Source organism: Lactuca virosa, chromosome 7 (assembly GCF_052849685.1).
Source record: "Lactuca virosa cultivar CGN04683 chromosome 7, Lactuca_virosa_CGN04683_v6, whole genome shotgun sequence".
NCBI lineage: Eukaryota > Viridiplantae > Streptophyta > Magnoliopsida > Asterales > Asteraceae > Lactuca > Lactuca virosa.
Window position 1 is genome coordinate 203,094,571 of NC_136432.1, and position 72,089 is coordinate 203,166,659.

At 40.4% G+C, this 72,089-nt stretch overlaps 1 protein-coding gene across 1 annotated transcript; it reads left to right on the plus strand.

Moving 5' to 3' along the window:
• The first annotated feature begins 42,575 nt into the window (after window positions 1–42,575).
• On the plus strand, window positions 42,576–44,068 carry LOC145125635 (uncharacterized). Its single transcript, XM_079061068.1, has 2 exons — window positions 42,576–42,671; window positions 43,373–44,068. Exons 1-2 carry the CDS (start codon window positions 42,608–42,610, stop codon window positions 43,972–43,974), a joined length of 666 nt encoding a protein of 221 aa, XP_078917194.1. The 5' UTR covers window positions 42,576–42,607; the 3' UTR covers window positions 43,975–44,068.
• The last annotated feature ends 28,021 nt before the right edge of the window (window positions 44,069–72,089 follow it).

Here is a 72,089-nt window from a genome sequence, read left to right on the forward strand (position 1 = left end):
ATATGACAGTGTAGTGTGCAACCCGGGGTTCGAATTTTAGATCGAGCGATTTTTAGCCGAAACAACCTAAATGAGAATTGAAGACCTCATTAATAGGAGTTCAACGATAAAAAGACAGACGAAAACGGAGTCCGTATGTAGAGGTTATGAATTTTACGCGTTTGTATAACAATGTAATCTTCTTATACTGTTAAATTTAAAATCGGTCAAGAATTAGCCGACCGAGTTTAAACAAAAGTTATAGAGTATGTTCCTGCCTACGCGTGGATATAAAGAACATCGAAAACGGAGCTTGTATGCGAAAGTTACGGGGTTTAGAAGTAGGCAGAGTGCTACAGCGAAGTGGGTGACGTGGCGCAATCTGAGCCGTTGCTTTCTCTCCACTAGATGACGAAACGTGGCACCAACTCGACGAGTTGGACCAGCAACTCAACAAGTTGGGAGCCAGAAACTCGACGAGTTGGGCCAGAAACTTGATGAGTTCAACACTTTTTCAGCCTATAAATGCCACCCAAGAGTTCCTTCATTTTTCACACTTTTTACCCTTTCTTTCCCTCTCTACCCACTCTCTAAACCTCCCAAAACATCCCCAAAAGCCTAGGAAACTTCCCTAGCACTAGAAGAAAGCCCGGGAGCGCCATAAGGCTCCAATAACAAGAGCTTTTCGGTTCAAAAACTCATACCCGCAGGGTCCGGTTTTCAAGCAAACCTCCCGGTTTCGTCAAAGCAAAGCGTTGTCCAAGTTGGAATCACCACCTTATCAAGTAACACCATCTTCAAGGATTTCATCAACCACCATTCAAGAGTTTAGTCTTGGAAATCTTCACACTATCTCCTCAAACAACTCACAAATCCACTCAATGTGAGTTCATACCCCCATATTTTCAAGCTGTTTCCATGTTTTAGGGGGGGGGGGGGGGAATACAAGTAAAATTTTGTTTATCCCACAAATAATTTCATGTTTCTCATCTTTATGTTAAAGATAAAATATTATTTACCTAAGTTAGGTTTATACTGGTTTTTGTTATAAAGATTTGTGATTTACATATTGTTAAAACAATTCTATGTTATAAAATCATGAGAAAAGTTATGATTTGTAAAACTACATGGATTTTTGGAACTTATACTAAAAAATAACTTTACTAGGAGAAATAGTACATTATATTCACTTACTAATCTAGTGGGTTTTAACACCAAAATATTTTGTTTTGATTTCATATTTTCATGTTAGAATACACCTTTATGTTTATATAAAAGATTATATAAATAGTTTAAAACCAACAAGATAAACTATAATTGGTATAGTTTGGAAATCACAAACCACAACTTTCAAAGTTACATATAATTATTTAAAGGTATAATTATCTTAGTTTGCAAGTAAAAGGGAGTCATAGTTCACGTAAATCTGTTAATGCTCTTGTGAGACTTTCCTTCACCGTACCTACCTAGCATACAATGTAAGTCCTGTAGTTATAACTAGAGTCTCCTGGAGGGAGAGCGAGGTAACTGTGTATAGATCTGTATGGGGTTGACACCCCCACACCTGAGTTGTTCGCTACAGCTAGACGGGGCCAGTCTAGGGTGACAAATATCTTACCGAAACCGATGCCTGAAGAACGTCATGACAGGCATTTTAGTCGTATAAGCATGGTTATAGCGAATCGCATAGGGATTAACAATAGTAATTTGGTTTACGGGAAGCTTATACTTCATTAGTTTTATTAAAAGAAATGAAACTATATAATATTTTCAGTACAATATTCACTTCCATCTTGGTCTTAAGGTTTAAGACCACAGTTCACCTTTAAGAAAATATTGGATTTTCTGAAAATATACATTATTACTTTATAAGGAAAAGATAAAAACGGATTACTTTCAACTTCAGTTCATATTAAGAAAATATTAGATTTTCTGGAAATATACATTATTACTTTATAAGGAAAAGATACAAAGGAATTGCTTACGATTTCAGTTTATACTTAAAAAAAATATCGGATTTTCTGGAAATATACGAGACCAACTTTTCACAAAAACAGTTACAAACCCTTTTATGCAAAAATGCTTATGAACTCACCAACTTAATTGTTGACACTTTTCAAAATCACTTGTATTCTCAGGAACCCCGTAGACAGGTACTCGACCCCTCCTGAGGGCCGGCATCGTCATCTCGTGTCTTTCTACGTTTCAGTTATTTATATTTAACTTTTGAACAAACAAAGTGTTGTAAACAATGTAAACTGGTGTTATCAATGTACGAATGTTTGGGTTGCTATGTTTCATTACTATTCAATTGTTATGATACTGTACATGAAGTCACTCCATCCGCCCCCAGACGTTTCCGCCGTTCTGGTTTGGGGGTGTCACAGATTGGTATCAGAGTATTGTTCATAGTGAACTAGTATATCAACCTATATAAGATATACAACTATAAATATAATGGGGCTAAAAAACTTTGAATAAAAGTATAAGTATTTTATAAAAGTGTACATACATATTAGAACAATGTCATAATAAGAACAAAACAAAGGTATTTAGATGTTGGACACTACAGCCAAACCTAGACAGTTATGTAATCATATCTGGGATAAGTATAGCCTTCTCAACTATTTTTATTTGAGATACGACTAACATGTGTTTGGGAGTGGTAGTGGTGTTGCAACAAGTCTAAAACTTACCAACTCCACATGTAAAGGAACATTAGAATCAAACATATAATTACAATACTATAGGAGTATTTCAGGCACCATAATTACTGAGTGCATACGTTAAGGTTTTATAATCTATATACACTACGTGACTATAGGAGGACCCGATAAGGATCATCATAAAAATTTCAATAAAGATACCTTTATTAATCTCATAGATTCTTTAGACCTTCCGATTCTCGCACGAACAACATAGGTAGAAGTAGCCACTCCACTACAACAGGCAGCAGAACAGTAAGGAGCTGGAGAAATCATCAAGGAACCTTACCCTATCAAGAGCAGACATAAGAGGCTCGCTCGAACATCCAGAGTCGGGCTCTCCATTATGAAGTAATGGAGATCAGTGACAAAACTCGAAGCCTGATGGAGCGAAAATTCAACATATCTACGAGGAACAAGAACACCATACAGATGCCCAGAGACAACGAAACTTTACAGCTGAAACTAGGATAATCATAACAAGGATAGAAATGCAGAGAAGACCACTCACGAGGAGAGCAACGTGGCAGAGCACATCATGCGTCACTCTAATAATTAATAAATTAATATATAACCTAGTGAGTTAGTGATTACATGTGACAACCCGAAACACCGTTTAAGAGTTAGTTTAAGTGTTCTAAGCTTGAGTACAGCCGGGAATCAGATTAGAAATGAGTCAACAAGTCGTATAGAAACAAAACCGGGCCATACACCCTCTCGGGAGGAGTATACGGCCGTACACCTGGGTGTGCGGCCGCACACCCACCCTCCAGCCGCACACTCACCCTTATATATATAAGGTGACCCTCTTCATTCATTCCTTTCATTTGGCTGCACTCTACTTCCTCACTCTACTTTCTCTCTCTAAAAACTTCATCCAAGAACACTCTAAAGGCCTCAAGAACGTGAATCACCCCATCATTCAGCTTGTTATAGTGGTAAGACACCTTAATCTATGCTTAAAACTCATCATGTTCTTTTTGTTCTTCATCACTTGAAGGTGTACGGCCGCACACCTTCATAAGGTGGCCGTACACACCTTAAAGAGTCTCCAAGGTGAGAGTTTGGCCTTGAAACACCAGAAAAATCGACATTTTGAGCATAAATGAAGAGTGTACGGCCGCACACCCCTATGTACGGCCGCACACTCCCCTGTACGACCGCACACGTCCTCTGTACGGCCGCACACTCCTGTGTGCAACCGCACACACATGCTGACCGCACACCCTGGCCGCACACACACTCTTTTGGCCGAACACCTCCCTTGTTTGATCATATAGGGTCCTGTCAAGCATTTCCAAGTCCTTAGGGTGGTTTCCCGTCATGTTTAGTCATGAAACACCCTAGTTCTAACACACATATGTGTTATCATATGTTAATAGGATCCACTTGCGTACGAAACATCGGTTGACACTCAGCATTCGTAACCGATCATACACCCAGATCCTACGTCAAACGGTGAGTTCATACCCCTACACCTTTTCTGAGTTTTTTTTCTTCATGTTTTCAGGGGGGAATACAAGCAAAAGTACAAGGAAACTTGTACTCAAAGTATATTATTCCGTATAAAATACTTACATGTTCAGTATGCTTTTAACACAGAAAATAGTTTTACCAAACGATTAAGAAATCAACTCGTAGAAACAGTTTTCAGAACTAAAGCAAGGAAACTTGTGAATCTTGTCATAAAATGTGATATTTTACAAAGGATTCATACAAACCATAAACAGGATTTTCTATATTATTACTTGTAAATTTGTTATTTTAAGTTGGAGACACGTCCTTGGTAACACTCCATCGGATTCGTGAGTGGAGGACTAACCCTTGTAACCAGAATCTCTTGTAGGGAGAGCGTGACTATTGTGTATAGATCTATACGGGACTGACTATCCTGCACCTCGCTGCTAGCTACAGTGGGACCATCAGGTCTACGGGTGCCAAAGTCATAAAAGGATATTGGCCCCCGTTTCGTGCCATATCTAGTTTAATATATGGTTATAAAACTCGCAACCTAGATGACAAAGATTTACTTTGGTAATAATGAAACAAGTGAACTAACCTCAAAGTAATAACCGATTTGATTACTAGAGGGTATTGATAATACCCTTAGGTTCTAGTTCACTTCCTATTTTATTAGTTTTATTTATGTAATAAGGCTAATACACCTCACATAGAGCAAACAGGGTTTTTCATGGAAACTACATCTAACGATACAAGTATGGTAGATATTTGTACACCTCATTCCAGAACAGTTAACCAACTATCAACTTTTAAGGAAAATATAGGATTTTCCTGGGATAACTCAAGTTTTCATAAACAGGCTATTAAGCGAATAACGAATGGATAATCAAACATCTTTTATAAGAAAATACAAGATTTTCTTGGGAAATACTTTTCAAAGGATCAAAGAAACATTTCTTTCATTAGAACTAAACGCTTATGAACTCACCAGCTTTATGCTGATATTTTCAAAACTGCTTGTATTCTCAGGGCAACAATAGACAGGTACTCTTGCCAACTTTTGGAGAAGACGGAGCATTTTGGAGTCACTTCTTTTTACTTTTGTTATATATTGTTATGTATAAACCATGTTTTTAAACAATGTAAATATTTCTATTATAATGTAATGGTTGTGTTTACTTCGATTACTATGATACAACTGTTGTGATACTACGCATGACGTCCTCCGCCCCGGAACGTTTCCGCCATCGGTTTCGGGGTGTGACAGATTGGTATCAGAGCTATTGTTTATAGTGAACTAAGTATACCGAACCTTACATGGTATACAACTATAAACACAAAGGGGCTGAAGTGCTCTGAACTAAAAGTATACTTTTAAAAATATAAGTATTTTTACAAAAAGTATACAAGTATACCTACGTACCAGAAACAATATCATGAGTAGAACAAAACAAAAGTATTTTGGATGTTGAACACTGCGGTTAAACCTGGGCAGTTATGTAATCATGTCTAGGGTCAATATAGCCTGATCAACTATATTTATTCGAGACATGACCAACATGTGTTTGGGAGTGACTGTGATGTTGCAACATGCCTAAAACTTACCCAATATCTATATATCAAAGTATCAAAAGAACGGACCATGCAACTTAAAATACCGTAGGAGTATTTTAGCCAGAGCCGAATACATTGTACAAATTCATTCCTAGTGTTGCTACCTATTCGTTTCTTAGCGATAACTTACTTGCATTAGTAACTTTTCTTTTCTTATCGCTTGGTAGAGCACTTTATTATCAGGATGGGATATATTTTGCTTCATATCTCTGAAGGACTTACCATCCGCTTCTTCCTAGTTATTTCTAGAACAAGATGCCTCCCCGAAAAGACCTATCAGAAGAAGCGACGACACTCCACCACCACCACCGCCCCCTCAGTTTGATCCCGCTATGTTCCAGGCAGCTGTTACTGCTGCTGTGGCTGCCGCAATGTCACAGATTAATTCTGGCGGATCTGGTGGGCAAGGAAGTGGTACTCATCCCCAAAATCAAGAAGGTGATCAAGGACACCAAAAGGAGTGCTCCTATAAGGATTTTATGAACGCAAAACCCACATCTTTCGATCGCAAAGGAGGTGTCATTACCCTGACTCAATGGTTCGAAAATATCGAATCCATTTTTGAAATATGTTCCTGTTCTGAGGCCAACAAAGTAAAAATCGCCGCTTGCACCTTCGCCAACAGGGCACTGACCTGGTGGAATGGTCGTGTTAAATCCCTAACCCTGCCAGTGGCAAATGCTATGGGTTGGGAAAGTTTAAAGGAACTCATGCTAGCTGAGTACTGCCCACGGGGCGAGATGCAGAAACTAGAGCACGAACTCTGGAACCTAAGGATGAAGGAATCCGACATTGCTGCCTACACTTCTAGGTTTGAAGACCTAACACTTCTTTGTCTGGGAATGGTCACCCCGGAAAGCAAAAAGATTGAGAGATACATATGGGGACTGACACAACCCACCAAAGGAAATGTCCTGGCTGCTAGGCCAAACACCTTTGACAGCGCTAAGTGCCTGGCGCAAACTCTCATAGATCATGGAGTTGATCTTGATAAATTGGCAACCGCTCCTGAGCCAACAAAAGGGAGTAGGGAGAAAAGAAAGTTCTGGAAGCAGCGAAAGGGCCAGTCTTCATAGGAGCCCTCAAAGAAACAGCAAACGGTGGCAGTCCACGCTGCTACTACTCCTGCCGCTGCTCTTGCCACTCAAGCACCTACCAGTAAATATGCTGGTACCCTTCCTCGGTGCGACAAGTGTAATTATCATCATAATCCCGGCCCATGTCGAGAAATGTCATGCACCAGCTATGGCAAAAAGGGGCACACAGCTCGAGTTTGCAAAATACGAGTCCAACCAACTAATCAGGCATCTGGAGCAGGCGTCGGTCAAGCCTGTTATGGTTGTGGAGAAGTCGGGCACTATAAGAGAAACTGCCCCAAGGCAACCACAGCAAGTGGCATGGGGAGAGTGCTAACGATAGGGCAAGAGGAGGCAGTCGCTGATCCCACAGTTGTTTCGGGTACGTTCCTCCTCGACAACTCTTATGCATGCATTCTTTTCGATTCTGGTGCGGAGAGAAGTTTTGGTAGTCATGCATTCAAACATCTTCTCAAACATAAAAATCAACCACTAACTGAAACATTTATCGTCGACATGGCTAACGGTAAGAAAGAGAGCACTAATGATATATACGTAGGCTGTACCCTTACCTTGAACGATCATTCCTTTCCTATCGAACTTATGCCAGTCTCCATAAAAAGCTTCGATGTCATCATCGGCATGGATTGGTTGAGCCCCAATCATGCTGATATTCTTTGTTACGAAAAAGCTATCCGTCTCAATCTTTCCTCTGATGAAACTCTTGTCATTTACAGCGATAAATTCAGTTCAAACCTCCGTATCATTTCGTGCATCAAAGCCCAGAAACTCCTGCGAAAGGAATGTTATGCATTCCTAGCCCACGTCATTAACGAGAAGCAGGAAGTTAAAGACCTCAAGAGCATCCCCGAAGTCTGCAACTTTCCCGATGTTTTTCCCGAAGATCTCCCGGGAATCCCTTCCGAACTCCAAGTCGAGTTTCGCATCGACTTAGTCCCCGGAGCTACCCCCGTAGCTAAATCCCCATACCAACTAGCGCCGACAGAAATGTAAGAGTTATCCAGTCAACTCAATGAGCTGCTCAGCAAAGGATTCATAAGACCGAGTTCCTCACCCTGGGGAGCCCCGATCTTGTTCGTGAAAAAGAAGGATGGATCCTTTCGGATGTGCATTGATTATCGAGAGCTGAACAAACTCACAGTCAAAAACCGTTACCCTCTTCCTCGAATCGACGACCTCTTCGATCAACTACAAGGAGCAAGTTACTTTTCCAAAATAGACCTAAGATCAGGGTACCATCAGCTGCGAGTCCATGAGAGTGATGTTCCTAAAACAACATTTCGGACTCGGTATGGTCGCTACAAATTTGTAGTGATGCCCTTCGGTCTAACTAACGCACCGACGGTATTCATGGACCTGATGAATCGGGTGTGCCGTTCTTTCCTAGACAAATTCGTAATCGTATTCATCGACGATATACTTGTCTATTCCAGAAGTGAAGAAGATCATCGACAGCACTTGAGATCGGTGCTGGAAACCCTAAGAACGGAGAAACTGTACGCGAAATTCTCCAAGTGCGAATTCTGGATTCGAAAAGTAACCTTCCTAGGTCACGTAGTAAGCGAGGAAGACATACACGTGCACCCCTCCAAAATCAAAGCGATAGAGAACTGGTCAGCACCGAAGACGCCCACCAAAATCCGTCAGTTCTTGGGTCTCGCTGGCTACTATCGCATATTTATTCAGAATTTCTCCAGAATTGCCAAACCCTTAACCACTCTGACTCAGAAAGGCGTACCCTTTTGTTGGAGTGAAAAGCAAGACACTGCGTTCCAAATGTTAAAGCAGGCCCTATGCAGCGCACCTATCTTGTCTCTGCCCGAAGGGACGGAGGACTTCGTTGTCTACTGTGATGCATCCAATCAGGGCCTAGGCTGTGTGCTCATGCAACGGGAAAAGTCATTGCTTATGCCTCAAGACAACTGAAAGCAGACGAAGTCAACTACACAACGCACGACCTGGAATTAGGAGAAGTGGTCTTCGCATTGAAGATATGGAGACATTATCTCTACGGAACCAAATGCACTATCTTCACTAACCATAAGAGCCTACAACATATTTTCGACCAGAAGAAGCTGAACATGAGACAACGGCGATGGGTTGAGCTAATCAGCGATTATGAGTGCGAAATCCGCTACCATCCCGGCAAGGCCAATGTGGTGGCAGATGCCCTCAGCCGGAAGGAGTACCCAGGTCGTAGAGTGAAGGCACTGACCATGACTATCCATTCCCATTTATCCGCGCAAATCAAGGAGGCTCAGCTGGAAGCCTTGAAACCAGAGAACATGTCGGGTGAAGCCTTAAGAGGAATGGAAAAGAACTTAGAGATCAAGGGAGACAGAGTCTATTATTTCATGGACCGGATCTGGACCCCAAGGTTCGGTGGTTACAGAGAGGTTGTAATGAACGAAGCTCACAAGACTAGATACTCCGTTCATCCAGGCTCGGATAAGATGTACCTCGATCTTAAGAAACTATATTGGTGGCCGAACATGAAAGCAGAGATCGCTACCTTCGTGGGCAAGTGTCTGACTTTCGCCAAGGTGAAGGTCGAATATCAGAAGCCCTCAGGTCTACTCCACCAGCCGGAGATACCTGAGTGGAAGTGGGAGAGAATTACTCTGGATTTTATCACCAAACTACCCAAGTCTCCGAGTGGGCACGATGACATTTAGGTAATAGTTGACCGATTAACAAAGTCCGCCCATTTCCTGCCGATTAAGGAAAACTTCAAAATGGAGAGACTCATGAGAATCTACATCCGAGAGATAGTTAAACTGCATGGTGTGCCTGTGTCCATTATCTCCGATCGAGATAGCAGGTTCACTTCGAGGTTCTGGCAGTCACTACAGAAGGCTCTTGGAACTAAGCTGGATATGAGCACATCTTACCATCCTCAAACAGATGGGCAGAGTGAGAGAACCATCCAGACCTTGGAAGACATGTTGAGAGCATGTGTTATTGACTTCGGTAAGTCGTGGGACACCCATTTTCCCTTGGTCAAGTTTTCCTACAACAACAGCTACCATACCAGCATCAAGGCTGCGCCTTTCGAAGCCCTCTATGGTCGCAAGTGCAGATCCCCTCTGTGCTGGGCTGAGGTGGGCGACACGCAACTAGCCAAGGGGCAAGTCCCTGACAGCACTCTCACTGGTCCAGAAATCATCCGCGAAACCACCGAAAAGATCGTACAAATCCGAGAACGAATTAAGGTCTCACGAGATAGACAAAAGAGCTACGCCGATAGACGACGAAAACCCTTGGAGTTCCAGGTTGGAGACCATGTTCTGCTCAAAGTCTCACCCTGGAAAGGCATGATACACTTTGGAAAGCGTGGAAAGCTAAATCCAAGATACATAGGACCATTCGAGATCCTTGCTAGGATCGGTCCCGTAGCCTACAAACTTCGTTTACCGCAAGAACTTAGCAACATTCATCCTGTATTCCACGTTTCAAATCTTAAGAAATGCGTATCCGACGAAACCCTTACGATTCCTCTCGACGAGATTGGGATCAACAATAACCTGAACTTTGTGGAAGAACCAGTCGAAATCATGGATAGAGAGATCAAACGAACAAAACAAAGTCGCATCCCGATAGTGAAGGTTCGCTGGAATGCCAAGCGGGGACCTGAATTCACTTGGGAGCGCGAAGATCAGATGAAACAGAAGCATCCACATCTCTTTTCTATTCCATGATTTGTATTCTATGTTCGAATTTCGGGACGAAATTACCTCTAACGGGGGGATAATGTGACAACCCGAAGCTTTTATTCTGTACACTTGGTCAACTTTGTCAACATTTAACTTGATTTTCGTTACCTTTAACGCCGTTTAAGAGTTAGTTTAAGTGTTCTAAGCTTGAGTACAGCCAGGAATCAGATTAGAAATGATTCAACAAGTCGTATAGAAACAAAACCGGGCCATACACCCTCTCGGGAGGAGTGTACGGCCGTACACCTGGGTGTACGGCCGCACATCCACCCTCCAGCCGCACACTCACCCTTATATATATAAGGTGACCCTCTTCATTCATTCCTTTCATTTGGCTGCACTCTATGTGTTAGCACATGTTAATAGGATCCACTTGCGTACGAAACATCGGTTGACACTCAACATTCGTAACCGATCACACACCCAGATCCTACGTCAAACGGTGAGTTCATACCCCTACACCTTTTCTGAGTTGTTTTTCATGTTTTCAGGGGGGAATACAAGCAAAAGTACAAGGAAACTTGTACTCAAAGTATATTATTCCGTATAAAATACTTACATGTTCAGTATGCTTTTAACACAGAAAACAGTTTTACCAAACGATTAAGAAATCAACTCGTAGAAACAGTTTTCAGAACTAAAGCAAGGAAACTTGTGAATCTTGTCATAAAATGTGATATTTTACAAAGGATTCATACAAACCATATACAGGATTTTCTATATTATTACTTGTAAATTTGTTATTTTAAGTTGGAGACACTTCCTTGGTAACACTCCACCGGATTCGTGAGTGTAGGACTAACCCTTGTAACCATAATCTCTTGTAGGGAGAGCATGTCTATTGTGTATAGATCTATACGGGACTGACTATCCCGCACCTCCCTGCTAGCTACAATGGGACCGTCAGGTCTACGGGTGACAAAGTCATAAAAGGATATTGGCCCCCGTTTCGTGCCATATCTAGTTTAATGTATGGTTATAAAACTCGCAACCTAGATGACAGAGATTTACTTTGGTAATAATGAAACAAGTGAACTAACCTCAAAGTAATAACCGATTTGATTACTAGAGGGTATTGATAATACCCTTAGGATCTAGTTCACTACCTATTTTATTAGTTTTATTTATGTAATAAGGCTAATACACCTCACAGAGAGCAAACATGGTTTTTCATGGAAACTACATCTAACGATACAAGTATGGTAGATATTTGTACACCTCATTCCAGAACAGTTAACCAACTATCAACTTTTAAGGAAAATATAGGATTTTCCTGGGATAACTCAACTTTTCATAAACAGGCTATTAAGCGAATAACGAATGGATAATCAAACATCTTTTATAAGAAAATACAGGATTTTCTTAGGAAATACTTTTCAAAGGATCAAAGAAACATTTCTTTCACCAGAACTAAACGCTTATGAACTCACCAGCTTTATGCTGATATTTTCAAAACTGCTTGTATTCTCAGGGCAACAATAGACAGTTACTCTTGCCAACTTTTGGAGAAGACGGAGCATTTTGGAGTCACGTCTTTTTACTTTTGTTATATACTGTTATGTATAAACCATGTTTTTAAACAATGTAAATATTCCTATTATAATGTAATGGTTGTGTTTACTTCGCTTACTATGATACAACTGTTGGGATACTTCGCATGACGTCCTCCGCCCCGGAACGTTTCCGCCATCGGTTTCGGGGTGTGACATTACACTACTCACACTATGTGTTTGGCTTATCGCCTCTCTCATCGCAACTAGTAATAATAAATCAAGCGAGATACTCCATCACAAAACTTATAAAACCCAAGCCAACTTAAGGTTTTGATATGTATAATCTATTTGGATACCTTAACATTTGTACAATACCTATTTCTACCCTCTACCATAAACACATCATAGGGATGTAGGTCGAAACATTGAGAATCGTACAACAAAACGTGAAATTTAGATGTAAATGTAAATAGATAGAATACAATTAGAAATAACCATAGTTACTTACGAGCTCGCTTCTCATCATGCAACATAATCATGTCTTCCCATGGAAATAACCAGCACACCGACGAAACACCAATTCTACTGATAGACTCCGCTACATTCCAAGTCGTCGTAACAGCTGCCGTGACAACTATCATGGCGCAACTCAACGCTAACAACACCAACGAAAATGGAAACTGTGTCAACAATTCCAATCGTAGCAACAACCAAGGAAACCAACGAGTGACTGCCTACAAGAACACCCCAAACCCTAAACCTAGGAACATGAAACGAAAGTTCGGGAACGAGAAAGGTGGCAGTTCGAATCAAAGGCGTACCAAAAGGCAATAAGTTGCAGCAGTCCATAACCCCACTGACCCTACTACCTCAACACCGAGAAAACCATATACTGGAAACCTCCCAAACTGCAACAAGTGCAACTACCATCATTTTGGAGTCTGTCGTGTGTTGCATTGCAATAACTGCAACAAGAGGGGGCACACCGCCCGATTTTGTTGGACTCCGACCCAACACACCACTCCAACCCCCAACGTTGAAGTAAGTCCATTATGCCATACATGCGATAAAACAGGACATTTCAAGAAAGATTGTCCAACGGAGAGGAATGACGGAGGAGTGGGAGGAGTTTAACAACAGGACATGAAGAAGCAACGAGGAACCCTACTAGGATTCACGGTACGTTCCCCAAAAAACAAAAATTAAGCATCAAATTTTCACTAAATTTTTTTGTCAAAAAAAAATATCATAAATTGTTTCCCTCATCCGAACAAATCATATCATTCATAGAAAAACTAAAGATCCTTGCAGGTGAATTATGATGGCTTAGTGTAAACACAGGGTCGTATATAATTAAGTTTCTACAGACTAAGAGTGCGTGATTCCGCCTTAATTCATCTTCCTTGTCTGGTTATGGATTTAGGGCAGGGCCACTCAATCGACTGTCTTTTTTTTAATCTTAAATATATACGACTAGGTTACACCAAACTATCATAGAGAGACCTAGTAGAAATCAGACTACAAAATTTCATCATTATATATCAAAGTACTTGTACTGCTAGTACACAGTAAATCTTGTACAAAATATTCACAGTAGTAATAATGAGGATGAAACTGGTAGCGTTAAAAACACGTACATTGAACACACTATCATTGAAAACAAACATCCCTTCCAAATCGACTTAACATCTGTTACAATAATAAGTCCAACGTCGTCATTTGACATGGACTGGCTTGATCCTCACCATACCAATTTCAAGCACTGCAAAGAGACCCTTCGCTTTAACCGACCGATTAACAAAACCTATAACGACAAACCTCCACATCATATGCAAGAGGTACCATGCTCCTTCCTAGCCCACAATAGAAATAGGAAACAAGAAGTAAATGACATCAAAGGTAACCCAGAGATTTATAACCTTTCCAAAGTAGTTCCAAGAAGGCCTTTCAGAAATATCACCCATGCACCAGGTTGACTTCGGAATTGACTCAAATCTTGGAGCCATTCGTGTAGCCAAACCCCCAATACCACCTAGCGCCAACACAAAAACAGACATTGTCCGGTCAATGGAACGACCTAATAAGTAAGGAGGTCATCAGACCAGGCCTCTAACCCCAGAGAGCACCCGTCAGACTCGTAAAGAGGAAGGGCGAATTGTCCATAGGACCACTGGCTACTAAGAGTCAAACAAACCGATTATCAAGGATCGAAATCCCTTATTCCGAATCAATGGCCTATTCATCCAACTTTAAGAAACAAGCACAAGTTGATATCCCACTAGCTCAGAGTTCCGTAGGAAGAAACTCCCAAGACAGCCTAGGATTCATAAGTCCAGCTGCACCACACAGAACTTTAACCTTGGTAACGATAGTGCCATCCTAAAGGTCTAGGAACACTACCTCTAGGACATCAGGAACACAATCTTCATTAGACCATTCAAGATCCTCGCCAGGATCGGTCCAATAGCCCATAAACTTCGGATACCACAAGAACTCAGCGTCATACAACCCACATTCCACACGTCCAACCCTAAGAAGTATCTGACCGTCGAAACTCTCGTAGTCCCAGTCGACGAAATCAAGGTAAAAAAGAACCTACACCTCGAAGAGTAACATGTGGGGATCATGGACATGGAAATCAAAAGAACGAAAAAAGTCAAATACTAATAGCGAAGATCCATTGGAACGTCAAGCGAAGGTCCGAATTCACTCAGGAGCGCAAAGATCAAACGAAACGGAAGTACCCACAACTTTTCTCCTAGTTTCAAGAACTCGTCCAAGATACAAATTTCGGGACGAAATTTCCTCTAACGGGGGGATGATGTGACAACTGGGAAATTTTGGATTAGACAAGGATTAAAATGTAACATATTTCGAAGTAATAAAGGAATTATTTGAGCATTATGTGAATTTATGTGCTTTATACTTGTTTATAATAATATAATAAATTAAGAATGAAAATAAGCGTAAAAAATAAGATGTTAGATAAAGCCCGATATCCATAAAGAAATTTGTAGTGGTCGTTACAAGGATTTCGGAGATATAAAGAACGCCAAAATCCGAGTTGTAACAAAGAAGTTATGACCTGTCAAAGTTTCGCGAATAAACCGGCACGACGCTATGTGACGTAAAAAGTGAGTTGACGATAAAGTGATTTTTAGCCTTATCAATCTAAACAAAAGTCGTAGCATACGATAAACCGAGAGCATGAATAAAAAGAACGTCCAAATCTGACTTCGTATGAGGAAGTTATGAATTTTCTAAGATATGACAGAGTAGTGTACAACCCGGGGTTCGAATTTTAGATCGAGCGATTTTTAGCCGAAAAAACCTAAATGAGAATTGAAGATCTCATTAATAGGAGTTCAACGATAAAAAGACAGACGAAAACGGAGTATGTATGTAGAGGTTATGAATTTTACGCGGTTGTTTAACAATGTAATCTTCTCATACTGTTAAATTTAAAATCGGTCAAGAATTAGCCGACCAAGTTTAAACAAAAGTTGTAGAGTATATTCCCGTCTACGCGTGGATATAAAGAACGTCGAAAACGGAGCTCGTATGCGAAAGTTACGGGGTTTAGAAGTAGGCAGGGTGCTACAACGAAGTGGGTGACATGGCGCAATCTGAGCTGTTGCTTTCTCTCCACTAGATGACGAAATGTGGCACCAACTCGACGAGTTGGACCAGCAACTCGACAAGTTGGCGGCCAGAAACTCGACGAGTTCAACACTTTTTCAGCCTATAAATACCACCAGAGAGTTCCTTCATTTTTCACACTTTTTACCCTTTCTTTCCCTCTCTACCCACTCTCTAAACCTCGCAAAACATCCCCAAAAGCCTAGGAAACTTCCCTAGCACTAGAAGAAAGCCCGGAAGTGCCATAAGGCTCCGATAACAAGAGCTTTTCGGTTCAGAAACTCTGCCCCGCAAAGTCCGATTTTCAGGCAAACCTCGGGGGTTTCGTCAAAGCAAAGCGTTGTCCAAGTTGGAATCACCACCTTATCAAGAAACACCATCTTAAAGGAGTTCATCAACCCCCATTCAAGAGTTTAGGCTTGGAAATCTTCACACCATCTCCTCAAACAACCCACAAATCCACTCAATGTGAGTTCATACCCCTATATTTTCAAGCTTTTTCCATGTTTTAGGGGGGGGGGGGGGGAATAAAAGTAAAATTTTGTTTATCCCACAAATAATTTCATGTTTCTCATCTTTATGTTAAAGATAAAATATTATTTACCTAAGTTATGGTTTCTACTGGTTTTTGTTATAGATATTTGTGATTTACATATTGTTAAAACAAATATAATCTATGTTATAAAATCATGAGAAAAGTTATGATTTGTAAAACTACATGGATTTTTGGAACTTATACTAAAGAATAACTTTACTAGCAGAAATGGTACATTATAGTCACTTACTAATCTAGTGGGTTTTAACAACAAAATATTTTGTTTGGATTTCATATTTTCATGCTAGAATACACCTTTATATTTATATAAAAGATTATATAAATAGTTTAAAACCAACAAGATAAACTATAATTGGTATAGTTTGGAAATCACAAACCACAACTTTCAAAGTTACATATAATTATTTAAAGGTATAATTATCTTAGTTTGCAAGTAAAAGGGAGTCATAGTTCACGTAAATCTGTTAATGCTCTTCTGAGACTTTCCTTCACCGTACCTACCTAGCATACACCGTAAGTCCTGTAGTTATAACTAGAGTCTCCTGGAGGGAGAGCGAGGTAACTGTGTATAGATCTGTACGGGGTTGACACCCCCACACCTGAGTTGTTCGCTACAGCTAGACGGGGCCAGTCTAGGGTGACAAATATCTTACAGAAACCAACACCTGAAGAACGCCATGACAAGCATTTTAGTCGTATAAGCATGGTTATAGCGAATCGCATAAGGATTAACAATAGTAATTTGGTTTACGGGAAGCTTATACTTCATTATTTTTATTAAAAGAAATGAAACTATATAATATTTTCAGTATAATATTCACTTCCATCTTGGTCTTAGGGTTTAAGACCACAGTTCACCTTTAAGAAAATATTGGATTTTCTGAAAATATACATTATTACTTTATAAGGAAAAGATACAAAGGGATTACTTTCAACTTCAGTTCATATTAAGAAAATATTGGATTTTCTGGAAATATACATTATTACTTTATAAGGAAAACATACAAAGGAATTGCTTACGATTTCAGTTTATACTTAAAAAACATATCGGATTTTCTGGAAATATACGAAACCATCTTTTCACAAAAACAGTTACAAACCCTTTTATGCAAAAATGCTTATGAACTCACCAACTTAATTGTTGACACTTTTCAAAATCACTTGTATTCTCAGGAACCCCGTAGACAGGTACTCGAACCATCCTGAGGGCCGGCGTCGTCATCTCGTGTCTTTCTACGTTTCAGTTATTTATATTTATCTTTTGAACAAACAAAGTGTTGTAAACAATGTAAACTGGTGTTATCAATGTACGAATGTTTGCGTTGTTATGTTTCATTACTATTTAATTGTTATGATACTGTACATGAAGTCACTCCATCCGCCCCCAGACGTTTCCGCCGTTCTGGTTTGGGGGTGTGACAGATTGGTATCAGAGCATTGTTTATAGTGAACTAGTATATCAACCTATATAAGATATACAACTATAAATATAATGGGGCTAAAAAACTCTGAATATAAGTATAAGTATTTTATAAAAGTATACATACATATTAGAACAATGTCATAATAAGAACAAAAGAAAGGTATTTAGATGTTGGACACTACAGCCAAACCTAAACGGTTATGTAATCATATCTGGGATAAATATAGCCTTCTCAACTATATTTATTTGAGATACGACTAACATGTGTTTGGGAGTGGTAGTGGTGTTGCAACAAGTCTAAAACTTACCAACTCCACATGTAAAGGAACATTAAAATCAAATATATAATTAAAATACTATAGGAGTATTTTAGGCACTATAAGGGTCGAATTGTTGTAATTAGTCGAAATATATTTTGTCTCTTCGAATGTTTTGTAATGTATTTTACTAGGGCGCTTTTATTCGAAGGGTAAGTGTCTATGCCTTAGTATAGTTTTTGTACGCTTTCAGTTCCCTATAAATAGGGTTATTTACTAGAGTTAGATAAGAGTTTTTACAGACCTGTCTATTGTACTTTGTAAACATACGAGAGCGTAATAAAGCTGAAACAAGATCATATTTCTATCCGGTGTTCAATCTCGCATTCTTACTTGAATTCATACTCTGATTAATTCAATACTTGATTCTTTGATACATCAATTGGTATCAGAGCAGGAATCACATCTGTGATCTGATTTTCATCCATTCAAAAAGTTTTTGAATCAAATTTTTGGTTCGAAAGTTTCCGAACTTTTTGATCGTGAAAAATTTGTCTAGATCTTAGTTTGTGATTTGATTCTGCATTTGAATTGTTGAATCGAGTATTCTTCTAGCAATTCCGATTTGATTCAACTAGCTTGATATCAAATTTCCAAATCTTCTTAAGAATTTTCTGAATCAATTTCCGTACAACAATGGCGAGTTTTAATCTCAATTCGATGACCTCGTTTTCTCATCTGTTAGGGTCATCAACCAAAATTCTAATGCTAATCCCTGAATATTATGATCAGTGGGCTGATCGTATGCAGGATTATCTGAATGGTCTGGATGAAGAATTATGGTCATGTATCACTGGAAATGTCAATGTTCCAGTGAATGTTCAACCAATTGGATCATCTTCTACAAATTCTGGAGTTGATAATCAATCTGATCGTTTGAAGAAACTGGAGAAGAGGTGTATGAGAGAACTGCGAGGAGCTTTACCTCCAGTTGTGTACAACTACATAAGGAGCTGTACAACTGCAAAGGAAATCTGGAACAGTCTGAAAGATAAGTTTCAAGGAAGTGAGAAGACGAAGATCAATTCAGTCAAACAGTGCTTGGTTAAGCTGAAAGACTTCAGACAAAAAGAAGGTGAAACAATCGAAGTTTACTATGATCGACTGAACGAGTTAATCTATCGTTGTAATCGCTATGGAATTACCAGGACTTCAATGGAATTGAATCTCATCTTTGTGATGGGTCTTCGAAAAGAATGGAGAAGTGTTAGTATAATGGTGAAGAATCAGCAAAGTTTTGATACATCAACTCTCAATGATTTGTACAATCAGTTGAAAACACACGAAACAGAAGTAAATGAAATTGCTGAAGAGACGAAGCAAAATTTGGGAGATCCATTGGCACTTGTGTCAAAAATATCTGAGAAAGAAGTAGAAAATGGTGATTCTCAGGAAGAAGAAGGATTCATCATAAATTCGGATGATGAGGCAATAGCTTTTTACTCGAATAATCGTGTTAAGAAGTTTATTAAAAAGCAGTTCAATCCGAAAACTAAGCTTGCTGAGGTAAAAGGAAGTGCTGTGAGTAAAACTACTGATGAGGAGAAAAAGAAAGTTGAGAAGAAAGATTCGAAAGTGTCTGAAGGAAAGATTGAGAAAAAGCTGAAAGGTGATGCTGGAATAGATTGTCATTATTGCAACGGTGCGAATCATTTTGCGAATGACTGTATGCTTCGAAAGAAGGATGAGAGGAAGAATAAAGTCAAGGATGAGGCGTATTATGCAGAGAGGCTAGAGGAGGTTCGTGCGAAAGCTAAAAATTTGTCAGTGGTTGCAAAGGGTGAACATGAGGATGAAGATGGAACTTATCAAATCTGGTCATCTGGATCAGACGATGAAGAAATGCGAAATCCGACACATGGAGCGTTGTATGTGAAAATGGAGGAGGACTCGGATGATGAGGAATTCGAAGTGAGATGACGATGCTTCGTATCCAAAGCGGCTGACAAATCTCCAATGACAACAAAGGTACGTAAAATTCTTGAATCTTTTAATATTCCTAAACATGCTTATGATTCTGAACTAATATCTTTTGATGAGACTGTTACTTATTTTGATTCAATTGTTGTGTCTGCTAGCAATGAGGCCAACAAATTGTCCATGGAGTTGTTAGAGACCAAAAAGAGATTAGACTTGAAAATAAGCAAAATTGAATGTTTGGAATTACAAATAACATATATTATGTGTGATAGGGATACTTTAATGAGTGAAGTCAAACTTTTATTAGCACAAAGAAACATTTTTTGTAATTCTGCTAAAAGACTTTATGGCAAATTAACTGATTTACATCATTCATGTGACATAAGTAAAGAGCAACATAGAAAATTACTACATTTTCTAGCATTCGAAAGAGCTAAGGTAGATAATATTTCGTATGATTGTGAGCAAATAATAGCTGATTTTGACAAAGTTCCTGATGATAGATATAAATATGGAATTGTCAAAATTGATGAATGTCTTGATGCGAATGAATTAGTTAACATAGTGAATGATACTTTGACTAAATCTGAACAAATTCAAATTTTGAAAAAGACTGAGAATTCAACATCTGATTCTCAATCTAATTTTGCTGACAATATTAGTGAAATTAGTGAACTTGAAGATGTTGATTGTTCTCAGTTGTCTGTTGTTAATGTTGCATCAACATCTAAAGGGAAAGAAAAAATTAAGGATTTGATGGTTGAAAATGAAACTGATATACCTTCAAGTTCGAATGTTTGTGATATGAACTTTGTGGATCTCAAAGACAGTCAAACTGATGATATCGTGTGTTGAATAAAACAACACGAAAAGTTGAAGAAACTTTTAATCTTACATTTGATGATCACTACATTAAACAAACTACCTAACAGTTTGAAAATCATCCTATTTTGAAAGACATACAAGATGAATCTGAATCCTTTCAAACATTAGATATTGATTATGATTTAATTTTTGGAATTTCAGATCATGCTGTTGATGCTGAAATAAAAGCAAATGATAATCATCTCTCAGAACTAACGAAGCTTACTGATGATTCAACATCAAATTCTCCAGAGAAAGGCGAAAGTATGCATACAAATCCAGTGGAGGGGGATCAATTGGATTCGAATACTCTAGTTGAGGAAGATGATTCTTTCGAGGGGGAGAATGGAAGATTGAATGCTGATGTTGAGGGGGAGCATAATGTTGAGGGGGGGCATTTAGAAAACATTGAGAATAATAATGATTTTGATGATGTTTGTTCGATTGCAGGATCAGAGAATGATGATATGTACGAAGATGCACCTTTGGAATTTGATCCAACATATCCACCAATGGAAAAGTGGACAAGAGATCATCCGAAGGGTCAAGTAATTGGGAATCCACAAGAGGGAGTTTTAACAAGAGCTCAAATTCGTGCAAAGAATGAGGTATTGAATACTCATCAAGAATTTTGCATGTTCAATGTTTTCATCTCTAAAATTGAACCAAAAACAGTTAAGAATGCAATGGAACACTCAGATTGGGTTGTTGCAATGCAATATGAATTGTCTGAATTTGAACGAAACAAGGTTTGGAGATTGATTCCTAAACCTGAAAATGTTTCAATTGTTGGGTTAAAATGGATTTTCAAAAATAAAACCGACAAAGATGGAAACATTGTTCGAAACAAAGCCAGACTTGTTGTTAAAGGATATTCACAACAAGAAGGAATCGACTATGAAGAAACTTTTGCCCCTGTCGCAAGACTCGAGGCTGTTCGTATATTTCTGGCTTATGCAGCTCAGAAAGATTTTGATGTTTATCAAATGGACGTGAAGTGTGCATTTCTAAATGGAGAGCTTGAAGAAACTGTTTACGTGGAACAACCCCCAGGTTTTATTAACGAAGAATTTCCAAATCATGTTTATATTTTAGATAAGGCAGTTTATGGTTTGAAACAAGCACCACGAGCATGGTATGCAACACTTACTTCATTTTTGAAACAATCTAAATTTAAACAAGGATCTGTTGATCCCACATTATTTCGAAAGAAAGTTGGGAATCATCTAATGCTTGTTCAAATTTATGTTGATGATATTATTTTTGGCTCAACTGACCCTGCCTTGTCTAGAGAATTCGAAGATCTGATGAAAAGCAACTTTGAAATGAGCATGATGGGAAAAATCAATAATTTTCTTGGACTGAATATTCGTCAAAACAGAGAAGGGATTTTTATTAATCAGGAAAAATATACGAAAAATCTGCTAGAGAAGTTTGGATTGACGAATAGCACAAAGTTACGAGTTCCTATGGCAACTGGCATAAAATTGACACCTTCGTTAGATAAACCTGCAGTTGACCTAACTCTGTACAGGAGCATGATTGGTTCATTACTTTATCTTACAGCAAGTAGACCTGATATCATGTTTTCTGTGTGTAATTGTGCTAGGTATCAGTCAAATCCACGAGAACCACATCTCACTGCTGTGAAGAATATATTTCGTTATCTTAAAGGAACAATTTCGTTAGGATTGTGGTATCCTTCGAACACTGGGTTCTTTGTACAAGCATATTCGGATGCAGACCTGGGTGGTTGTAATCTTGATAGGAAAAGCACAAGTGGTGGATGTCAATTTCTCGATGGAAAATTGGTGAGCTGGCAGTCGAAAAAGCAAACATGTGTCTCAATCTCAACAGCTGAAGCAGAATATGTGGCTGCTGCTGCTTGCACTTCACAAATTATATGGATTCAAAGTCAATTGCGTGATTATGCAATCAATATGAAAAAGATTCCATTATATTGTGATTCTCAAAGTGCAATAAGAATTTGTCATAATCCTATGCAGCATTCGAAAACTAAACATATAGCACTTCATTATCATTTCATTAAAGATCACGTGGAAGATGGAAATATTGAAGTGCATTTCGTGAAAACAACTGATCAGTTAGCTGACATTTTCACGAAACCTTTGGATGAAAAATCTCTTGTGAAAATTATAGAAGGACTTGGAATGATCGATGGAAATTCTGTTCCATGCGAAAAAGAAGAATGACGGTTGACAAGAAATGATTCAGAGGCGCTGAATAAAAGACAATGCAAAGTCATTCATCATTCAGATGTTACTGTTCATAGTCAACGCTTCGACCCCTTCGAATTCGTAAATTTGTTACTTATTTTACGGGTTGATTCAGAGGTTAGTGTTCATAGTCAACGCTTCGACCCCTTCGAATTCGTACATTTGTCACTAATCAAGAACTGATAAAATTTCGTGTTTTTGCAACAAGTACAATATATTTTAATTTTCGAAAATTAAAAAAAAATCCAAAAAGATTTTCTTGTGTTTTGTCATTTCATTTTCGAAAATTCAAAAATCCAAAAAGATTTTCTTTTGTTTTGTCATTTCATTTTCGAAAATTCAAAAATCCAAAAAGATTTTCTTTTGTTTTGTCATTTAATTTTCGAAAATTTAAAAAATCCAAAAAGATTTTCGTTTGTTCTGTCTTTACTTTCGAAAAATCAAAACAACAAAAATATTTTGATTCTTATTTCTTTTTAGTATTTTGTTGCAGTTAATCTTGAAGATACAGAGTGGATTATGCTAGCAGTTCTAGGGTCAGGTACCTTTTCCGTATGAATTGATAAATTTTTTCATCCTTTGAACTAGTTAAGATGTCCCTAGAAGCATGCTGCTGCATGTTGTCCAAAAGCCTCCAATGACTCAATGTGTGTGTACGAAAGCCTTAATGAAATTTTTCATACGAAACTTTCTTCCCAATCAGGCTTATATATTCACATTAGTCTCTGAGCTACCTGACTCTTCTCAAAATGAGTTAAGAGTTTACTGTTTGGTCCTACTATAACAGAGGTGCTTCTAGTGTCTTACATCAATCTTTTTCATCTATAAAATTCTTACACGATCACACACGAAGACATATGTCTGAGAGGTCTCTGATTAAACCCATCGAGACTTAGACATATCAAAAATCTGTGTTTATGATCTGACATCATGAGACCGTGATGAAAGTGAAACCCAATTTTCACTACCTTTTTAAGGAATTGACGGGGAACAATGATCCAGATTCTCACGAAACTTTTGTTTCTGTACCAAAATTCGTAACTCCAAATCATATTCATTTCGAATGAGTGGTCTTGATCAAACATTCGAAACCCATGATGTTTGTTATCCAACAAGATCCAGCACAAATTTTTGTTCTTGAATATGATTTCCGTGTGAGTTTCATTCGAATGTCAAAGTCATTTCAAATTTCTCCAACCAAACTTGTCACTGACTACACTGGTCAAACAAGTAATTTCGGTTACAATTTATCACCTTATGTTTAGGTTGATATGTAACGAAATATTTTAACTAACCACAATGCTTAATAAAAGAAGCCCTTCGATACTTATCAACAAGTATTCGATTATAATTCTCGGGAACCCACACAAGCAATTGATCATTTCTCTTAATGATTAATGAAGTAATCTTTGCCCGGGATTTTATCTGCTTTTGTGTCAATTGTTTAACATCACGATATTCCAAAATTTTCTTATATTTGTTTCTCGTCTACATTCTTTGGAACACTGCACTCACGAAATCCTTGAGGTTCTGAGTAATACCAACTCAGGCTGATGATTTCAAAACTTCTGGCATATGACTTCGCTTTTCATCCCAAAAGTGAAAGAGCCTTGCTTCCATTCGAAGGGTTCTGACGGTTACAATATTCTTAGGGAAAACAAGACAGGCTTTTTATAAATGACGTATGGTATTCTGTCCGTTTTTCAAGGCGATGTGACAGCTACTTTTTGACGCATGGTTACTTTTACGCAGTAATGGTCCGATTTTCAAGGTGCCACATCGGATATCATTATTTACCTATCCCGCTTCAAATTCAAACTTCTGGGTTACATATAAAAGGGGATTCAAGGGTTCATTATCAGTTTACGCGATCAAAAAGCAAAAATTTCCCAAATTCTCTGATCATCAAAATCTTCAAACCCTAACAATGGCGACTTCTGCTTATGTTGATTCTCATACCACTGAAGATGCCTCTTCATTACCAATAATGAAGATTCAAGCAACAAACTATCACTTGGAGGGTGATGTTTCTCAATACCCAGAAGACTTGAAGATACTAATTGTTGCTTTGAAGAATTCTGTATTGTCAAAGGCGATGTTCAGTTCATTCTCTGTTCCAATGTCATGGCTGTCTCAAGCAGGATCTACTCCTACATACAACAAAGCTTCTGATACGATTACTGTTCATCTGGTGAATGACAAAAAGGTCAGGCTAACCAAGAAACTCTTTTGTCAAATTCTTGAAATTCCGAATTCACCTCCCTATGTTGCTTTCACATTCCCTCAAATCGTTAATATGTTTAATGAGATGGGATATCAGCCTTCATTGTCTAAGATCAGTGATTTCAAGAAATCTGGTCTTCCACGACTATGGAATTTCTTGTTTGGAATCTTTCTACGATGTTTAACAGGGAGAACGGTTGGTCTTGATTAGGGAACAATGGAGGTTTATGCTATGGTTGCTGGCATATATTATGATCTGCAAGTGGACTATTCTACACAATTATGGAAGGAATTCCAAAAGGGTGTAGAACACACGAATGCTATTCATGGTATTTCGTGTGCAAGATACTGGAGCTTGATTTTGCAGTATTTTTACAACAAGGAAGGGATTTTGGTACCCAATGATGAAGAAAGAGCCGTTTTTCAAACGTACCACTATCCGAAGGATGTCACAGATAGTGCTGAAGTTTTTCCATCAGTTGCTCGTATTCCTGATGCAATGCTTAAACGAGTTGATCCTTCAAATTCTGTTTTGGTAGCATATCTGAAGACCATTGATTCAACAGTCGAAACTGGCATACTATTAGGAAGAGATGATAAGAAATCCAAAAAGACGAAGAAGAATGAAACTGAGTCAAAATCTTCGAAATCTCCAAAGAAGAAGCCTGAAACCATTGAAGTGTCTGTTACTGAGACTCAAGTGATTGAGCCTATTATTGAAGAAACACAAGAGAATGTCATCATTCCTTCGAAGACTGGTATGTTTAGAAGAATCAAAATGAAGTCATCCTCAACAAACAACTTGCTCCTCTCTTTCGAATATCAAGCCTTCTTCCAACAACAAATGCCCCACCTGTTTTCACAGGGGTGCAAGGGGGAGAAAGAAAAACTGGTGAATCGAAGGCTGGTGTTGAAGATGCGAAAGTTGTAGGAAAAGTATTTTCTTCGAAGATCCCAACAACAAAGCCAGTGATAGTTACTGCTGGGATGGTGACTTCCACAGTCGTAACAACATTACCTATTACAAGACCTATTTCGAAAGGAATTGTAATTGGTAAATCCACAGAGACTGGTGAAAGTGGTTCGAAACCAAAAGAGGCAATTGACAATCCAAATTTGAAAGATAAAGGAAAATCGATTGTAGTGGAAATGTCAAAAGAAGAAAAGAAGGCTGCAGCAGAAGCTGAAATCAAAAAACTGAGATTGATTCAAAGCATTATGGCTCAGCGTGCTGGTGATCCGAAGGGAATGAACAAAGGTGATCCTGCCAAACACTACAATTACGAAACAATCGAGGCCAAGGTAGCGTATAATCACATGTATTCGTTTGAGAAGAAACCAAAACAAAGTTATTTGATTACGAATACTGATACAAGTCAGCTGCATTTTCTGATAAATGAAATGATGTTCATCATGCCTCAGTTCAAAGCTGATGGAAATTTTAAAAATAAGGATGAAGGTACTCACATGAAAATTCGTTTTCATGCTGTTCTTGCAAAAGCCCCTGAGGAAGTGTGGTCACTGGTTAAAATCAAGAAAGTGATCAGTATGAAAAAGGATGCGGTATTCGAAAACACAGTCTAAAATTTCAAGTATGTGGTTGCCAGGGCAAATGGAAATATTTGCGAATTCACTGTTGCAGATTTTCCATTGATGAACTTGTATGATCTTATACAAGTTGCATTACTTTTAAAAGACAAATCATTTTCATATCTTCAAAACACAGAACCTGATGAATTCAAGCTTGGAATTGCTCACATCAAGATTTTCATAGAAAATTACTACGAGTGTTTGGCTCTTATAGATGTGGAGTTAGCTACGGTTAAAGGTATGGAAATTAAAGCTCCGATGGCTCCAACAAAGACTCAATCAGAATTGAAAAAGTATGCTGATGGTGAAATCTGCTTGAAGCCTTTTGGAATGGTATTCGCAGGAAAAGACAAAGCTAGAAAAGCTAAACGGTTCTTATTTCAGGCATGCGAAGTGGAGAGATATTCAATGTCTCAATATACGAACTTAATTGTTCGTATGAATCATTGCAAGAAGAACAATGGAGGAGATAAGAAAGAGCTGAAGAAGATTATCTCCTGGTACACGGAGATTCGAAGAGTGCTACTGTATTCCATCACACTTCTTACGAATTAAGGATTTCGACTATGATTACAAAGGGGGAGATTGTAAGGGTCGAATTGTTGTAATTAGTCGAAATATATTTTGTCTCTTCGAAGGTTTTGTAATGTATTTTACTAGGGCGCTTTTATTCGAAGCGTAAGTGTCTATGCCTTAGTATATTTTTTGTACGCTTTCGGTTCCCTATAAATAGTGTTATTTACTAGAGTTAGATAAGAGTTTTTACAGACCTGTCTATTCTACTCTGTAAACATACGAGAACGTAATAAAGCTGAAACAAGATCATATTTACATCCAGTGTTCAATCTCGCATTCTCACTTGAATTAATACTCGGATTAATTCAATACTTGATTCTTTGATTCATCACGCACCATAATTACTGAGTGCATACGTTAAGGTTTTATAATCTGTATACACTACGTGACTATAGGAGGACCCGATAAGGATCATCATAAAAATTTCAATAAAGATACCTTTATTAATCTCATAGATTCTTTAGACCTTCCCATTCTCGCACGAACAACATAGGTAGAAGTAGCCACTCCACTACAACAGGCAGCAGAAGAGTAAGGAGCTAGAGAAATCATCAAGGAACCTTACCCTATCAAGAGCAGACATAAGAGGCTCGCTCGAACATCCAGAGTCGGGCTCTCCATTATGAAGTAATGGAGATCAGTAACAAAACTCGAAGCCTGATGTAGCGAAGATTCAACATATCTACGAGGAACAAGAACACCATACAGATGCCCAGAGACAATGAAACTTTACAGCTGAAACTAGGATGATCATAACAAGGATAGAAATGTAGAGAAGACCACTCACGAGGAGAGCAACGTGGCAGAGCACCTTATGCGTCACTCTAACAATTAATAAATTAATATATAACCTAGTGAGTTAGTGATTACATGTGACAACCCGAAACTTTTATTCTGTACACTTGGTCAACTTTATCAACATTTAACTTGATTTCCGTTACCTTTTAACACCGTTTAAGAGTTAGTTTAAGTGTTCTAAGCTTGAGTACACCCGAGAATCAGATTAGAAATGAGTCAACAAGTCGTATAGAAACAAGACCGGGCCATCCACCCTCTCAGGAGGAGTGTACGGCCGTAAACCAGGGTGTGCGGCCGCACACCCACCCTCCAGCCGCACACTCACCCTTATGTATATAAGGTGACCCTCTTCATTCATTCCTTTCATTTGGCTGCACTCTACTTCCTCACTCTACTTTCTCTCTCTAAAAACTTCATCCAAGAACACTCTAAAGGCCTCAAGAACGTGAATCACCCCATCATTCAGCTTGTTATAGCGGTAAGTGTCACACCCCAAACCAGGATGGCGTAAACATTTGGGGGCGGATGACTTCATGTAGTATCATAACAATTGAATATTTGTAAAGAAAGTAAACACAACCATCATAAATATAATTTAAAAGTTACATTGTTGAATACAATACATGTCTCAAAATAAATTACAATATGATGATTTAATAAGTTTTAAAACTGACATCTTAGCGTCCCTTTTCCAAAAGCTGAAGATTTACCTGTATTACTGAATCCCTGAGAATACAAGCAGTTTTGAAAGAGTATCAGCATAAAGCTGGTGAGTTCATAAGCATTTAGTGTTGGTGGAAAATGTTCTTTGATCCTTTTGAAAAGTGTTCCTCAAGAAAATCCCATATTTTCTTAATAAAAGCATGTTTGAAACCCATTCCTTCCATGACTTCCAGATTCATACAGAAACGTACAATCCAAGGAGTCGTGGAATGAATATGAATATCCATTAGTTCAATGTTAAACCATCCGTTTATGAAAATACCGTGTTATCCTGGGAAAATCCTATATTTTCCCTAAAAGTAGGTTGTTGGTTATCCGTTCTAAAATGAAGTATACAAATATTTACCATACTTATATCGTCAAACGTAGTTTTCTTTAAAAAAACCCTGGTTACGCCCAGTGAGATATATTAGCCTCATTACACTAATAAAAATATGGTGAACTAAATCCTGAAGGTATTATCAATATTCTCTAGTAATCAATTGGTTATTACTCTGAGGTTAGTTTACTCGATCCATTATTATGTAAGTAAATAGCTGTTATCTACGTTGTGAGTTTTATAACCATACATTAACTTGATATGGCACGTATCGGCGCCAGTATCCTTTATGACTTTGTCACCCGTAGACCTGTCGGTCCCACTGTAGCTAGCAGCGAGGTGCGGGATAGTCAGTCCCGTATAGATCTATACACAACAGCCACGCTCTCCCTACAAGAGATTCTGGTCATATGTGTTAGTCCTACACTCTGTTTCGGTGGTGAGTGTTACCAAGGACGTGTCTCCAACTTAGACTAACAAATTTACAAGTAAAAATGCTGAAAACCGTTTTTGTAATTAACATGAATCCTTTTATAAAATGATATCTTTTACTTCATGATTCATAAGTTCATTGTCTTAGTTTTGAAAACCGTTTCTGCGAGTTGATTTCTTAACCCATTTGGTAAAAACTATTTTCCATGTTCAAAGTATATTGAAAATATAATTATCTTAAACAAAATAATATACTTTAAGCCCAAGATTACTTGTGCTTTTGCTTGTATTCCCCCCCTGAAAACATGAAAAACTCGGAAAAACGTAGGGGTATGAACTCACTTGATAAGTGCTGGATCGGGCAGCGTGTCGTTTTTAGGAATGATCTTTCTTGACGTAACCGCGGGTTTCTGGTGAAGAAATGAGCCTCACGCGGGCATCACTTCGACTGGAAAAAATGTTTTTCTTGGGAACTTCGGGACTTCGAGCCTTTGTCGGGATCTGGATGCGTAACTGGGGCGTCGGGGTAGTCTCGGGATGCTAAACGCAGAGTAAAAGTGGCCATAAGAAGAGAAATGAGCAGCCTAAACCCGAGACCTTCGTTTTCTATTTATAGGGTCATTTTCGGGACTCACGTCGTGAATTTCACATATTCACGTCGTGAGTTCAGTAGTCATCAGGTGCGTCATCGCAACTTGCGTCTGTCAGGCTCCAGAAGGCGTCAGCACTGAGTTCACGTCGTGAACTCTGACACAGTGTTGGGGTTCGCGCCCCGAACTTCAGAAATTCATAACTTTCGCATACTAACTCTGTTTTCGACGTTCTTTATATCGACGCGAAGGTGAGATTATGCTTTACAACTCTCGTTTAGACATCGTCGGCTAATTTTGAATTTAGATTTTATTATATTTATTTTTAGTAGGTCGGGACAGGAAAACTCCGTCAAAAATCCATAACTTCTTCATCCGATGTCCATTTTCGTCTGTCTTTTTACCGTTGTACTACTATTGTCTAGCTCTTCGATTCTCGTTTAGATTGTTTCGGCCAAAAGTCGCTCGATCTCTATTTCGAGTTTTTAGCAGTCTACTGCTATATCTGAAACTTAGAAAAATCATAACTTCCTCATGCGAAATCAGATTTTGACGTTCTTTTTATGTACGCTTATGTTTTAGTGATATCTACTACTTTCATTTAGATACCTAAGGCTAAAAGGTATTTTATTGAAATTTCGTGTTTTACGCTTAACAGTGTTTTACCGGTTTTGACGCAGATCTTCGATTGGTCATAACTTCTTCGTTATAACTCGGATTTGAGTGTTCTTTATATTTCTGAAAACCCTGACACGATATCTATCATTTTATGCAGCCCAATTGAGACTTTTCAACATTTCATTTTTGACGATATATTTATTATATCAAAATAGATTACCATACTTGACTTTAGGTCATTATATTGACTTGAAATATCGGGTTGTCACAGTAAGACACCTTGATCTAAGCTTAAAACTCATCATGTTCTTCGTGTTCTTCATCACTTGAAGGTGTACGGCCGCACACCTTCATAAGGTGGCCGTACACACCTTAAAGACTCTCCAAGGTGAGAGTTTGGCCTTGAAACACCCGAAAAATCGACATTTTGAGCATAAATGAAGAGTGTACGGCCGCACACCCCTATGTACGGCCGCACACTCCCCTGTACGACCGCACACGTCCTCTGTATGGCCGCACACTCCTGTGTGCAACCGCACACACATGCTGACCGCACACCCTGGCCGCACACACACTCTTTTGGCCGTACACCTCCCTTGTTTGATCATATAGGGTCCTGTCAAGCATTTCCAAGTCCTTAGGGTGGTTTCCCATCATGTTTAGTCGTGAAACACCCTAGTTCTAACACACATATGTGTTATCACATGTTAATAGGATCCACTAGCGTACGAAACATCGGTTGACACTCAGCATTCGTTACCGATCATACACCTAGATCCTACGTCAAACGGTGAGTTCATACCCCTACACCTTTTCTGAGTTTTTTTTCATGTTTTCAGGGGGGAATACAAGCAAAAGTACAAGGAAACTTGTACTCAAAGTATATTATTTCGTATAACATACTTACATGTTCAGTATGCTTTTAACACAGAAAACAGTTTTACCAAACGATTAAGAAATCAGCTCGTAGAAACAGTTTTCAGAACTAAAGCAAGGAAACTTGTGAATCTTGTCATAAAATGTGATATTTTACAAAGGATTCATACAAACCATAAACAAAATTTTCTATACTATTACTTGTAAATTTGTTATTTTAAGTTGGAGACACGTCCTTGGTAACACTCCACCCGATTCGTGAGTGTAGGACTAACCCTTGTAACCAGAATCTCTTGTAGGGAGAGCGTGACTATTGTGTATAGATCTATACGGGACTGACTATCGCGCACCTCGCTGCTAGCTATAGTGGGACCATCCGGTCTACGGGTGACACAGTCATAAAAGGATATTGGCCCCCGTTTCGTGCCATATCTAGTTTAATGGATGGTTATAAAACTCGCAACCTAGATGACAGAGATTTACTTTGGTAATAATGAAACAAGTGAACTAACCTCAAAGTAATAACCGATTTGATTACTAGAGTGTATTGATAATACCCTTAGGATCTAGTTCACTTCCTATTTTATTAGTTTTATTTATGTAATAAGGCTAATACACCTCACAGAGAGCAAACATGGTTTTTCATGGAAACTACATCTAACGATACAAGTATGGTAGATATTTGTACACCTCATTCCAGAACAGTTAACCAACTATCAACTTTTAAGGAAAATATAGGATTTTCCTGGGATAACTCAACTTTTCATAAACAGGCTATTAAGCGAATAACGAATGGATAATCAAACATCTTTTATAAGAAAATACAGGATTTTCTTAGGAAATACTTTTCAAAGGATCAAAGAAACATTTCTTTCACCAGAACTAAACGCTTATGAACTCACCAGTTTTATGCTGATATTTTCAAAACTGCTTGTATTCTCAGGGCAACAATAGACAGGTACTCTTGCCAACTTTTGGAGAAGACGGAGCATTTTGGAGTCACGTCTTTTTACTTTTGTTATATACTGTTATGTATAAACCATGTTTTTAAACAATGTAAATATTCCTATTATAATGTAATGGTTGTGTTTACTTCAATTACTATGATACAACTGTTGTGATACTACGCATGACGTCCTCCGCCCCAGAACGTTTCCGCCATCGGTTACGAGGTGTGACAGATTGGTATCAGAGCTATTGTTTATAGTGAACTAAGTATACCGAACCTTACATGGTATACAACTATAAACACAAAGGGGCTGAAGTGCTCTGAACTAAAAGTATACTTTTAAAAATATAAGTATTTTTACAAAAAAGTATACAAGTATACCTACGTACCAGAAACAATATCATGAGTAGAACAAAACAAAAGTATTTTGGATGTTGAACACTGCGGTTAAACCTGGGCAGTTATGTAATCATGTCTAGGGTCAATATAGCCTGATTAACTATATTTATTCGAGACATGACCAACATGTGCTTGGGAGTGACTGTGATGTTGCAACAGGCCTAAAACTTACCGAATATCTATACAACAAAGTATCAAAAGAACGGACCATGCAACTTAAAATACTGTAGGAGTATTTTAGCCAGAGTCGAATACATTGTACAAATTCATTCCTAGTGTTGCTACCTATTCGTTTCTTAGCGATAACTTACTTGCATTAGTAACTTTTCTTTTCTTATCGCTTGGTAGAACACTTTATTATCAGGATGGGATATATTTTGCTTCATATGTCTGGAGGACTTACCATCCTCTTCTTCCTGGTTGTTTCTAAAACAAGATGCCTCCCCGAAAAAGACCTATCAGAAGAAGCGACGACACTCCACCACCACCACCGCCCCTCAGTTTGATCCCGCTATGTTCCAGGCAGCTGTTACTGCTGCTGTGGCTGCCGCAATGTCACAGATTAATTCTGGCGGATCTGGTGGGCAAGGAAGTGGTACTCATCCCCAAAATCAAGAAGGTGGTCAAGGACACCAAAAGGAGTGCTCCTATAAGGATTTTATGAACGCAAAACCCACATCTTTCGATGGCAAAGGAGGTGTCATTACCCTGACTCAATGGTTCGAAAAGATCGAATCCATTTTTGAAATCTGTTCCTGTTCTGAGGCCAACAAAGTAAAATTCGCCGCTTGCACCTTCGCCAACAGGGCAATGACCTGGTGGAATGGTCGTGTTAAATCCCTAACCCTGCCAGTGGCAAATGCTATGGGTTGGGAAAGTTTAAAGGAACTCATGCTAGCTGAGTACTGCCCACGGGGCGAGATGCAGAAACTAGAGCACGAACTCTGGAACCTAAGGATGAAGGAATTCGACATTGCTGCCTATATTTATAGGTTTGAAGACCTAGCACTTCTTTGTCCGGGAATGGTCACCCCGGAAAGCAAAAAGATTGAGAGATACATATGGGGACTGACACAACCCGCCAAAGGAAATGTCCTGGCTGCTAGGCTAAACACCTTTGACAGCGCTAAGTGCCTGGCGCAAACTCTCATAGATCATGGAGTTGATCTTGATAAAGTGGCAACCGCTCCTAAGCCATCAAAAGGGAGTAGTGAGAAAAGAAAGTTCTGGAAGCAGCGGAAGGGCCAGTCTTCACAGGAGCCCTCAAAGAAACAACAAACAGTGGCAGTCCACGCTGCTACTACTCTTGCCGCTGCTCTTGCCACTTAAGCACCTACCAGTAAATATGTTGGTACCCTTCCTCGGTGCGACAAGTGTAATTATCATCATAATCCCGACCCATGTCGAGAAATGTCATGCACCAGCTGTGGCAAAAAGGGGCACACAGCTCGAGTTTGCAAAATACCAGTCCAACCAACTAATCAGGCATCTGGAGCAGGCGTCGGTCAAGCCTGTTATGGTTGTGGAGAAGTCGGGCACTATAAGAGAAACTGCCCCAAGGCAACAACAGCAGGTGGCACGGGGAGAGTGCTAACGATAGGGCAAGAGGAGGCAGTCGCTGATCCCATAGTTGTTTCGGGTACGTTCCTCCTCGACAACTCTTATGCATGCATTATTTTCGATTCTGGTGCGGAGAGAAGTTTTGTTAGTCATGCATTCAAACATCTTCTCAAACATAAACCTCAACCACTAACTGAAACATTTACCGTCGACATGGCTAACGGTGAGAAAGAGAGCACTGATGATATATACGTAGGCTGTACCCTTACCTTGAACGATCATTCTTTTCCTATCGACCTTATGCCAGTCTCCATAAAAAGCTTCGATGTCATCATCGGCATGGATTGGTTGAGCCCCAATCATGCTGATATTCTTTGTTACGAAAAAGCTATCCGTCTCAATCTTTCCTCTGATGAAACTCTTGTCATTTACGGCGATAAACTCAGTTCAAACCTCCGTATCATTTCGTGCATCAAAGCCCAGAAACTCCTGCGAAAGGAATGTTATGCATTCCTAGCGAACGTCATTAACGAGAAGCAGGAAGTTAAAGACCTCGAGAGCATCCCCGAAGTCTACAACTTTCCCGATGTTTTTCCCGAAGATCTCCTGGGAATCCCTTCCGAAGGCCAAGTCGAGTTTCGCATCGACTTAGTCCCGGAGCTACCCCCGTAGCTAAATCCCCATACCGACTAGCGCCGGTAGAAATGCAGGAGTTATCCAGTCAGCTCAATGAGCTGCTCAGCAAAGGATTCATAAGACCGAGTTCCTCACCCTGGGGAGCCCCGATCTTGTTCGTGAAAAAGAAGGATGGATCCTTTCGGATGTGCATTGATTATCGAGAGCTGAACAAACTCACAGTCAAAAACCGTTACCCTCTTCCTCAAATCGACGACCTCTTCGATCAACTACAAGGAGCCAGTTACTTTTCCAAAATAGACCTAAGATCAGGGTACCATCAGCTGCGAGTCCATGAGAGTGATGTTCCTAAAACAACATTTCGGACTCGGTATGGTCGCTACGAATTTGTAGTGATGCCCTTCGGTCTAACTAACGCACCGGCGGTATTCATGGACCTGATGAATCGGGTGTGCCGTTCTTTCCTAGACAAATTCGTAATCGTGTTCATCGACGATATACTTGTCTATTCCAGAAGTGAAGAAGATCATCGACAACACTTGAGATCGGTGCTGGAAACCCTAAGAACGGAGAAACTGTACGCGAAATTCTCCAAGTGCGAATTATGGATTCGAAAAGTAACCTTCCTAGGTCACGTAGTAAGCGAGGAAGACATACACGTGGACCCTCCAAAATCAAAGCGATAGAGAACTGGTCAGCACCGAAGACGCCCACAAAAATCCATCACTTCTTGGGTCTCGCTGGCTACTATCGCAGATTTATTCAGAATTTCTCCAGAATTGCCAAACCCTTAACCACTCTGACTCAGAATGGCGTACCCTTTTGTTGGAGTGAAAAGCAAGACACTGTGTTCCAAACGTTAAAGCAGGCCCTATGCAGCGCACCTATCTTGTCTCTGCCCGAAGGGACGGAGGACTTCGTTGTCTACTGTGATGCATCCAATCAGGGCCTAGGCTGTGTGCTCATGCAACGGGGAAAAGTCATTGCTTATGCCTCAAGAAAGATGAAAGCACACGAAGTCAACTACACAACCCTTAACCACTCTGACTCAGAATGGCGTACCCTTTTGTTGGAGTGAAAAGCAAGACACTGTGTTCCAAACGTTAAAGCAGGCCCTATGCAGCGCACCTATCTTGTCTCTGCCCGAAGGGACGGAGGACTTCGTTGTCTACTGTGATGCATCCAGTCAGGGCCTAGGCTGTGTGCTCATGCAACGGGGAAAAGTCATTGCTTATGCCTCAAGACAGATGAAAGCACACGAAGTCAACTACACAACGCACGACCTGGAATTAGGAGAAGTGGTCTTCGCATTGAAGATATGGAGACATTATCTCTACGGAACCAAATGCACTATCTTCACTGACCATAAGAGCCTACAACATATTTTCGACCAGAAGGAGCTAAACATGAGACAACGGCGATGGGTTTAGCTACTCAGCGATGATGAGTGCGAAATCCGCTACCATCCCGGCAAGGCCAATGTGGTGGCAGATGCCCTCAGCCGGAAGGAGTACCCAAGTCGTAGAGTGAAGGCACTGACCATGACTATCCATTCCCATTTATCCGCACAAATCAAGGAGGCTCAGTTGGAAGCCTTGAAACCAGAGAACATGCCGGGTGAAGCCTTAAGAGGAATGGAAAAGAACTTAGAGATCAAGGGAGACGGAGTCTATTATTTCATGGACCGGATCTGGACCCCAAGGTTCGGTGGTTACAGAGAGGTTGTAATGAACGAAGCTCACAAGACTAGATACTCCTTTCATCCAGGCTCGGATAATATGTACCTCGATCTCAAGAAACTATATTGGTGGCCGCACATGAAAGCAGAGATCACTACGTTCGTGGGAAAGTGTCTGACTTGCGCCAAGGTGAAGGTTGAATATCAGAAGCCCTCAGGTCTACTCCACCAGCCGGAGATACCTGAGTGGAAGTGGGAGAGAATTACTATGGATTTTATCACCAAACTACCCAAGTCTCCGAGTGGGCACGATGCCATTTGGGTAATAGTTGACCGATTAACAAAGTCCGCCCATTTCCTGCCGATTAAGGAAAACTTCAAAAGGGAGAGACTCACGAGAATCTACATCCGAGAGATAGTTAGACTGCATGGTGTGCCTGTGTCTATTATCTCCGATCGAGATAGCAGGTTCACTTCGAGGTTCTGGCAGTCACTACAGAAGGCTCTTGGAACTAAGCTGGATATGAGCACATCTTACCATCCTCAAACAGATGGGCAGAGTGAGAGAACCATCCAGACCTTGGAAGACATGTTGAGAGCATGTGTTATTGACTTCGGTAAGTCGTGGGACACCCATTTTCCCTTGGTCGAGTTTTCCTACAACAACAGCTACCATACCAGCATCAAGCCTGCGCCTTTCGAAGCCCTCTATGGTCGCAAGTGCAGATCCCCTCTGTGCTGGGCTGAGGTGGGCGACACGCAACTAGCCAAGGGGCAAGTCCAAGACAGCACTCTCACTGGTCCAGAAATCATCCGCGAAACCACCGAAAAGATCATACAAATCCGAGAACGAATTAAGGTCTCACGAGATAGACAAAAGAGCTACGCCGATAGACGACGAAAACCCTTGGAGTTCCAGGTTGGAGACCATGTTCTGCTCAAAGTCTCACCCTGGAAAGGCATGATACACTTTGGAAAGCGTGGAAAACTAAATCCAAGATACATAGGACCATTCGAGATCCTTGCTAGGATCGGTCCCATAGCCTACAAACTTCGTTTACCGCAAGAACTTAGCAACATTCATCCTGTATTACACGTTTCAAATCTTAAGAAATGCATATCCGACGAAACCCTTACGATTCCTCTCGACGAGATTGGGATCAACAAGAACCTGAACTTTGTGGAAGAACCAGTCGAAATCATGGATAGAGAGATCAAACGAACAAAACAAAGTCGCATCCCGATAGTGAAGGTTCGCTGGAATGCCAAGCGGGGACCTGAATTCACTTGGGAGAGCGAAGATCAGATGAAACAGAAGCATCCACATCTCTTTTCTATTCCATGATTTGTATTCTATGTTCGAATTTCGGGACGAAATTCCCTCTAACGGGGGGATAATGTGACAACCCGAAACTTTTATTCTGTACACTTGGTCAACTTTATCAACATTTAACTTGATTTCCGTTACCTTTAACGCCGTTTAAGAGTTAGTTTAAGTGTTCTAAGCTTGAGTACAACCGGGAATCAGATTAGAAATGAGTCAACAAGTCGTATAGAAACAAAACCGGGCCATACACCCTCTCGGGAGGAGTGTACGGCTGTACACGTGGGTGTGCGGCCGCACACCCACCTTCCAGCCGCACACTCACCCTTATATATATAAGGTGACCCTCTTCATTAATTCCTTTCATTTGGCTGTACTCTACTTCCTCACTCTACTTTCTCTCTCTAAAAACTTCATCCAAGAACACTCTAAAGGCCTCAAGAACGTGAATCACCCCATTATTCAGCTTGTTATAGTGGTAAGACACCTTGATCTAAGCTTAAAACTCATCATGTTCTTCGTGTTCTTCATCACTTGAAGGTGTATGGCCGCACACCTTGATAAGGTGGCCGTACACACCTTAAAGACTCTCCAAGGTGAGAGTTTGGCCTTGAAAGACCCGAAAAATCGACATTTTGAGCATAAATGAAGAGTGTATGGCCGCACACCCCTATGTACGGCCGCACACTCCCCTGTACGACCGTACACGTCCTCTGTACGGCCGCACACTCCTGTGTGCAACCACACACACATGCTGACCGCACACCCTGGCCGCACACACACTCTTTTGGCCGTACACCTCCCTTGTTTGATCATATAGGGTCTTGTCAAGCATTTCCAAGTCCTTAGGGTGGTTTCCCGTCATGTTTAGTCATGAAACACCCTAGTTCTAACACACATATGTTGCGTGAAGAGTTTTTTTACTCTGAAGACTTCTAAAAAACAAACAGTTGCGAGATGAAAAATGTTGCGTGTATGTTGCGTCGCGCAACAATAAGAGGTCTGAAGAGGTTTTTTCCAAAAAACAAACAATACCTAAGAGTTTAATCGAAAAATTCAATCTTATTTCCTTATTTTCGTTGGTAAGTTGTATGGAAATAATGCAAATATTTTAACTTCCCACCAAAAATAAGATTTACTCCCGCTTTCCCCAAAAAATTTCTAGGTTTAAGTTTTTCCCACATACTCCTGCCTCCTTCACGCTTCCTTAATATTCGTCCCTTCAATCGGCTGTTCATTCTTCGCCTTCCCATACAAACACATGGCAACAATTGTTCTTCCATCACCACCTCCGACGATCTATATGTTCAGTCAAACGCGAAGCCCAACCCTTCACTGGTTTTAGATTGAAATCGGTAAAACCCTAGCCCTGACCTACAACCATTGATACCACCTCCATCACACCCTTCTGCCATTGTAACCGTCCTTCATCTATTGCCTCCGCTACTGCCGCCGTCCTTCAGTTCTCGGTAAGCTCTGTGAACTCCTCCCAACCACTCCCTGTTTCCTTTGCATCGATTTCGTTTTTGGTAGAGTTTTGGTATGATTTTGGATGAGAATGTGAGGAAAGTTACAAAAGCTTGTTGTATTCTAACATAAGCTGTATTTTGTTTATATTAACATTGTTTTTTTATTTTTGTTGCAGCAAGCTATGCATCTACTGATGATGAAGCTTTCAAATAAATGGCAAAGTTGTATAATGGCTCCTACTTTAACACGTCTCAAATGTGAAGCATGAATTACAAATGGGCTCAATGGTATGTTGTTTAAAAAAGAACCATGTTCAAAATGTGTCATTTGACTGCCTTTTACTTGGACTTTTTGGTGTAAAATTTGCCAAACCACTACGGTTTTACAAGTTATGGTTTGTATTTCACAAATTCACTTCTGTATCATGTATATATATGGTTGATACTAATAGATGTAGTTCATTTGTATTGAATATAAGGAAAGACAGTTTTTGATTTTCATGGCGTGAAAATATTGATATATTTTCACTGATTTTTACTTATAGCTCAACCTAGACATCTATTTTGAACTTTTGTATTAAATTGTAGGGTCTTTCTTAGACTTGCATTTCCTTGACAATGTGTAGCTTCGCATGATATGGAGAAATGGATATGAGAAATGAAATGGAAAGAAGGCAAGCTGAAGTTGAGTTGAAAATGCAACAAAAACAAGCTTAATTCGAACAACAGATGGAGGCCTATATGAAATCCATCGTTCAACGACAGTGGCGGATCCAGAACTAAATATAAGTCGGGTCCATTTTCATAAAAAAATATATAAAAACATAAAATTCAAAACATTTTTGGGTTTTTAAGTTAAATAAAATGTCAACTGGGGCAATTTAATGTACAAATAGTTATTAAGAAGGGTGTTTTTAGTAAAAATATGATTTTTGATGGGCTTATTAGTAATAAAAATGATGGGACCCACTTGTAAGTGGGGTCCATGCACCCCACTTAAGGCCATCCGTAATGCTCTTCACGACCAAGGGTCGTGGAGAGCTTCCAAGTCAGCCACCATGAGAAACCACGAACCACCCAAATAATCTGACTACTCTCCACGACCACGGAGAGAAAGAAATAAGAGTAGAGAAGAAGAAGTCTGAGAGAGGAGAAGAGAATGATTGAGCGTTCTCCTTCGTCCTGCCCACCACAACCGACAACGAAGACGAATGATAACGGTGTCTAGGGGTGGTGTGCACGAACCACTCTCGTTGCCACGTTAACCACGAAGCTTCTCGTGGTCGGTATACTAGAAGGCCTAATGGGGCTGCATCCGCCACTGATCAACGACCAAATAATTCTTAGTTTTGTGTTTTAAGCACTTAGTAATATTCGACACTTGAATGTATTAGATGATGTTTATTGTAATGTTTTAAACACTTATTAATGTATTTCACATTTTGTGGTTTAATGTAATTTTTTGCAAAAAAAACTGTATTTTTTTTTATTTTAATTTTTTTAATTTTTTGATAAATTTAGTGACGGAATAATCTGTCACAAAAAGTAAAGAGCATTTGTCGGTAATCCATCACTGAAAGCGTCGGTCGGTAATCCGTCACAAAAAGTGTCTGTCGGTAGTTTGTTGGAAATTACCTTCCGTTGGTAATCCGTTGGGAAATACGGTCAAACCAACTTGGTCAAAAAACATTCGTCGGTAGGAGTGTAAGTGAGCCGAGCTATTCGTGAGCTACTCGGGATCGACTCGTTAAAAACTCGACTCGAGATCGAATTAAACGAGCCTGAGCCGAGCTCGAACCTAAATATGAGAATCGTTTATTAAACGAGCTCGAGCCGAGCTTCAATTAGTGGGCTCGCGAGCCTAAACGAGCCTATATATATATATATATATATATATATATATATATATATATATATACATACATACATACATACATACATACATACATACATACCTATATATATATATATATATATATATACACACACACACATAGAGGCTCGTTTAGGCTCGATTAGGCTCGCGACCCACTAAATTGTTCACGAGCCGAGCTCGAGCTTCATTTTAAGGCTCGAATCGAGCTCGAGCTCGAGCTCGAGCTTCCTCAAAATTAAACGAGCCGAGCTCGAGCTTGCTCAGGCTCGGGCTCGGGCTCGGGCTCGGGCTCGGCTCGGTTTGTTTACACCCCTATTCGTCGGTAATATGTCGGTATATCTCTGATGAAAATTTTGTTGGTAATCCGTTACTAAAACCGTAAGAAATCCGTCACAAATAATTACCCAAGGGGCTTTTTACAACTGGCCTAACTCCATCGGTAATCCGTCGGAAATTTGCTTTAGCGACGGATTTCCGATGGATATAGCTGTCGAAAATTGACCAGTTTCTAGTAGTGTATAAACATTGAGCATATACAGTTCCCATCCATAGGGACACTACCTATAAATAGTCGTCCATATCTTTCTTGATGTTGGTTAACCTATTGAGAATAGTCTGACTTGTTTTCTTTCTTAAAAATTTAAAAAGTAAAAAATAAAATAAGTATGTGACCATCTATTTACGATTTAAAATCATAAATCTTGAAACATTATTCAATTTATAAATTCAAAATTAAAATACGAGCCAATCTTTTTTTGTTAATATAAACAATGCACCGAAAGCATTTGTGGAGCTTTTGATATATATATTTTGCTGATTCGTTTAATCCAGATTTGTGCTCATCTTCAACACGTATTTGGTGAAGCTTGTTCGTTCTATAAATAATCCCCATTACCCGGCTTCTACTTTCACGCAACTGGTAGCGAGTGTTCTCAGCTTACTCATAAGTCAATATGTCTAAACAACCAACTTTTTTGTTTGTATTCCTTCCTCTTATTTTCGCTCTTGGTATCTCAGGTGCTTAATCTAACTAATTTACGACCATTTTACTTTCATTTATGCTTCAACCAAAATTTTTTGGTAATAGAAATTAAATATCTTTTTACAATTTCTTTCTACCATCCTCCTACTCATGTGTATGGCATTTAATTTCTCTTAATAATATTTTAATGCACTTGTCGCAGTTTAGCATGGATAGGAGGATAAATAGATAAAATTGTAGGAGTATATTTAATTTTGATTTTTTTTTTTCTACTTGGTTTTCTTCAGTAGGGAGATTTTGAAGTTATATAAATAAGGGAAGTTACATACATGTGATGACATTAATGGTAGAGAATCAAAATAGCGTACCTTTCAATTTTCGGGAAATTCTATCCCCTCAAACTTCTGATAAATTACTCTAACGAGAGACTTGCAGTAACAAAATTCAATAATTAGGTTTTCTTGTAGGGTTTTTGTTTTACCGATTAAATAGTAAGCGATTAATTCGTTTATATGATCACTAAGATTAAATACTGCATGTAATTTGTTATCCTTGCAAACATGCAGAATACGAAACATTTATGTATAAGTGATTATCGTTATTTATAAAAATGAGAATATTTGTTAAGTAACTAACAACACATCGTTTAAATATATCAGTTAGTACTACCTTTTACTTCACTATTTATTATCTTAATACTCGGATTAATTAACTCAATTTTGCATGCATTCAAAAGAAATCGCGACTGCCGTAAAATTTTGTGAACATATGAGCCAAACGTGGACTGGAAAGTGTGATAACAACAAATGTGATAAAAAATGCATTGAATGGGAGAAAGCAATCCACGGAGCTTGTCACTCGCGTGAAGGGAAATCTGGTTGCTTCTGCTACTTTGACTGTGCGAAGAAACCTCCAAAAAATTCCGTACCAGCTCCTCCCGGATCCATAGCTCCTGGAGACGGTTCAAAACCACCTCCTGCTGCCGGTGGCGGTGGCGGATCATCACCTCCTGGTGCCGGTGGCGGTGGATCATCACCTCCTGGTGCCGGTACCGGTGGATCATCACCTCCTGCTGCCGGTGGCGGTGGTGGCGGAGCATCACCTCCTGCTGCCGGTGGCGGTGGTGGCGGATCATCACCTCCTGCTGGTGGCGGATCATCACCTCCTGCTGCCGGTGGCGGTGGCGGTGGCGGATCATCACCTCCAGCTGCTGGTGGCGGGTCTCCGCCTCCTGCTGGTGGCGATAAGCCATGTCACCATATCGAAGATTATTTCACTTGCATGCAGGCCTGCGGGGTCAAAAATCTAAACCGAAAAAGAGCTACATCCTTTAATTAGCAAGATTTCTATGAGTACAAATAAGTAGAAAATGCTTCCTAACTCCTAAGCATTTTCTGAAGTGTAATGCTTGTTGTAGAAGTGCAATTTAAGTTATCAGGGCATTCATTGTGTTAATAAATTTTAACATCATTGCTTTTTATGTAATTTTATAATATTTTTTTTTGTATAATTTGTTAAACTGTACAAAGCTTCAATGTAACACTTATAATATATATATATATATATATATATATATATATATATATATATATATATATATATATATATATATATATATATAGGCTTAGGTTATTCTATTAAAAGTAATTATTGTGTTATTGTATGCATAAATGTGGGCCAATCATTTTACTTATTTTAAGAAAGTGATTAATACATATTATTGAATTAAAAATAATTGAAAACTACCATCCAATTTAAGTAGAAGGGTATTTTAGTCAATTAATACATATTTAATAAAAGAAATTTGCATATTTTAAGGGATCATAGATTCTATTAATTTTAAAAATCCGATTTTTACGAATTATAAGGTTTTTAATTCGGACATTCTGACAGAATTTGTTTGAATATGTTCAAAAACAATAATATTCTAGAATAACAAATTTTCTTGATCATGACTTTAAAAATTTCTTGTAGAATAACAACTTCTCGAACCAGCAATTGAAGAATTAAAACAAAAATTACATTATTTATTATAGAATGCATGTAACAATTGTTAAGAATTACATTTATTGTTAAAAAATAAAACTAAAAAACTTTCAAATCGGGAAAAAAAAACATCAAAATCTAACAAATACACTAATTCATTCTAAAAGAATAATGTTGCTAAGAAACACTTTTAATTTTGTTGACCGTTCTTCAAGCATCAACTTCTTCAAGCATCAACTTCTGTGAAAACAAATCCAATTGTAGTTTAGAATCCAATAACGCATTAGCAAATGATAAATAAAAAACTATATTCCTTTGAATAAGCGGACTTGTTGACTGCACCAAAACCAATAACCAAAAATTGTAGAACATGTATAATCAATGAGAAAAAAATCCATATTCCATTCCAACAGAATTAGAATTCGTGTTTCCATTCCGATAGAATTTGAATTCGTGATTCTATTCCGATAGAATTAGCTTACCACATAAATCGTTGATCTTTTTGGCCATTTCCTTTACATCTTTCCAAAGTCAAAAGAAAGTCAAACATACTGAAATATCTAATGCAATAGATGTATACACACTAATTGGTATTTAAGAAATGGTACATAAACTAACAGCTTCATAGTGTATAGCAGCATCTTCTGAATGAAGCATTAGAACAAGGGTGGGCAGAGCATTACATTCCACTATCTGCAAATATTTCATTGATATATTAGACAAAATTTAGTTCTTGATCCCAAAAAAAAGCTTCACTAAATTATAAAAGCATCAACCTGGTTTTTGTTTTCATCATTTTTGAAAGCTAGTGTACGCAAGGCCCCCGCTGCAACTCTTTGCACTTTAGCATCACTGGATTCTAACAATTCAACAAGTGGAGGAATGCCACCTTCAACCCTAAACATGAAAAAATGTGATGAACTAAAGGTACTAAAATACATGAATAACATCTGAAAAAGATGGAGGGAAACAGACCTAACAAGGGTCTTGATGCTGCAATTTTCATGAGCAAGGTTGGTGATTGCATCAGCTGCTTTCCTTATGGCACCATTCAGCGCTCGAGAACTTTGGCCATCCAGGTGTCTCTTAAGAAGACCAACCAGACGAGGTAAGGCTCCAGCATCCACTATGCATTGTTGATGCTCAGGCTGTTAAAACATTGGGAAGGTTTTTGAAAGTGTTCAGAAATTGTTTGTGAACGGATTCAAGAGGAAACAATCTATCGCCATTAATAACAGTAATTTTATCAAATATAATCTTTTTGATTCTCCTTTATTTTAATTGACAAGGTTATGCAATTCAAATGAGTACCTACCTTAATTGCAATAAGTCCGAGAGTAAAAGCACTTCCTTTTTCCACCTCATGTTCATACGGTATTGTGCCAGTAACAACCTCTTTTGGTGACTGTGGCGCTTGAAGATGCCGTACTAGGGCTGGAACAGCACCAGCTTCGACGATCAAGTTCACAAACGAAATCAAATCAAATTACGTTGCGTAAAGTTGAAAAACAAAACTCAATAAGAAAAATCCAAACCGTTCTTTGCGAACTCGGAGAGGGCGTGAAGTGAGCATTTGACTAGGGCACGATCTGCTTCACTCGATGAGAAAGTAGAATCGAGTACTTCAACCTGAGCATGAATTTCATATAATAGATCTTGTTGAGAAACGGCGTCTGTAAAAGAAAACTTATGATCTACGATTAATTCGTCCTCCAGCTTCCTCTTCAAGCTCCTTCTACCGGAGTTAGTAGGTTGTTCATGGCGTCTCCGATCCTCCGCCATGAGAGATTGAATGTAGGGGTAAATTGGGGAAAGAGAAGTTACGTTTTACAAAAGGAGTGTGTGAAAGTGAAAATGAAATGGGTGTGGGTGGATTGTGTGTGTGTTTTGCGTGCGACTGGAATCGAGAGAGGGAGAGGGTAGGGTGGCGGCCGGTGGTGGGAGGCATAAGGATGGAGGTGACGGCTGGAGATGGTTTGATTAGGGTTACAGTGGTTTTAAAAAGCCTAGTAGCTGAAGTCAATGGTTACCATAATTATAGGATATTATTTGTGGAAAGTAATTATCAAATTACCTATTTACCCTTATTTATTTATTTAATTATTTATTTTTATTTTAAATTTTTATTGACCCACATTTATGCATACAATAACACAATACTTACTTAAAACACCTGAACCTATATATATATATATATATATATATTTATATATATATATATATATATATATATATATATATATATATATATATATATATATATATATCCATCAAAAAGTCTTTTTTTTCCTAATTATTAGTTCAATTGTCATTGAACGCTAACATGTCATATCTTTGTAATTGAATTTAATCCCACCCAACCATATATTCCACCTCATTTATCTTTTTTGTTAAACTTTTTATTGTGGATACTCTTATATAGAATGGTTAACTTTTACATACCGGTTGAACGTTTACTTACACTACAAGAAAAATGGTCATATGTCACTAAAATGTTTGATTAACCAATCTTTCATACCATGTGAGACTTAGAATTAGATACCATGCATGTAGGTTTGATGAATAGCCCATATGTCACTAAAATGTTAGAGATTGATTAACCAATATTAGATACCATGTGAGACTTAGAATTAGATACCATGCACGTGGGTATGATGAATAGCCACACGAACTCATTTTAATGTGTGGATTGTTAGTGACCGGCCATGCTTATTTGAGACTGAAAATGCAGTCTCTCATACGTTACGTCATTTTATATTTGGAGCAAAGCATATTACGGACTAGTCTCCAATAAACTAGTACCAATTTTTAATAGGGGGGGGGGGTGGGGGAACTTATTAGCAACTGAATTTCAGTCCCTGATAAAATTGTGCCAGTTTGATTTTGTACATTATTTATTAGAGACTGAATGTGACTCTCTTATAGAAGTACATTATTTATTAAGTACTATACTTTGGATGGAAACTTATTAAAAACTGAATTTAACTATTCGGGATTGATTACTTAGTCACGAATATCATATATCGGAGACTAATGAATCAGTTGCAAATACTATTGGGAATGAAACAAATTATGGAGTAAATTTCAGTATGGGATAAACTAGCACCAAATTTGACTTTGGAGGGAAACTTATTACAGACTAAATTTCAGTCTTTAATAAAATTATGTCATCTTTGCTTTTAGAGGGAAAATTATTAAAGACTGTGTAAGGGTCGAAGTATGTAGTGAGGTGTCGAAGGACTTTTAGGTATGGGTAGTGTCGATGTCGAAGTCATGTATTTTGAATGTATGTATTATGTAAGGCATTTTAGAGGATGAAGCTCGAACGTTTAGTCCTTATGTGTTTTTTGTACGTGTCTATTACCCTCTACAAATAGGGGTTGGTATAGGAGTCGATGTATTTTGTAAGGGTGAGAACTTTACTCTTTCTGTACTCCTATATTCATTCTGATGGAATTAAAGAGTCAAATAGATTATATTCACATCTTTGTTCTTATCGCATTTAGTTCTTGATTTCGTTCTTAATACTCGATTAAAACTCACTACATTTGGTATCAAAGTAGGATACAATCAATCATTTTTTGGTTTACTCGTCTTTTTCAAAAATTTTGAATTGTTCTTTTCCGATTCAAAAGATTTACTGTAACGACCCAAATTTTACAAATAAATTTTTAATTTTTAATTAGTCAACCATTTTTCATAAAACATAAAGATTCCAAAAATTGTTTTCAAAACCACAAACATTACAACATTATTATTTTCAAAACATCATAGTGTCCCCCAAACCAGATCGGAAAAGAGAGATAGAGTGCACGCCGCATCATTACTCCTTGCCTTTGCCCTTGGGCTCCGATGGACCTGAAACAAATCCACAAACGGTAAGCTGAAAGCTTAGTGAGTCCCTAGAGCATACCCCACACAAACCACATATCACATTAGCTATAAAGCTACCTCTACCACTTATCACATGTCAATTAGCCATGAAGCTATCTCTACCGTTAGCCACAAAGGCTATCTCTACCACCAGCCATAAAGGTTGTCTCTACCATTAGCCATAAGGCCATCTCTACCATTAGCCATAAGGCTATCTCTACCGTTAGCCACGAAGGCTATCTCTACCACATATCATGCACACATACATATCACACGTCTACATAACAAGTAAACCAACTATCACACAATGGGCCGACCTTGGTGCCTTAGAACCATTGGTATGGTGAGAAAACTCACCTCACAAAGCTGAATCGACAACTAAATTCAGGTATACCCTATGCTGGTCTTCCCAACTGCCTATAATCAATGAGTAAATAACTCAGCCTAACCCCATAAATACCCCGAGGGTAAAAGTTAAAGTCTATAGTCAAGGTCAACAGTCCATATTGACCTTGACTCGTCGAGTACAATCATTCACTCGTCAGGTTCCCTGCTTAACTCATCGACTCGCTGAGTCACCCGAGGGACTCGTCGAGTTCCTTGGTGTTTACGTCCGTAAACTACAACCGTACACCCTTGGCCGTAAACCCTTGGCCGTAAACCCTTGGTCGTAAACCCTTGGCCGTTAACGAGGAAACCCTCTCGACTCGCCGAGTCTCTTGCACGACTCGCCGAGTCCCTATTAGTCCATTACGTTTACGGCCTCTTCCAGTGGGACTCAAGGCCCCAAACTTCATATATATACTCTACTAGTGTGGATAACACATAAAGTTGCAAACTTTACGTGCATGCAAAGCCTCACATAGTCATAATCACCAAAACTAACCTTCCAACAAGGTTTTCATGCATGGAGAGAAAAGGGGCTTAATAAGGGGTGCAACTTTATGATGTTTGGGACCTAACGAGGTCCAGATATGGAACCATATCCTTGTGATAGGTCCAGATCCAAGGTTGCTTCTATTTCCTTAAAGTTGGTCACAATTCTCAAATAGAATCTAGGCTCAAGGCAACAGATTCATACCTCAATTTAATGCCTAAGACGAAATAGATACTTGATCTAACACTTCTCCCTTGATACTTCCTCTTCAAACTTGGATTCCTCCCCAAAATCTCAAGGATAAGCTCTCAATTGATCTTAATTCACTCACAAGAGGGTGTGCGGCCGTAAACGTTCTTCTATGGTGCTAAAGGAGGCTACTAGGGCGGATAATGATGTTTATATAGGGGGCAAACCTAAAATTTAGGGTTTTCTTTAAACAGCTCGGACTCACGGAGTTGACCTTCGACTCGTCGAGTCGGTCCTGTTCCGCGTTTCATGATCTCACGACCCTACTCGAAGAGTTGACCTCCCAACTCGCCGAGTCCATGCTTAAATCCTTTCCAATTCAAAACAGGTGTTACAAATCTCCCCCACTTGAACTAGACTTCGTCCTTGAAGTCTGCTGACTCAAACAAATTGAGGTAATGATCTCGCATCTCCTCTTCCGATTCCCAAATCCATTCGGAGCCCTTCCGATGTTGCCATTGCACTTTCACCAGTCTTACTTCCTTATTACGAAGAGCCTTCGTCTTCCTATCCAAGATGGCAACGGGCTTCTCGATGTAATTCAAGCTCTCATCCACCTGGATATCACCCAATGAGACAACCACAGCCTCATCTTTGACACACTTCCGAAGTTGCGACACATGGAACGTGTTGTGAATCTGGCTAAGCTCCTCTAGCAGATCCAAGCGATATGCCACCTTGCCCACCCGGGCCGTGATCCTGAACAGGCCTATATACTGAGTCCCCAGTTTGCCCCACTTCCGAAACCTGATGATCCCTTTCCAGGGCGAAACCTTCAGCAACACGAAATCCCCCGCCTGAAACTCAAGATCTGATCGTCGTCGGTCGGCATAGCTTTTCTGACCGCTCTGTGCGACCTGCAATCGGTCGCGCACCTGCTGAATCAATTTGGTCGTCTTGAGCACTACCTCAGTGCTCCCCATGACCCGGTGCCCAACCTCATCCCAACAAAGCGGGGTCCTACACATCCGACCATATAACATCTCAAACGGAGCCTGATCGATACTGGCATGATAACTGTTATTGTACAAAAATTCTGCCAGTGGGAGATACGTATCCCAACTCCCTCCACAATCCAACACGCATGCCCGCAACATATCCTCCAGTGCCTGGATCGTTCTCTAACTCTGACCGTCGGTCTGGGGGTGGTACGTCGTGCTAAAATGTAGCTGAGTGCCTAGCTCCTCGTGGAATTTCTTCCAAAACCTAGATGTGAACCGAACATCACGATCAGAGACTACCGACACAGGAACCCCATGTCTAGCCACTACCTCACGCACGTAAATATCTGCCAACTTCTCTGCGGATATACTTTCTGATATCAGAATAAAATGGGCGCTCTTCGTCAGTCTCTCCACAATCAGCCATATGACATCCACACCCCTCTCCGTCCTTGGAAACTTCGGAATGAAGTCCATCGTGATCTCCTCCCACTTCCACATGGGAATGAGTAGCGGATGGACCTTACCATGAGGCCGCTGATGCTCGGCCTTGACCTTCCTGCAAGTCAAGCAGCACTCTACAAACCAAGCGATTTCCCGCTTCATGCATGGCCACCAATAACTCAGCTTCAAGTCCCTATACATTTTTGTAGCTCCTGGATGTATAGAGAACTTGGACTTATGCGCTTCCTCTAATATCTTCTGTCTCACTCCCCCGGTCACCGGTACCCACACCCGGCCACACTGCGTCAAGAGGCCACGACTATCCTTAACAAACAGAGGATATTGTCCTCGGATCCTCTCTACCTTCCAATTCTCTTTCTTTACTCCCTCAACCTGAGCCTCTTTGATCATCTCCAACAATGGAGAGATCATCGTCATCCTCAAACACACACTCTCCATCGGGGAACCTGCCATTTTTCGGCTCAAGGCATCGGCCACTACGTTGGCCTTCCCTGGGTGGTATAGAATCTCGCAATCATAGTCTTTTAACACATCCAACCACCTTCTTGTTGGATAAGATGTCTAAGTCCATAACTTATTTGGTATATACTTGACCCGACCCGACATGGTCCATTTGGGTTGCACTTCACCCAAACTAGTTATGGATAATTTTATGAGAGTTGTATACTTACGATTTATTAATATATTATAAGTTATAATATATTAATATAAAGTCATGTTACTGAATTAGTTTTAATCTTGAATTAATTATGAATTAATTTAGTGATTAAAAGGAAGACTAATTAAATCATGGGCTATTATATTTATATAGTGTGGGCTAACACTCATTTGGGAATGGGCTAAGCTTATATGGAAGTCCATGGATGATCCATGGAGCTTTTACCCATGGATCCTTGGAACAGGAAAAGACATGGGTTATTAGGGTTTCACCCTAACCATGTACACTATATAAACAAGCTTATGTTGCATGAAAAAAACACTAGTGTGTGTGTAAGTGTGGTGGCCAAAATCAAGAGTTAGTATACTCTCTCATACATTTTCCAAGTTTGTGGTGATTTGTGATTTCCATTTGAGGCATTCACATTATTGGTGCTTGGCTCTCAAACTCCAAGGAATCAACAATCAACAAAAGGTATGTAATTCATCTAGTTCTTTTATGGTTAAAAGTACCCCATGCCATGCTAGATAGGTTATAAACCTTGGAAAATAATATTTTGCATGTATCTTAGACAAACATAGATCCAAGGTTTAATAGGGTTGCATGTACACTTAGGAAGTGTTAGAATGCTCAAAACCCAACAGTGGTATCAGAGCCTAGGCTTGTTTGTTTGATACTTGATGCAAAATAGTGATAAAAAGTCGATTTTTTTTGCTGTCTGACTGATGAACTCGCCGAGTCCATGGGGGGACTCGTCGAGTTCATGTGTAAACTCATCCTACTCGCCGAGTAGGTTCGTGCACTCGGCGAGTAGGAGCCTCAGAATGCAGATTTTCGACTTTTGCTGCTGGAAATGGACTAGAAACATTACCCTAAACTGTTTTGGTGTTTTAAAACTTGTTTTAGTTGGTGTAATGGTTGTTCTAATCCATTTACAATAGCTTATATCAAAATTTCATGCTTTGTATGTGTTCATATAATTCTTGAAACTTTGATGATCATGTTCATGTTCTTATGAATTTAGAAAATGATAGGAATTATTTTCTGAATTGTTTAGGATTAATTCTTGATCATTTATGTGTTTTAATGGAGTCCATAATTTGCCTCAAGTTATGGATATCCAAAGGTCACTTCTTTTAAACACACACTTAAAACACATAGGTTACATGGAAATGAAGAGTCTTCATTTTTATGAACCTTTAATTCATAAGTTATGAAATGAAAAAGTTTTGAATAGTTTCAAAACTTGTCCTCAAGTTTTGGAATTTGTAAAGTTACACACACTTTAATATACTTTAATTCCAAACCCTTAGAGTTTTAAAAGTTAAAATTCAACCCTTATACTATTTATAACATTTATGGTTAATTATTATATATATGTATAAGATCGAAGTCGTCTTACCGCTAGTACGCCTCATTCACGAAGCCAGTCTATAAGGTGGGTATAAGGTTGTTGCCTATAAAATGGCAACTTAATGGGTGTCCACTCTCACCCACCACTTGCTTGACTGGTGGAGGGTCGTTAGCCGAACGGGTAGGACAAGGACTTATAAATTCTCATTAAAAGTATGATGAATATTATAAAGTAACTAAACCTTTTATAAATTCCCAATCTTAGTTACTTTAGGAAAATGTGAATATGGTGCTAACCCATGAAATTCACACTTTGTACCTTACCAACTCGTTGGTGGAGCGTGTGTGGTTAACCGGCACACTAACTTAGACTAGTAAGGATCACGAAGGGTGACTTAATGTTTATCATAGATCGGTGGAGCGTGTGTGGTTAACCGGCACATTGATTAGGTGATAATATTAAGGGTACCAAGTGAATTTGCATGGTTATTCACACCTTGTTTTGTGATCCTCGGCATCCCAGTCACAAAACTTGAAGGGCACAATCGAGATTGAAACATGCCATTGAAAAGTTCAATGAATCTCAAAGGAATCTAGGAATTTCAAAAACCAATTAAACCTAATAATTCATTTCGTTTTCATGGTGGAGATTGGTGAATCGTCATTCACCTACCTTCAAATATATTATAGCTTAGATTACGGCATCCCTCTTCTAAGTTATAATATATTGTGTTGGATCCTAGCCTTAATATTACATTTGGGTGTATTATTAAGGATTCGATATATCTAATCTAAACTTGTTTTCTTCTTTTCAGATGTCTTCCAACAACAAAGCTTCGGGCTCTAACCCTACTGGCTCCTTTTCCCTCATGAACCTTTGTGGGAGGGTCATCTTTGATGGTTCCAACTTCATGGATTGGATCCGGAACATCAGGATGGTTACTCGTTACGAGGACAAGGAATATGTCCTCGATAAGGAGCTAAAGGAGCTTGATGAGTCCACTGCTACTCATGAGGAGGTCGCTGAGTATCAGGCACATGAAAGAGATGCCACCAAGGTGGCATGCATCATGATGGCCACCATGACAGCTGAACTCTAAAAGTCCTATGAGGACTATTACCCTTTTGAGATGCATCAGGATCTGATGGAAAGGTACCATCAGAGTGCTCGTCAAGAGCGGTATGAAATAATCTCCTCCATGATCACTACCCGTATGAAGGATATCGAACCAATCACGAGCCACATGCAGAAAATGCAAAGGTATGTGGACCGTCTAATGAAACTGAATGTGAACTTCCCTGAGGAGTTGGCAATTGATATCATTTTGCACTCCTTGCCATCGTGTTATGATCAATTTCGTATGACATACCACATGAACAAGGAGGAAGTCACACTCAGTAAGCTTCAAGGACTTCTGAAGACTGCCGAAAGTGGTCTTAAGAGTAAGTCGGTTGCTACTCCTACTCCTACTACTACCCCTGTTTTGGCTATCGGGCAAGGCAAAGGCAAAAAGAGGAAGCACCCTTCGAAGGGTACCAAGGGAAAGTCCCTTGAAGGCTCCTCATCTGGAACCAAAGGTGGTTCTATCACTCCTTCTGCCATCCCTAAGGATGCTGAATGCTTCTACTGTCAAAATAAGGGACACTGGAAGCGAAACTGCCCAAAGTACTTGCAGGATGTCAAGGATGGGAAAGTGAAACCATCCCATGCAGGTATTTACACTATATTGTCTAATAACTCACCATATTCTGATTCTTGGGTTCTTGATACAGGTTGTGGTATTCACATCTGTTGTGACTTGCAGGGCCTAAGAAGAAGTGAGGATGTGGAGCACGGAAAGATAAACTTAATCATGGGGAATAAGAAGGTTGCACCTGTTACCAAGATTGGAGTTTATACTTTGTTGCTAGATAGTGGGTTAAAGTTAGATTTGAATAAATGTGTGTACTCGTCTGAAATGGCGAGGAATATTATTTCCTTTCATGCTTTGTACAAACAAGGTTTTACCTTTTCTTTTGATAATGAAGTTGGTAGTATTAATGCTTTCTTTAATAATGTTCTTTATTTTAAAGCATTACCTTGTGATGGTGTGTATGACGCTGTATCGGTTGTAGATAATTTAGGAAATAATGTATTATGTATTGATTCTTCTACTAGCTTGGATAAAGCATCTTTGTGGCATTGTCGTCTTGGACATGTAAGCAAGAAACGCATAGGCCAGCTCCAAAAGGATGGAGTCTTAGAGTCGTTCGACCTCAAGTCGGATGATAGTTGTGAGTCTTGTCTACTTGGGAAAACGACAAAATCACCCTTCACTGGTACTTGTGCAAGGGGTGAGGGTTTGTTGGACCTTATACATACTGATGTATGTGGACCATTCAAAACCGCCACAAGGGATGCTAATCACTATTATGTGACTTTTATTGATGATTTTAGTATATATGGTTATGTCTACTTAATCAAACATAAGTCAGAAACTTTTGAAAGGTTTAAAGAGTTTAAACAGGAAGTAGAAAATCAATTGGGCAGGAACATTAAGATGCTTCGATCCGATCGAGGTGGTGAGTATCTTAGTACTGAGTTCCTCGACTATCTTAAGGAGTGTGGGATTGTCTCACAATTGACACCTCCCAGGACACCACAGCTGAATGGTGTGGCTGAGAGGCTTAATCGAACTTTGTTGGACATGGTTCGCTCTATGATGAGTCGAGCTTCGCTACCAATCTCTTTTTGGGGGTATGCCTTAGAGACTGCCGCCCAGATCCTTAATCTAGTCCCTACAAAGAAGGTTGCCAAAACACCTCATGAAATGTGGACTGGGAAAGTTCCCAATTTGGACCACATCAAGATTTGGGGTTGCGAGGATTTCGTGAGGTGTGAAACTCATGACAAGCTCGAACCTCGCAGTGAAAGGTGTATTTTCATCGGCTACTCACAAAAATCCTTTGGTTACCTCTTCTACAGACCCAATGAGAATGTGGTCTTTGTGGCTAGGAGAGGGGTCTTTCTAGAGAGAGAATTTATAAACCAAGGAGACAGTGGGAGGCAAATTGACCTTGAAGAAATTCAAGACTCAATTGGTGAAGGAACCTCAGACACTAGCAATCAACTTGAGGAGGAAATTCCTGTTGATCCAGCTGACGAATCTATACTTACGAGGCGTTCCACAAGGGTTAGGAACACACCTGAGTTTTATTATGGATTTCATATTACTACGGAAGGTGATACATTTATCAGTGACAGTACACTGGTAAATCTGGATGAACCTAACAGTGTTAAGGAAGCCATGGCAGGCCCAGAGTCTGCTAAATGGAAGGAGGCTATGGACAGCGAGATACAGTCCATGTATGATAATCAAGTTTGGAACTTCGTTGACAATGTACCAGGCCGTAAGACAGTCGGGTGCAAATGGATCTTCAAGAAGAAGACCGACATGGATGGGAAGGTGCACACTTATAAGGCTCGACTGGTTGCGAAGGGGTTTACTCAGACTCAGGGTATTGATTATGATGAAACCTTTTCACCAGTAGCAAAGATTAAGTCTATTAGGGTTATGCTAGCCATTGCTGCATTTCATGATTATGAAATATGGCAAATGGATGTCAAAACCGCTTTCCTTAACGGAAAGTTGGCTGAGGATGTTTACATGAATCAGCCAGAAGGTTTTGTCAGTGCAGAGTACCCCAATAGAGTGTGCAAGCTTGAGAAATCTATTTATGGATTGAAACAAGCATCTCAAAGTTGGAATCTTTGTTTCGATGAGAAGGTCAAAGAGTTTGGTTTCTGAAGAAGTGAAGATGAGTCCTGCGTATATGTCAGAGCTAGTGGGAGTATAGTTAGTTTTTTGGTACTGTATGTGGATGACATACTACTCAGAGGAAATGACATCCCAACCTTGCAGGAGGTTAAGTCCTGGCTTGGGAAGTGCTTTGCTATGAAGGACCTAGGAGAAGCTACCTATATCCTAGGGATAAGGATATTAAGAGAAAGGAGTAAAAGACTAATTGGACTTAGTCAGAGTATCTACTTGGATAAGGTGTTGAAAAGGTTCAACATGCAGAATTCCAAGAAAGGAGAATTACCGATCCAAAGCAATGCCAAACTGAGCAAGGCTCAGAGCCCGAGTACAGGAGATGAGATAGCTGAGATGAGTCGATTACCTTATGCTTCCGCTGTTGGTTCGATCATGTATGCTATGACTTGCACCCGTCCTGATGTGGCCTTCGCTTTGAGCATGGTCAGCAGATATCAGGGGAACCCTGGCAAGGCTCATTGGACTGCGGTAAAGAATATTCTCAAGTACCTGCGGAGGACTAAGGATTGGATCCTTATCCTTGGTGGGAGTGATGACTTGAGAGTAGTAGGGTATAGTGATGCTAGCTTTCAGACTGATAGGGATAACTTCCGCTCCCAGTCGGGCTGGGTCTTTACCTTAAATGGAGGGGCAATCACTTGGAAGAGTTCCAAACAGGAGACTGTAGCTGATTCGACTTGTGAATCAGAGTACATAGCAGCGAGTGAAGCGGCAAAGGAGGCGATATCGCTGAGGAACTTCATCGGAGACCTTGGAGTTGTACCAGCTATTAAGGAGCCTATGGAGATTTTCTATGACAGCAATAGTGCGGTTGCCTTAGCCAAGGAACCAAGAGATCATGGCAGATCCCGACACATTGACAGAAAATATCACTTCATAAGACACAAGATAGAAGAGGGACTCCTCGTGGCAAAGAGGGTATCGTCAGATGAGAACCCTGCGGATCCCCTTACGAAGGGACTGACGAGGGTGAAGCATTTGCAGCATGCGAGGCGCATCGGGCTGAGGGACGATATTAGTTTTACAGATTAGATAGCCTTTTCTGAAACTTGTAAAATGTAATCGACGTTTGATGATGAATAAAATTTGTGATTTATTTATGAGTAAAGTGTTGCTATCATTGTCAATTATTTACTATTGTTTCAGTTTTGCATGTTTTGACTTCTAGAATAATTAATTTATTCAAACCTCCACAATCGGTCATACGTCGGAAGTAGGTATGAATCAAGATTGTCATGAATTGGGATTGTAGATGACTAAAGGTGTTTAGCCATAGCAATGGTTGCTACAACATTCATGAGTACTCATAAGTTATGAGTATTGGAATAAACCCACGCTCACTTGTATCACTTCATGGAATTTATCTCGAGTGATCGTGAGACGGTAATATCATATAAGTCTTCAAACCTAGAGATATGAGTTGTTACCTATGAGTTGGTTGTGCATTGATTGCACGTAAACGCATCAGTAACTTGATGTTATAAAACGTGCCTTTGTGTGCAATTCAATAAGTAGTAGAACAAGCATATGAGTCGAAGTTTATCTGTTCCTTCTAGAAATAGAAGCGATATCTGGGCCCCTCGATGATTTTGTGTTGACCCATGTACCGGGCCCGGTCAGAACTAAATTGATGTGTTCAGTTAAGTTCTTTGTCAAACAAATCGGAAATCGAGAAACAACTGCTAGACAATAAGTAAGACATTGTTCCATGTATTTGTCCGGCTGATATCATGAGAGCAGAGGATTATATGATCACTTATCTAAAATGGCGCTTCATAGTTCACAAGAGTTTTCGAGAGCTACGATTGCCGGTTGGTTCCTGAAGTAATATAGGCAAATACAGTTATTAGACTTATCCAAGTGGGAGTCTGTTGGATAAGATGTCTAAGTCCATAACTTATTTGGTATATACTTGACCCTACCCGGCATGGTCCATTTGGGTTGCACTTCACCCAAACTAGTTATGGATAATTTTATGAGAGTTGTATACTTACGATTTATTAATATATTATAAGTTATAATATATTAATATAAAGTCATGTTACTGAATTAGTTTTAATCTTGAATTAATTATGAATTAATTTAGTGATTAAAAGGAAGACTAATTAAATCATGGGCTATTATATTTATATAGTGTGGGCTAACACTCATTTGGGAATGGGCTAAGCTTATATGGAAGTCCATGGATGATCCATGGAGCTTTTACCCATGGATCCTTGGAACAGGAAAAGACATGGGTTATTAGGGTTTCACCCTAACCATGTACACTATATAAACAAGCTTATGTTGCATGAAAAAAACACTAGTGTGTGTGTAAGTGTGGTGGCCAAAATCAAGAGTTAGTATACTCTCTCATACATTTTCCAAGTTTGTGGTGATTTGTGATTTCCATTTGAGGCATTCACATTATTGGTGCTTGGCTCTCAAACTCCAAGGAATCAACAATCAACAAAAGGTATGTAATTCATCTAGTTCTTTTATGGTTAAAAGTACCCCATGCCATGCTAGATAGGTTATAAACCTTGGAAAATAATATTTTGCATGTATCTTAGACAAACATAGATCCAAGGTTTAATAGGGTTGCATGTACACTTAGGAAGTGTTAGAATGCTCAAAACCCAACACTTCTTTGTCGCATGTTGAGGCTCTGTTAGTCCATCAAGTACTTCAGACTCTTATGGTCGGTATAAATGGTACACCGCACTCCATACAAGTAATGTCTCGAGATCTTGAGGGCAAACACCACTGCCCCCCGTTCCATATCGTGAGTAGGGTAATTTGCCTCATGCGGCTTCAACTGCCGCGAGGCAAATGCTATCACGTGTACTCTCTGCATCAGTACCGCACCTAACCCTGAAATCGATGCGTCATAGTACACCACCATATCATCTAATCCCTCTGGTAGAACAAGGATCGGAGCCTCGCACAATTTCCGCCACAAGGTCTCGAAGGCCAACTGCTGATCCGTACCCCACCGAAATGTCACATTCTTCTTGGTCAGACGGGTCAATGCCACCGCAATCTTAGAGAAGTCCTGGATAAATCTCCGATAATAACCTGCTAAACCCAAGAAGCTACGAATCTCTGATGCATTCTTTGGTACTTCCCACCGCATTACAGCCTCAACCTTGGCCGGATTAACCGAAATACCCTCCTGGTTGATGATATGCCCCAAGAATTGTACCTCTCGCAGCCAGAAATCACACTTGGAGAACTTGGCATACAGCTTCTCCGCCCTTAGGGTTTCCAGCACCTCCCTTAAGTGTTGTTCGTGCTGCTCCTTGGTCTTAGAAAAGACCATAATATCATCAATGAAAATGATCACCGACCGATCCAGCATCGGTCTACACACCCTATTCATAAGGTCCATGAACGCTGCTGGGGCATTGGTAAGCCCAAACGGCATCACTACAAACTCATAATGCCCATACCGAGTCCTGAAAGTCATCTTCGGTATATCTTCATCTCGAATCCTCATCTGATGGTATCCCGACCGAAGATCAATCTTGGAAAACCAAGACGCACCCTGCAGCTGATCGAACAAATCATCGATCCTTGGCAACGGGTAACGGTTCTTTACCGTTAGCTTGTTCAGCTCCCTATAATCGATGCACATTCTATGTGATCCATCCTTCTTTTTCACGAAAAGAATCGGTGCTCCCCACGGGGAACTGCGCGGACGAATGAACCCTCGGTCTAGCAGCTCCTGAAGTTGCGTAGAGAGTTCCTGCCTGTCCGGTGGTGCCAACCGGTATGGCGCCTTTGCTATCGGAGCGGCACCCGTCACCAAATCGATATGAAACTCCACCTGCCTCTCCAGAGGCACCCCTGGTAACTCTTTGGGGAAAACATCCCTAAAGTCCTGAACAACTGGGACACTGCCTACATCCTTCGTGATCTCTACCCTTGTATCCGAGATATATGCCAGAAATCCTGAACAACCCTGCTGCAGGAACCTCCTAGCCCTTGCAGCCGAACAGAGGGTCGGCCCCTACAATGCCCTATCACCATGTATTACCAGTTCTCCCCCACTTGGCATTCGAACCCTCACCAACTGGTGCTCACAGTCAATCATGGCCCCGTTGGCCCCCAACCAATCCATTCCGATAATCACTTTCAGCCCTCAAAACGGTATCGGAATTAGGTCGACACGAAATCTCTCACCAAGCACATTTAGGACACAGTCCCGATACACCCTCGCAACACTAATGGTGTGGTCATCTGCAATCTCCAGATCGAGCGGGGAATCTAAAGTTCTCGGCGTTTCCCGGAACTTCTTGCTAAGTGCAAGAGATAAAAACGATCGGGTAGCACCCGAATCAAATAAGACGTAAGCAGACATAACATTGACCAAAAAGGTCCCTATACAAGCATATAATACACATAAGCGAAACAGATCCATAGAGTAGAGAAGAATGAATACGTACCAGCCATAACGTCTGGCGCTGCCCGTGCCTCCTCGGTAGTCAGCTGAAATACCCGGCTCTTTACCGCTGGAGTATCTGCCTTAATAGGGCGGCCATCGGTAATCTTCATTGTGGCGGGCGCAGGCGCCGCCACCACTCCTCCTCCTCCTTGAAACTTCAGACAGTTGACCCGCTTATGGTCGATCTGGTTGCAATGAAAACAGATTAAGCCCTTCGCGGGGCAGTCCCTGCTCATATGGACCTGCTGGCCACATGCATAACATCCCGATCCTGCGATACATCAATCTCCACTGTGTACCCGACTACACTTGGCACATCGGCCCCGATCCTGCTGACCCTTGCTGGGAGTGTCTGACGTCTTAGGCTTCTTAGCCTGTCCTACTGCTGTCTGAGCCTGCTCAGGCTTCCGCTTCGTGCGGGATTCCAGCTCCATTACCCGTTCCCGGGCCTTCTCCACCATTTCATTCAGGGTCTTACACCCCGTAAAACTCACAAACTCCTGAATATCGTCCCTCAGCATAGAATGATATCGGGTCTACCTCATTTCCTCATCGGTAGCGTATTACAGAATCAACAAAGCTCGTTCCCAAAACTTGGCGGTGATTTCCGCCACAGTCTCGGTCGTCTGCTGCAAATCATGAAACTCTCTCACTAATCGTTTCACCTCAATGGGTGGCGCAAAATCCAGATCAAATCGCCGAACAAACTCGGCCCACGTCATCTCAGCCACCTCGGCTGGTCCCACCTGTCTAGTAACCTCGCCCCACCAATCCCAGGCTCTGTCTCTCAGCATGCAAGAAGCAAACCCAACCTTTGCCACATCCGGGAAAGAACTCGTGCGCTGGGCATTTTCGATATCCACTACCCAGTTTCGGCTAACAATGGGGTCCCTGACCCTGAAAAACTTCTGCGCCCCACACGCCTTGAACTCCAGGAACGAGGGAGTTTTGGCCCCCAACTGGCCCGCAGCAATCTCAGTCCTGAATGATCTGAGTCTCTCCTCCATGATCTCCATTATGCCCTCCTTGACCATCCCAAAAATGATTGGGGTAGCGTCAAGGATGCCCCTGGTAACCTCGGCTTCAATAAGCTCCCGCAGCCTCTCATCTATGCCGTATGTAGTGTCACCCGATCCATTCCCATATCCAGATCCCGATCGTGATCCTCCCGTCCCGAAACGTGTCACTACCATGCTGAACTGGAATGTCATAAATCATAACGATCAGGATTTCCATAAAACGGATCTCTCCACACCGGTCCTCCTTGAAGTCGCCAGATCTAACATTGGCTCGGGTACAGATTCTGTACTTCCACTAGTACGAGCCCAATGCTACCTTCCACACCTACCTGTACCTTTCCCCATGACTCGACCTGATAACTCCAATTCGTCCCAAATAAACCATATACTACCAATCACCGCATAACCCAAATCCTAGACTGTTCTAAGATTTCGCTACCCACATCAAATAGACCAATCATAACAGGTTGCCTTTATGCATGCAAATTATACACAGAAGAGGATCAAATAGACTTTCGAATAAAAGATTCTACCCTAGGACCACAACTAGACAAGGAACAGGAAATAAGGCCAAATCGATCATTTTAAGGCTATTAGCTCCTAGCCGTATATAATTTTAAAAGCATACACATAGCAAATTCCATATGATCATCCAAGTTTAAATATCAAATAGCATGACTAGCATATTCGGGATCTACTTACTTGGCTCGGCTGACCACACGCGTTGCACTCTCATATTTTCCTTCTTTCAAAAGCTTTTTATGTCATTTTTGAAAACAATTTACCATTTCCTTAGTTTGAGACCTGACACACCCCAGGGTATGTCTGAATCCCTCAAACCAAGGCTCTGATACCAACTTGTAATGACCCAAATTTTACAAAGAAAATTTACATTTTTAATTAGTCAACCATTTTTCATAAAACATAAAGATTCCAATAATTGTTTTCAAAACCACAAACATTACAACATTATTATTTTCAAAACATCATAGTGTCCCCCAAACTAGATCGGAAAAGAGAGATAGAGTGCACGCCGCATCATCACGCCTTGCATTTGCCCTTGGGCTCCGATGGACCTGAAACAAATCCACAAACGGTAAGCTGAAAGCTTAGTGAGTCCCCCAGAGCATACCCCACACAAACCACATATCACATTAGCTATAAAGCTACCTCTACCACTTACCACATGTCAATTAGCCATGAAGCTATCTCTACCGTTAGCCACAAAGGCTATCTCTACCACCAGCCATAAAGGCTGTCTCTACCATTAGCCATAAGGCCATCTCTACCATTAGCCATAAGGCTATCTCTACCGTTAGCCACAAAGGCTATCTCTACCACATATCATGCACACATACATATCACACCTCTACATAACAAGTAAACCAACTATCACAAAATGGGCCGTCCTTGGTGCCTTAGACCCATTGGTATGGTGAGATAACTCACCTCATAAGCTGAATCGGCAACTGAATTCAGGTATACCCTATGCTACTCTTCCCAACTGCCTCATAATCATTGAGTAAATAACTCAGCATAACCCCATAAATACCCCGAGGGTCAAAGTCAAAGTCTATAGTCATGGTCAACAGTCCATATTAACCTTGACTCGTCGGGTACAATCATTCACTCGTCGGGTTCCCTGCTTAACTCATTGACTCGCCGAGTCACCCGAGGGACTCGTCGAGTTCCTTGGTGTTTACGGCCGTAAACTACCAACCGTCCACCCTTGGCCATAAATCCTTGGCCGTAAACCCTTGGCCGTGAACGAGGAAACCCTCTCGACTCGCCGAGTCTCTTGCACGACTCGCCGAGTCCCTATTAGTCCACTACGTCTACGGCCTCTTCCAGTGTGACTCAAGGCCCCAAACTTCAGATCTATACTCTACTAGTGTGGATAACACGTAAAGTTGCAAACTTTACGTGCATGCAAAGCCTCAGATGCCCATAATCACCAAAACTAACTTTCCAACAAGGTTTTCATGCATGGAGAGAAAAGGGGCTTAATAAAGGGTGCAACTTTATGATGTTTGGGACCTAACGAGGTCCAGATCTGGAACCATATCCTTGTGATAGGTCTAGATCCAAGTTTGCTTCTATTTCCTCAAAGTTGGTCACAATTCTCAAATAGAATCTATTCTCAAGGTAACAAATTCATACCTGAATTTAATGCCTAAGACGAAATAGAAGCTTGATCTAACACTTCTCCCTTGATACTTCCTCTTCAAACTTGGAATCCTCCCCAAAATCTCAAGGATAAGCTCTCAATTGATCTTAATTCACTCACAAGAGGGTGTGCGGCCATAAACGTTCTTCTATGGTGCTAAGGGAGGCTACTCGGGCGGATAATGACGTTTATATAGGGGGCAAACCTAAAATTTAGGGTTTTCTTTAAACAGCTCGGACTCGCCGAGTTGGCATTCGACTCGCCGAGTCGGTCCCGTTCCGCGTTTCATGATCTCACGACCCTACTCGACGAGTTGACCTCCCAACTCGCCGAGTCCATGCTTAAATCCTTTCAAATTCAAACCAGGTGTTACATTTACACACTTTTGATGAAGAAAGCTAGTTTTATTTGAGTAATTTGTTACGATTCTGCAATCATTTGATTGATCGAGTGTTTCTGAACAGTTTATGTTAGATTCATCCGTTAGATCTCCTTTTTTGAAGCTTTTCGCCATTTCAGTCCGTACAACAATGCAAATTTCAACATGAACACAATGTCTAGCTACTCTCATCTGCTTAGATCTTCTAATAAGATTCTAATGCTTATTCATGAATTCCATGAGCAATGGGTAGATCGTATGGAGGATTACCTCAATGGTATTGACGAGGATCTATGGCGATGTATGACTTTGGGAAATTACCATCCATACATGTTTGCTCAAGTCGAAAATTCTGGTTCCACTTCTGGTATGGCATCTCAAAAAGATAAGTGTGAAGACAATGAAAAAAAATATGTGCGTGAACTTAGCGGTGCTATTCCACCGGTGGTTTACAATTTTGTTTGAGGTTGCAAGATGTCAAAAGAGATCTGGGATACTTTGAAGGAAAAGTATCATGGCAGGGAGAAGACGAAGAAGAGCTTGGTGAAGCAGTGTTTGTTAGAACTTGGAGAATTCAAGCAAAATGAAGGAGAAACTATCGAACATACTATGATCGCCTCAATGAGTTGAACTTAAAATGCAACTGTTATGGAGTCACATGTTCCATACTTGAATACAATCTCACATTCTTGATGGGACTTCGAAAGGAATGGAGAAACATCAGCTTAATGATCAAAACACAGAAAAGCATCGATAGCTACTCATTGGGAGACCATTACAATGTTCTCAAAGCTCATGAGAACGAAATCAATGAGATAGATGAAGATGGGAAGATGAATCTGGGAGGCCCTATTGCCTTGATGTCGAAGGTGTTTGCAAAAGAACCTGAGATCGAAGTAGCTGAGAAGGTTGATTCTGAAGACAACGGTTTTCTTGTGAATTCGAAGGATGAGATTATGGCATACACAGAGAATAAGTTCTCTAAGAAGCCTTTTAATCCTAAGTACAAAAGAAAAAAAGAATTCAAGGGAATTTAGTCATCTGGGAAAGGAATGAGAGAGGATTCGAAGGTAGAGAATATGGAGAGAAAGAATGTTGTTGAGAAGCCTGAAAAGAAGCTGAAGGGATATTCTGTTTTCGACTGTAATTACTGCAATGGTGCGAACCATCTGGTAGTGGATTGCATGCTGAGAAAAAGAGAGGAGAAGAAGGAGCGAGTCAAAGATGTGGCGTACTATGTCGAAAGGTTGGATGAAGTGAGAGCTGAGACAAAAGGGTTGTCTTTGGTTGCAAAGGGAAGTGTTGATAGGGATGGAACCTACCAGATTTCGTCGTCTGGTTCCGACAATGAGGAGATGAGGAACCCCACACATGGCGCAATGCATACAAGGTTAGAAGAGGGCAGTTTTGAAGAGGTGAATGTGACTGGGAAATGCTTCGTGTCAACAGGAGCAGACAAATCTCTTATGACATCAATGGACGTGCTCTTCTTGAATCTTTTAACATTCCTTCCAATTCTTACCTTAATGTTGTAACATCCCAATTTCCATATATAAGATTTAGGGATTGAAAAATAAAATTGCCCTTGGGACTCGTCGAGTTGATGGCCTCAGACTCGACGAGTAGGAAGTTCTCTACTCGACAAGTTTTAGAGAATTACTCGATGAGTTGGGTCTGAATAAGAAAACCCTAATTTTTAGGGTTTGCACCTTATTTAAAGACCATTAACTTCTCTCCCCATTCTCCTTAACACCTTTTCACACCCAAAGAAAACCCTAAGCAATCTAACACCATTTTGAGTGCTTGTGAGGCTAAAAGAGTATTGTTGGTGTATTTGTTGAAGAGATTTGAAGAGCTAGCAACATGGAACGAGAAGGGGCTTGTAGATCTAGTATCTACATCATTTGGGCATCCATTTGAATGTAACAAGTCATTACCTTGATCATTCTATTGTTAGATCTCCTCATTCAAGGGTTTAAGGCCATTTGTAGCATATTTGTGGGTCATTTCGGGTATTGAGCATGATCTGAAGTTGTAACTTCAGATCCGGACCCCTCTAAGCCTTTATAGTCATAAAGTTATCAAATTTATCATGCTTTGGCCCTCCTATTTGGCTTAAACCCCTTCCATAGCTTGGTTTTGGCATTATAAGCTTTGCATGCACGTAAAGGTTGCAACTTTACGTGGAAACTGTACTATAGGAGGCTAGATATACAGTTTGGAGCCTTGGTTTAGCTTAGAAACGTCTGAATGCGAAATGGACTAAAGGAACTCGACGAGTTGCATGGTCAACTCGACGAGTTGAATGAGGGTTTCCCGCTTTCTGGATTCTGTATGAACTCGGTGAGTTAGCAAGGTGACTCGACGAGTTGGTCAGGGTTTTCCCGACATATGCACACAGCATGGACTCGACGAGTTGTCTGGAAACTCGACGAGTCAACTGGGGTTTTCACGATTCTTTGAGTTCTGAAGGAACTCGACGAGTCAGTAAGCTGTACTCGACGAGTTGGGTCAACATGGACTGTTGACCTTGACTGATGACTGAGGGTTGACGAGTTGGACTTTTGAGGGTATTTTGGTAATTTGGGATCTTGATGGACTTGGTCCGATGGTGGTCATAGGTGGTGGAGTTCGTGGTTGTGATTCGGGAGTTTGATCTTATCGCTACGGTTCGACATTGTGAGGTGAGTTCTCCTCACTATATCAACAGTGTCTACGTCACCAAGGCCGACCCTTTTTGGATTGTTATCCTGATTAATTACATGATGCTATGTTAGTGGCCTGTTAGGTCGGTATCTTGGTATATAGGATAATGCTATGTTAGTGACCGGTTAGGTCAGTATCCTGGTATGTAGGATGATGCTATGATAGTGACCTATTAGGTCGGTATCCTGGTATATAGGATGATGCTATGATTGTGATCTGTTAGATCGGTTTGACTGTTTGTACATGTTAGCTAGCGTATGATATTTATGTGTTAATTGTATGATTGGGGGTGGGTTGAGGCGGACCTGCTTTGTGATATAGGCCAACATAACCAGGGCAACCCAGATAGACTACAGACCCGGTAGGGTGTACTAGTCAGGCCGAAGGCCTGGCGAATAGTCCAGACAGGCTGAAGGTCCAGTAGGGTGGACCAGACATGTTGATGGTTCGGAGAACGGTCCAAACATGTTGAAGGCCTGGAGGGCGGACCAGCCATGCTGAAGGTTCTGAGAGTAGACCAGTAGACCGAAGGTCTGGTGAGGGTGGACCAGTCGTACTATAGACTCTATCTGCATGTTGTTTGTTGTGATATTGATATGGTTTATATGGTGTTGGTATTTTGGGGGTAACTCACTAAGCCTTCGAGCTTACATTTATCGATTATTGTTTCAGGTACGGCGGATGACCGCGGGAAGACGAAGGTGTGACCGTACACATCCTCACATTTTATGATTTGGATTATGGGATACTATGATTTGAAAGTATTTTGAAAACATTTTGTAATAAGTAATGGTTTTTAAATGATTTAAAAGTTTTAAATTGGCCTGATTTTTATGGATGTTACAAGTTTGGTATCAGAGCCTTGGTTTGAGTGAACTGGAGGAACACTTGTGTGAATCCAATCTCAAACTAAGGAAAGATTTTCAAAATGTTTTTCAAATGGTTTTCAAAATACTAAAGGAGGATGCGATATGTACGATCAGCTGCAGCCAGTAAGTAGACCCCAAAATACCATACGGATATTTGATATTATGATATGTTAGAACAACATGCTAGTGATAGGCTGGGGATCTTCAGGAATTGCATGATAGAATTGCTTGATTATATGATGCTTGATAGCCTAGGGTTTTCCTTATATGAGATTGACATCATTACTATAGTTGCTTAGTGTATGCATCACGGTTGTATATAACTAAGATCTTATAGCCTGAGAATGTTTGGTTTGGCCTTATTTCCTGTTCTTGTCTGATGAAGGTCTTAGGGTAGGATCAGGTATTCGAAAGTATATAGGGTCCAGCGTTATGTATGCCTAGCATACACTAGTGTTATAGGGTTGGTGGAAGTTTCATGGATGGGTTGTACGAGGGTCAGTCCGCCAGTTGTGAGATATTTAGCCTACCTCTAGGAGTGAGGATTGAGCGCTCGTCTATGCATATGTATATGGTAAGGGCGTTGTGGTGATACTTAAGACAAATATGAGTAGGTGTGGAAGGTAGTATGGGCCCGTACTACTGAAAGCACACGACTCATATGCGTAGCAAGGAAGTCACAACCCCTAGGGTTTTGTTGGGAGTTGGTTACCCGTTATTATATGGGATGTCTGATATCTTTCCGGTATATTTTCAGCATGGTGGTTACCAGGCGATTTGTGACCGGATCCGGGTCAGGATCAGGAGAGGGAAGCCAGGGTGGGTCAGCGGTGCCCAAGACTATTGGTCAGATGAGATCAGACCAGTTGGATACCAGGATCCGGGAGATCCTGCATGATGAGGTTGCTGCACTATTCCGGGCTGAGTTACCAGAGATGTTTGGGTCTATCAAGACCGCCATGGTTGAGTACTTTGATGAGCAATACGCAACCCTTACTGAGGCGGTTGCCGCGACAGCTACTACAGATGTACCATCGGCAGGGGTGGAGCCAGTCGGGCTTTCTAGTACCGGGACTTTTATAACACGAAGCCCCCGACTTTTGATGGGATTCTGGACCCGATTGTAGCCATGAGGTGGCTGTCTGACGTGGAGGGATGTTTCTTCACATGTTCATGTCCTACTAACCAAAATGTAAGATGTGCCCTGAACTGCTGAGGTCCGGGGCAAAGAACTAGTGGAGGTTGATGACGGGGTCGTATACAGATGATCAGAGAGCTGCGGTTACTTGGTATCAGTTCATGGAGATGTTTCGTACTCGTTCTATTCTACGGGTTGAGCGGGAGAGGCTGGTACAGGAGTTTTTGGATTTGAGTCAGGGTGCGGATTCGGTGATGGAGATCACCCGCATGTTTACCGAGAGGGCGATGTTTTTCCCAGAGTTTGCTTATGATCAGGCTCAGATGACGCGTTATCTGAGCATGCTCAAGGCTGACATTAGACAGTTTGTTGCTACCCAGCACTGTGATACGTTGCTAGAGTTACAGGAGGCCGCAAGGCGGTGTGAGCTTGAGATTGAGCTGCAGTTGAGAGAGCATCGGCAGGCCTCGACGTAGTCACAGTCGGCGCCGAAGCGGTCCAAGACCGCTGCTTCTAGGTCTGGAGGTCAGAGCGGTCGCACTTGTGAGAAGTGCGGGAAGGGTCATTCTGGAGTTTGTAGATCCGGTGGTGCGTGCCGCAAATGCGTCAAGGAGGGCCACTTTGCGAGGGATTGCCGCCAGTTAGCCCCGACTCAATATATGAGGACCTGTTACCATTGCAATCAGGTTGGTCACATGATGACCAACTGTCCATTGCTCACTGCCACGCCAGCGCAAGTTCCAGCGCCAGATACACTGAGGATTACTGACGGGGGTCAGGGTAGAGCATAGCCCCTGAAGGCTCAGGGACGCGCCTTCCAGCTCACATCTGAGGATGCCAGGACAGTACCTGATGCGGCTACTGGTATGTCTTTTCTCCTATCTTATCATTTATGATTGTATTATGAACTTTCGTTTGCGTTTTTCATGAGTCGTTAGGACATATGAGGTGTTAAGGGAATTTATTGTCAAGGGTGGTAGATGGTTAGGATCCAGAGATGATTTCGAGGATGAGAAGTTAGGGTAGAGAATCGCCAGTTTAGGGTAAGTAGTCGTAATTTGGAAATTCAGAGGTCTTCAGTTGGAATTCAGGTTTCTATGGGAGTTCGGTATCTCCGTGTCGGGAGGATTGGTTTGCGTAGGTTATTCATTCTAGGGTTAACCATTCCATGGTTAAGTATGGTAGTACCTGGTTGGGACGGTTCAGTCATGTTTTGGTTTTGCCACCAGTAGGTAGTGGTTAGAGTCCCAAATGGGGGAGAATTCAGAATTCTCAGATGGAGCATCAGCCATTGAAGGTGATGTCTGTTGATGTTCGTATTACGGTTTCCAAAATGGTTAGGTGGGGATTATGATCTGCAAATTGAATCAAGAGTTGAACCCCAACTGGGGGAGAACTGGCTATATTGGAGAAGGCACCAGGATGGGTCTAGGATTCTGCTCAACCGACCTAGGGTGGCCCGGATAGACTAAAGGCCAACGGGGCGTACCAGTCAGGCCTAAGGCCTGAAGAACGGTCTAGACAGGCTGAAGGCCCGGAGAGGCCATCCCTACATGCTGAAGGATCTGAGAATGGTCGAGATAGGCTGAAGGCCCGAAAAGGCGGCCCAGTCATGCTGAAGTCTCTGTATGTATTCTGTTAGGTCTACGTTCGGGAATTGAGCGTGCCGCTATGCTGTAGGGATCAGTAGGTTTGTCTCCTGGTATGGAGCATGCTGCTTAGTGATAATAACCTGCGTAACTGTACGTTAACTGCGCTTGCTGATTATCACCTAGGGAGTGCCTTTAGGGACTGTCAATGGTCAAGTAGGAGAGTCTTAAGATTCATGGGCAACAACTTGTTCAATAAGGGAATTGCGCAAGATAGGGCTTCAGTATTAGAGTGCTTGATAGTGATGTGAGGAAGTGGTACCTTCTGTTGGGTTTTGGTATACTACAACATCCTATGGTTCACATACAACCCTAAATGCCTTGGATCTTTGTTTTCTCTAATTATACATGCAATATTGTTTCCAAAGTATCAAGCCTACAACTAGCATACAATTGACATATAAAACATAAAAGTGAGTTAGAAGATTACCTCTTTGTTGTAGCTTGTAGACATTGACCTTTTAAGAGCTTAGTGCCTTAAGTGTTGCACCTCAAATGGTTCACAAACACCATGAACAATTGGAAGACAAATGAGAGAAAGGTTATGCACCATAAATCAGCTCATGGAACTCCAAGGATCACTAGTGTGCCATTTTGGATGCTAAGGGGCTTCTTATATAGTGTGGCTAGATTAGGTTACACCATGTCAACCCTAATGGGTATGACTTTCCATATTCCTTAGGCTCCATGGGTTTAAACCTCCATGGATCATCCATGGATTGTCACATGGTGTCACACCCCGGCCGTCGGCGAAAACACCGGGCAGTGTAACGTCATTTCTTGTATCATAGTTATCAACTTCCTGAAAACGCATGCATTTTAAAATATACATCAAAATAAAGTTGGTGAGTTCACAGGTTTTGACTCCATATAAAAATAATAC

What these genes read in the sequence shown, in the direction of transcription:
- LOC145125635 (XM_079061068.1), top strand. Translation starts at nt 42,608, where the DNA reads ATGTCTAAACAACCAACTTTTTTGTTTGTATTCCTTCCTCTTATTTTC. An exon ending in TTTCGCTCTTGGTATCTCAG is followed by an intron (nt 42,672 to 43,372) that starts GTGCTTAATCTA and finishes TGCATTCAAAAG; the next exon opens with AAATCGCGACTGCCGTAAAA.